Below are 72089 nucleotides of genomic sequence, written 5' to 3'. Positions count from 1 at the left end.
CGTAGCACTTTTCACTCGCGATCTCGCGGCCGTTACACTCTATGTCACATTTACACTGTATTTGTAAATCTTCTTGAGCATAACAGCGTGAATGGCACCATTTATGTTTAAACACGCATATTCTAACTCCATTTAGCACTGTTTCGTCACAAACAACACACTTGATTGAAATTAAGTCCTCAAAAACTGCAGAGCGGTTTAAAGTTACGTGTGTAGTCTTATGTTAAAAATGTCTTGTTGTGTTCAAGTCCATCAATAATTATTCAAAATATTTTTTGCAGTTCCTGGAAGGCATTAATTAGGCAACTTGCAACTGGTACCGGGTTCCTGGACATACAGCTGAATCTCCAGTAGCCCAGTGTAAGAGTTAACTTGAAGGTCAGTTACTCGAACAGCATTAGTTTAATAAGTGATGATGTCATTCATTGTTATGTAAGCAACTTCTGTGCCTAAAGTTAGTTTCGCAATACTGTCTGATTGTAAAGTGACTTTTTTAACATAATAAGCCTTGAGTTATTAGTATTAGTGCATCTTCATTGGGGCTCTTGTCTATTTTTATTACACTAGCCATTGGCTACAGATTTTTCTCCATCAGATGCATGTATCCGTGCACGTCCACTCTATGCACATTTCTTACTTAATGTGTCAGAATTTTGGGTACATGAACATTGATTAGTGTAGATCTTGTTTGCATACATGGTTGTTAGGTGATCATAAATCATTAACTCAATCCATTAATTTATGGCTAATGATAGAAGCAGTTCCTAGTTGTGGAAGGTTCTTCATTCTCCTATATCTTTCCGTACGAGCTCTGATTTCCCTTATTTTATCTTGGTGATCAATCCTCCCTACGTAAGTCGGTGTCAACAAAATATTTTCACATTTGGAGAAGGAAGTTGGTTACTGGAATTTCGTGAGAAGATTCTATCGCAACGAAAAACACCTATCTTTTAATGATGTCCATCCCAAATCTCATATCATTTCTGTGACACTCTCTCCCATATTTCACTATAATACAAAACCTGCTGCTTTTCTTTAAAGTTTTTCGATGTACTCAGTCAGTGCTATCTGGTGAGGATCCCACACTGTGCAACAGTATTCTAAAAGTGGGCGGACAAGCATAGTGTCGGCAGTCTTGTTAGTAGGTCTGTTACATTTTCTAAGTGTCTTGCCAATAAAACACAGTCTTTGGTTAGCCTTCCCTACATAATTTTCTGTGTGTTACAGGTGTTGGAGCAGCACCTTTTTTAGGATAGGTAAGACAGAAAGATGTCAAGTTCTACGAGAGGTCAGGATTGAAACAAATCTTCAGTTTAGGAAAGAAATTAAACAGCACAATTCTAGCACATTGGATCACCAATCACAGCTATCAATTATAAATTTTCACCAATCACCAGAAATTTTATCTCCACCAAGTTGTATCTCAGTCCTAGGTAATTCCATTGATGAATTAAAGTCACCCAACCCAGTTGACATAATCTGCCTCTCTGAACACCATGTGACCACTGGTATAGGAACTAGGCCTAAGCACAATGAGAAACTCAGACAGGAGAGTACTGCAAATGTTAGAATAAGGAAAGGTTCTCACAAAAGTATAATTAAAAATAATGTAAGCATATTTCATCAAAATATTGGGAGTTTAAAGAATAAAGTAGATGAGCTTCTGGTTTGTTTAGAAGATTTAGAAGCTGAGAATGAAATAGATATACTATGCCTGTCTGAGCATCACATTGTTACTGATATGGATAAGGTAAATGTAAGTGGTTATAAGCTTTCTGCACATGTAATGAGAGAAAATATGGAGAAAGGAGGAGTTGCCATATATGTCAAAAGTTATCATTGTGCAAAAAGTATAGAAACAAAAAAGTTTTGTGTAGAGAAACATATAGAAGCATGTGCCTGTGAGCTTAAATTAAATAAAGGCACATTTATAATTGTAACTGTATATAGGTCCCCATCAGGAAATTTTCATCTATTTCTGAAAAATTTGGACTCCTTGTTGTGCTATCTGTCAGACAGGGGGAAGCAAATTTTTATTTGTGGGGACTTCAATGTAGATTCTCTGAAAGAGGGTAATAGGAAAAATGACCTTGAAGTATTACTCGGTTCTTTCAATTTGACACCCGTTATTGACTTTCCTACTCGGGTGGTAAAGGATAGCAGCTCACTGATAGATAACTTCTTTATAGACCAAGATAAGTTTAACCAGATAAATGCTCAGCCTGTTGAGAATGGTCTTTCTGATCATGGTGCACAGCTAGTTACAATATATGACATAGCTCCATTCAGCAATACTAAACAGTCCTCCAAAGCAGTACGTTCAGTCAACGATTTAACAATTGCATATTTCAGGGAAAGCCTACAGCAGTTAGACTGGGATGAGGTGTACCGTGAACCTGATGCCAATTTAAAATATAATTTATTTCATGACATTTTTGTAAATGCATTTGAAAACTGCTTCCCCAAGAAAATAGTTAAATATACTCGTAAGAAACCTTGTAACAAACCATGGCTTACTAAGGGTATAAAAATATCTTGTAACCGGAAAAGGGAAATGTATCTGACAGCAAGAAAGAGTAGTGACCCAGAAACTATCAAAAATTATAAAAACTACTGTGTTATATTAAGAAAAGTTATTAAAAAATCCAGGAGTATGTGTATCATGTCTGAAATCAGCAACTCTGATAATAAAATTAAAACAATTTGGAATATTATTAAAAGAGAAACAGGTCAACCAAGAGCAGAGGAAGACAGTATTACTATCAAATTGAATGAAAACTTTACGAACAAAAAGTCAGAAGTTGAAAATATTTTTAATAATCATTTTCTAAATGTTGTGGATATAGTAGGATCCAGGTGTTCATTAGAAGATGCTAGGCTGTTAATGGAAGAGGCCATACCTATGCAATTTCATACAATTGAAATCTCACCCACTTCTCCCTCTGAAATTAGGAAAATAATAAACTTGCTTAAAAGCAAAAACTCACATGGAATTGATGGCATTTCCAGCAAAATACTAAAAGCTTGTTCTCAACAGATAAGTAAGATTCTCAGCCACCTTTGTAATAGCTCTCTGGAACAGGGCATTTTCCCTGATAGACTGAAATATGCTATTGTTATACCTTTGCATAAAAAGGGGGATAGATCTGATGTCAACAATTACCGTCCAATCTCCCTTCTAACAGCTTTCTCCAAAATTTTTGAGAAAGTAATGTATTCAAGAGTAGCTTCACATATCTGTAAAAATGAAGTACTAACAAAATGTCAGTTTGGTTTCCAGAAAGGTTTTTCAACAGAAAATGCCATATATGCTTTCACCAGTCAAATTTTGAATGATCTGAATAACCAAACACCTCCCATTGGGATTTTTTGTGATCTCTCAAAGGCTTTTGATTGTGTAAATCATGAAATTCTGCTAGACAAGCTCAAGTATTGTGGCATGAGTGGGACAGTGCACAAATGGTTTAATTCGTACCTAATTGGAAGAGTGCAGAAAGTTGAAATAAGTAGTTCTCGTAACATGCAAAGATCAGCACATTCCTCAAACTGGGGAACTATCAAGAATGGGGTTCCACAAGGGTCAGTCTTGGGTCCTTTGTTGTTCTTATTATATGTTAATGACTTGCCATTCTATATTCATGAAGAGGCAAAGTTAGTTCTCTTTGCTGATGATACAAGTATAGTAATCACACCTGAGAAACAAGAATTAACTGATGAAATTGTCAATACTGTCTTTCAGAAAATTACTAAGTGGTTCCTTGTAAACGGACTCTCACTGAATTTTGATAAGACACAGTACATACAGTTCCGTACAGTGAATGGTATGACGCCATTAATAAATATAGACCTTAATCAGAAGCATATAGCTAAGGTAGAATATTCCAAATTTTTAGGTATGTCCATTGATGAGAGATTAAATTGGAAGAAACACATTGATGATCTGCTGAAACGTTTGAGTTCAGCTACTTATGCAATAAGGGTCATTGCAAATTTTGGTGATAAACATCTTAGTAAATTAGCTTACTACGGCTATTTTCACTCATTGCTTTCATATGGCATCATATTTTGGGGTAATTCATCACTGAGGAATAAAGTATTTATTGCACAGAAGCGTGTAATCAGAATAATAGCTGGAGTCCACCCAAGATCATCCTGCAGACATTTATTTAAGGATCTAGGGATATTCACAGTAGCTTCTCAGTATATATACTCTCTTATGAAATTTGTTATAAACAACCAAACCCAATTCAAAAGTAATAGCAGTGTGCATAGCTACAATACTAGGAGAAAGGACGATCTTCACTATTCAAGATTAAATCTAACTTTGGCACAGAAAGGGGTGAATTATACTGGCACTAAAGTCTTTGGTCACTTACCAAATAGTATCAAAAGTCTGACAGATAACCAACAAGTATTTAAGAAGAAATTAAAAGAATTTCTGAATGACAACTCCTTCTACTCCATAGAGGAATTTTTAGATATAAATTAAGAAAAAAAATATTTAAAAAATAAAAAAAATAAAAATAAAAAAACACAAAAATAAATAAAGTTGTTATATTAACTTAAGTATGTTGTTAAATTAACCTAATTATGTCATGTATTGAAAAATTCGACTCGTTCCACATCATTACGAAATATCGTATTCATGATCCATGGAACTAGTATTAATCTAATCTAATCTAATCTAATCTGTGTTCCTTCCAATTTAAATTGTTCATAATTGTAATACCTAGGTATTTAGTTGAATTTACAGCTTTTAGATTACACTGATTTATCGTGTAACTGAACTTTAATGAGTTCCTTCTAGCACTCGTGTGGATAACCTCACACTTTTCATTATTCAGAGCCAACTGCCACTTTTCCAACCATTCTGATCCTCTTTTTCTAAATCGTTTTGCAGTTTGTTTTCATCTTCTGATGACTTTATTAGTCGATAAATGACAGCATCATCTGCAAACAACTGAAGACGGCCGCTCAGATTGTCTCCCAAATTGTTTGAATAGATAAGGAACAGCAAAGGGCCTACAACACTACCTTGGGGAATGCCAGAAATCACTTCTGTTTTACTCTATGACTTTCCTACAATTACAATGAACTGTGACCTCTCTGACGGAAATCACAGATCCAGTCACATAACTGAAATGATATTCCATAATCACACAATTTCACTACAAGCTGCTTGTGTAGTACCTACAGTGTCAAAAGCCTTATGGAAATCCAGAAATATGGAATCAATCTGAAATCCCTTGTCAATAGCACTCAGCACTTCATGTGAATAGAGAGCTAGTTGTGTTTCACAAGAATGATGATTTGGGGATTACAATATTCAGTCTTGCTACAACAGTCCTGTGTTCACTAATCCCTGAATCAGTTTTTATGCTCGTTATTAACTCAGGATTATTTCTTGCTAAGAGGTCAAGCGTGTTTTCACAACCGTTTACTATTCACATGGGCTCATGAACTAATTGCTCGAGATCATTTTCAGAGAATGTGTTTAGCACAATTTCGGATGATATTTTATGCGTACCTCCAGAATTAAACATGTATTTTCACCAACATATCGAGGGTAGAATTAAAGTCATCACCAACTATTATCATATGATTTGGGTATGTGTTTAAAATCAAACTCAAGTTTTCTTTGATCCTTTCAGAAACTGTGCCATCTGAATTGGGAGGTCGGTAAAAAGATACAATTATTATTTTATTCCATTTGCCAACAGTGACTTCTGCCCATACTAATTCACAGGATGTATCTACTTCAATTTCGTGACAAGTTAAACTACTTCAGACAGCAATAAACACGCCTCCGCCAACCATGTTTAGCCTATCCTTTTGGAACACCATTAGGTTCTTCACAAAAATTTTGGCTGAGCTTATATCAAGCTTTAGCCAGCTTTCAGGACCTATAACAATTTAAGCATCAATGCTTTCTATTAGCGCTTGGAGCTCTGGTACTTTCCCAACACAGCTACGACAATTTACAACTGTTATACCAGTGGTTCCTGTATCTACATTTTTGCTGTGTTCAGCCTGCACCCTTTGTAACTGAAGTGCTTTTTGTGTTTTCCCAAGACCCTCTAACGTAAAGAACTGCCCAGTCGACACCACACAGACCCTGCTACTTGTGTATCTGCCACCTGTACGTGGTGGGCACCTGACCTATTCAGCGGAACCCGAAACCCAACCACCCTTTGGCGCAAGTCGAGGAATCAGCAGCCTAGCCGTCTGAGCCTCTGATTCTGACCCTTCACTCAGCTCTGTACCAGAGGTCCGGAATTGCCCCTGACGGCTATGCTGCAAATGGTCAGCTCTGCTTTAATCTTGCAAGCAAGAATGGCAGCCTTTACCACTTCTGATAGCTGCTCGAAACCAAAGAGAATCTCTTTTGATCGAAAGTGACACGCGTAATTGGTACCAACTTGAGCAACCACCTGCAGTTGGCTGCATGCCGTGCTCTTCATGGCATCCGGGAGTACCCTTTCCACATCTGGAGTGACTCCACCCGGTATGCACACGGAATGCACACTGGATTTCTTACCATTCTTGTCATCCAAGTCCCTAAGGGGGCCCTATAATGCACCTAACCTTGGAGCTCCAAACTACCAATAATCTCAGCCTCTGTGATTGCCCAGATCTTGGAGGCTGAATGGTTTCCTCTGAAACAGGACAGGTGACAGCATCTGGCTGAGTGACAGTGTCAGCCACAGACAGAACCTGGAACCTGTTTGTCAGACAAACCGGAGAGGCATTATGTGTGGCCACCTGGGAAGCCTTTCACCATGTGCTTCGCCCCGGGGCAACCTCCCACTCGACAACAGGTGAGGGGTCAGCCTCAGTGCGAGCAGTAACTGGGTTGGCCACTGGTGAGGACTGATCAGAAGACTCTGACGTGCTGGACGTCCGTTGTGTCCCCACGGCCGGCCCACAACAGTGGTGCCCATCCACTGCAGCCTCAAGCTCTGTAACGGAATCCATCACAGCCTGAAGCTGAGAGCGAAGTGTCACCAACTCGGCTCACATCCGCATACAACAATCACAGTCCCTGTCCATACAAAAGACCATGGAAGACTAAACTATGCAGATAAACAAACTGTCAGCACATGCTGTGCAATTCTACTATAGAACCTGCCAAAAACACTAACTGAAGCTGAGAGCGAAGTGTCACCAACTCGACTCACATTCACACACAACAATCACAGTCCCTGTCCATACAAAAGACCATGGAAGACTAAACTATGCAGATAAACAAACTGTCAGCACATGCTGTGCAATTCTACTATAGAACCTGCCAAAAACACAAACTGTGTCTAGTAATATACGTATGTTCAGAAACCTAACTACTGAAGCACTCAGGTCAAACTAAATAATTTGACCCTGATCTGGAACTTGTAATATGTCACAAAATCAGTTTACTTTCTGACGCAAATGAAAACACGAGAACTGTGGCTATTAGATGTTAAATTTACACGCAGAAAGTCAAGAAATTGAACTATTCAAGTAGACAGATGATATAATAAAATTCGCTCCTGGTTAGGAACTCGTAAATGACAAATGTGGTTACTTATCTGTTGCTGCATCTGTCGCAGTTAGCTACTGCTGCCTGAGTACTGCTATGACATGTTTGCGCACTTCTTTCATTGTTCCCCTCTATTACTGTGATTTAGTACATTTACAATTGAAAAGAAGGCAAAGTGCTGGAGTGTTTCTCTAGAATGTTTCTAAATACTTGTAATGTGGCTATTTAGAGAGACTGCTATACTCATTCATTTTCCGTGGTGGATTAAATGTACTAAGCTAGCAGTAGGAATAAATTGAATCGGTTCCAGTGTAGAAATTTTTGCTTCAGTCAGGATGGTGAAGTATCGGTGCCTCATGCAATTGGTTTTTAATTAACTCAAATGCTTCTTGATATTCCTTATTCCATTTCCAGTGGAGATGTACTTGTGAAGATAAAAAAATCGAGGATAAATACTGTGATAGAAATTGCACAAACTGAGAGATTTTCAGTTGATTACATCATTTTTGTGCAGGACAATTTCTCACTGGTTCCATTTTCATTGGATCAGGTTTGATTCCATGCAAAGAAATTACATGCCCAAGAAAACAAGCGATTTGGCAAATTCTTATTTACCCATCCACTAAACGCTTACATTACACGACATAGAATGTATAAATGTTCTCCCTAAAGGTAGTACTAATTAGAATAACATTATGTAGGTGATAAGTGTATCAATAATTCTTCTCTTAGAACTTCTGTGAGTGCTGTCATAAAGGCCACTGATGATACTGACAGCCCGAAGGCCATCCTTTTAAACTGCTAACACCTTCCATTCCACAGAAAGGCTGTGTTCTTCCTGCTATACCTTCATCCTCCAGTTGGTCACATTGTACAGTAAACTGCATCATTTCTCAGTGGGCATCAGTTAGTAAATGCACACAGCCATCCCTTTTTGTTACAGTGTGGATTGCATTAGAACTTTCACTATCTGAGTGTTAAATAATCTGATTCTTCTACACACCCTTAATTGCTTTATTAACTATGGCTTTCTAGGGCAAGGGTACTGGGTACAATTTACTATGGAATGGCTCATGATTCTTAACTTGAGTTTTACAAGCACATCATCTGATTGGACAAGATGTTCTTAAAATAGATCGACATAACACCCTTATATTTTTACCTGTTCCTTCTGTTTAGCTTCAGGCATGTCCCCTAATGTTTGAGTCATACTTTGAGTGCTGGTCAGAGCATTTTAATCATCATTATTCTCCTGGAGCCCAGCATCTTCCCCCGACTTACTTAAAGATGCAGTTCCCAAACTCATATTTACGAATGGACTAACCTAATCGTCTCCCTTGACGAATCCTGAAACACTCTCCTCTTCATTTCTGTCTGACTAGTGGATGGAACAGAAGTGTGAAAGAATGCATTGACAAACCTATTCAGAATCAGTGAATTCTGAGAACCAAACTGATGTTAAGTCATACAAAAATGAATACACTCTGCTCATACATACTCTCCTAAACTCTGAACTTTAACAGTGCCTGGCCTTTAGTGGGTTTACTTTGATTGTTTACAGCAGTGTCAATACACAGATCATTAACAGTAAATATTGAAAATGCAAGGATGTAAATTTTCTGTAATAGCTCCCATCTTCCTCACACGAAAGACATTAAAATGTATTCATGATTCTATTTTTCCTCCCTCTATAAATCCTCTTTCACTTCAGTGACAGGTTTGCACTAGGTAGTGTTCATTGTAACTTCTGACCCATTTCTGACAATTTCAATTTCTGAGCGGCCTCCTTTGATAACTTCATTTAGTTTACTGAATAAAGACTTCACATATTAGGACTTTGACTTGTGGAATTTCTGGCCATTTGTTTTGCACTCTGTCTCTGGCATATGTTGAAATTTTTATTTTTAATCCTGCTCTTTTTCACACAACCAAATTTTTTTTAAGAATGTGGTTAAAATTCTTCACAGTTGCAATAAATTTTGATTACACAAATGACCCATACATTTGCTTAACATTACATGTGGCTACCGCACGTGTCTACTTTGCCCTGTTTGGTTTAATGTTTGTGAAATAAATGTTTGAAAAGTTTGAACTGTTGGAACCCAAGCAAGGTGAACACCCTGTGCCCTTTTTTGATTCTCCTGAAAGTTCCATTATCAACATTTATTTGAGGTGCATTGTCAATGTTAGTCTCTATTTCATTCAATGCTGCATTAATCTTGTGCAGAAGAAGCTCTTTATTTATTCCTTTTGACCCTTTGTCACAGACTGTGGATTGCCAGTGGATTTCATATTCTCCAGTACACTCTAGCACTTGCCCACAACCTCTACTGACCTTTCTTGCCACACACGCTACTGCACATTGATGCTTGCTAGCCACTTTCCTCTTGCCCATAGCTGATCTCCATTACTTGTATGACTTTGTTGTTGGACAACCATGTTGATAACATGCTTAGACAGCATCTTCCCTAGAATTTGGCATTAGGTTCAACTAATGCCTTAGGTGTTTAGTTGACATGTTTTAATACTTGGTCTCACTTCTGCAGATGTTTGGACCTGGTAAAGGGCTTTTGATGTGTTGGTTTTGTAGTACCACCCAGGGATCATGTGAAGAGTCGTCTAAGATTGATATGTGTGCATGTGAAGCTGCATTGTCAGCTGAAATACTTTTATTAATCTTTTGTCAGTTATGCAACTTGTTAGGTATATCTTCTGTTGGATAAGTTGTTTCTAAACATATTGTACAACATAGTGATTAAAGGGACAATTATGGAATAGTAAATAACTATTCAAAGCTGAACTAAATAAGAAAACAACATAAGGTTTTCAGCTCAGTGGGAAGGAGGTTGAAATTTTTTTACAGCAGCATACATAGCATCTCTCTGCAGCAGAGACACTGCACATAATTGTTTTGTTTACTGCCACACTTGTGAATTGTTGAGTTCTGTCACCAAGTATCCAGTCTCTAGGAACAAGATTTTCTGTGGTGGATTAAACCAGTAGGAAGCTGTTTCATAGCCTCTCACAGCCAAACACCACTGACTTTTGTAACAGGGCTACTCACCACTTTATCACCCTTAAGGAAAACACAGTTGCAGTGAATGTTTGCAGATTATGTGGGTTGTTCTATTGTTGTATACAATCTTATTGGTGGATGTGGTCTGCCAGACTGCTGATTCAATTTGTAGATCAGTTAACAGCCCGTTGCAGCTTCTCGCTGTTTTCAACTTTTAGTAGACCTGTAGAACCATTAGCAAATAAGATATCTTTATATTCTTCTATACTTACATGCATTATGTTCAGCTGCTTTGCCTTTTGGTCACTTTACCTAGAGTACCATCTGCTGATGACACTATAATACACAGAAAAGTAACATTGTTTAGGGATTCTAGGAGGAAATATGTTGACGTGGACTGAATTTCTGTTTATTGTGATGAATGGCAGCTTGTTTTACATGTACAAAAATGTAAGTGAATGTGGATGAGTAGGAGAAACAAGCCATTAATGTTCAAATGCAGTACTGTGATGCTTGACACAATCTACATCCACATGACTGATCTGGAGTTCACAATAAACTGCGTGGCAGATTGTTTGTCTACCCATCTTGAAGCTATCTTTTCCATTCCACTCACGGACAGCATGAGCGAAAAATGAACACTTCAGTCACACCCTGTGAGCTCTAATTTATTTGGTGTTGGTGAAGATGGTGATCATTTCTCGCTATGTAGGTGGGTGGCAACAAAATATTTTCACACTCTAGGAGAAAGCTGGTGATTGAAGTTGTAGTGGGCTGACCAGACAGCCAATCCACTATGACTTGTAGCCGAATAGCATGCGTTTAACTCACGCAGGCTGGCGTGAGGTCTGGAACAGATTAAAGTAGTTGATTCTAATAAATAAAGTACGGAGTTGATGTAATACTTAACTTTAATCCATAATTGGAGAACATCGCTCTTGTTGATACATTATATAATCTCAATATAAACTGGTCATGGCGCCTTGCTAGGTCGTAGCAAATGATGTAGCTGAAGGCTATGCTAACTATCACCTCGGCAAATGAGAGCGTATTTGTCAGTGTAGCTTCGCTAGCAAAGTTGGCTGTACAACTGGGGACGAGTGCTAGGATGTCTCTCCAGACCTGCCGTGTGGCGGCGCTCGGTCTGCAATCACTGACAGTGGCGACACACAGGTCCGACGTATACTATCGGACCGCGGCCGATTTAAAGGCTACCACCTAGCAAGTGTGGTGTCTGGCGGTGACACCACAGAAGTTTCATCAGAAGATCTGACTGCAATGAAAAAGGGCTTGGTTTTAATGATTGACACCCCAATTCGTGTATTATATCCATAACCCTGTCTCCCCTAATTTCACTATAATACTAATAAAACGGCCCTTGTTTGAACTGATTGTTGTCCTATGCCAATAATATCTTGCACAGATCTCACAAAGCACAGCAATACTTCAGAAGATGGTGGATGTGCTTGATTATATGCAGTCTCTCTTGTAGACCTCTGGCACTCTCCAAGTGTTCTGCCAATAAATTGCAGTCATTGGTTTGGTTTCCTCACAGCATAGTCTATATGATCATTCTGATTTAATTCATCTGTAATTCTAATTTTAGGTATTAAGCTTAATTAGCAGCCTTTATTTTGATGTATGTGAAACCAAAATTTGGCGGGTATCCCCTCATACTCGTGTGGATGATCTCATTTCTCCTTATTGAGAGACAAATGCTACTCTTTGCACCATACAAATATCTTATCTAAAACATTTTGCAATTCGTATTGATCATCTGACAACTTTACACGACGGTAAATGACGGCATCAACTGCTAACATTCTAAGAGGACTGCTCAGATTGTTTCCTAATTCATTTGTGTAGATCAGGAATAGCAGAGGGCCTATAACGCTCTGGTGGAGATCACCAGATATTACTTCCATTTTACTTGATGGCTTTCCATAAATTATTATAGTCTATGACCTTTCTCACAGGAAATCATGAATCCAGTGCACAACTAAGATGTGATACAATTTTATTAGAAGTCACGTCTGAGGAATAGTGTTGAAAGCCTTCTGAAAATCTAAAATTATGGCATCATTTTGAGATCCCCCTGTCGATAGCACTCATTACTATATGGAACTAAAGTGCTAGTTGTATTGCGGTGCTCCATGAGAAAAATATTTTCCAAATCCATGCTGACTGTGTGTCAACAGGTTGTTTTCCTGGAGGAAATTCATGATGAACACACACAGTTTATGTTCAAATATCCTGCACCAAATCTGCATAATTGATATAGGTCTGTAATTGAGCAAATTACTCCCATTCCTTTTCTTTGTATTGGTGCAAATTTTGCAGCTTATTCTTCAGGTGTGGATCTTACGAAGAGCAAACGGCTGTGTATGATTGCTAATCATGGAGTTATTGTATCAGCATGCTCTGAAACGAACCTGAGTGGTATACAACCTGGACTGGAGGCCTTGCTTTTATTGAGTGATGTAAGCTGCTTCTCAACATGGAGGACACCTATAACTAAGTTAGTAATGTTGGCAGTCATTCTTGTTTTGAATACTGGAATATTTACTTGGTTTTTGAAATTGTGTCAGCAAAGAAAACTATGCATCGTAACTCAGCTTTTGTGGCACTTCATCAGTAACATCACCGTTGTTATCATGCAGTGAAGGTATTGATTGCATGTTGGCACTGTTGTACTTTACATACAACCAGAATCACTTTCAATTCTGCCAGATTTAAGGACAGTTTCATTGTGGTAACTATTAAAAGCCTCTCTCACTGCAGTTTGCACTAAATTTCCAGTTTTTGTAAAACCTTTTTTGCCAGTTTTGGGATTTTACATTATTTTACATTTGGCATGCATTTCCTCATAGCTCCTGTAATAGTGTTCTGACCTGTTTTGTGTACTATGAAGGTTCTCTTATCATTTTATTTGATATATAGCCCACAACTGCCACCGATTCTATTTATTCAAATCCATAACATCTTGTCTAGGTCTACATAGTCAGATTAGAAGAAGTTGAGGCTGTCTCTTAAAAAGGGGTCAACCACAATTTTTATCTGCTTTTATATATGTATAAAGCGTTTATATAGTGTTTATTTTTGTGTGCTTGGATCTTATGATATCTAGATTCACTACAATATACACTCCTGGAAATGGAAAAAAGAACACATTGACTCCGGTGTGTCAGACCCACTATACTTGCTCCGGACACTGTGAGAGGGCTGTACAAGCAATGATCACACGCACGGCACAGCGGACACACCAGGAACCGCGGTGTTGGCCGTCGAATGGCGCTAGCTGCGCAGCATTTGTGTACCGCCGCCGTCAGTGTCAGCCAGTTTTCCGTGGCATACGGAGCTCCATCGCAGTCTTTAACACTGGTAGCATGCCGCGACAGCGTGGACGTGAACCGTATGTGCAGTTGACGGACTTTGAGCGAGGGCGTATAGTGGGCATGCGGGAGGCCGGGTGGACGTACCGCCGAATTGCTCAACACGTGGGGTGTGAGGTCTCCACAGTACATCGATGTTGTCGCCAGTGGTCGGCGGAAGGTGCACGTGCCCGTCGACCTGGGACCGGACCGCAGCGACGCACGGATGCACGCCAAGACCGTAGGATCCTACGCAGTGCCGTAGGGGACCGCACCGCCACTTTCCAGCAAATTAGGGACACTGTTGCTCCTGGGGTATCGGCGAGGACCATTCGCAACCGTCTCCATGAAGCTGGGCTACGGTCCCGCACACCGTTAGGCCGTCTTCCGCTCACGCCCCAACATCGTGCAGCCCGCCTCCAGTGGTGTCGCGACAGGCGTGAATGGAGGGACGAATGGAGACGTGTCGTCTTCAGCGATGAGAGTCGCTTCTGCCTTGGTGCCAATGATGGTCGTATGCGTGTTTGGCGCCGTGCAGGTGAGCGCCACAATCAGGACTGCATACGACCGAGGCACACAGGGCCAACACCCGGCATCATGGTGTGGGGAGCGATCTCCTACACTGGCCGTACACCACTGGTGATCGTCGAGGGGACACTGAATAGTGCACGGTACATCCAAACCGTCATCGAACCCATCGTTCTACCATTCCTAGACTGGCAAGGGAACTTGCTGTTCCAACAGGACAATGCACGTCCGCATGTATCCCGTGCCACCCAACGTGCTCTAGAAGGTGTAAGTCAACTACCCTGGCCAGCAAGATCTCCGGATCTGTCCCCCATTGAGCATGTTTGGGACTGGATGAAGCGTCGTCTCACGCGGTCTGCACGTCCAGCACGAACGCTGGTCCAACTGAGGCGCCAGGTGGAAATGGCATGGCAAGCCGTTCCACAGGACTACATCCAGCATCTCTACGATCGTCTCCATGGAAGAATAGCAGCCTGCATTGCTGCCAAAGGTGGATATACACTGTACTAGTGCCGACATTGTGCATGCTCTGTTGCCTGTGTCTATGTGCCTGTGGTTCTGTCAGTGTGATCATGTGATGTATCTGACCCCAGGAATGTGTCAATAAAGTTTCCCCTTCCTGGGACAATGAATTCACGGTGTTCTTATTTCAATTTCCAGGAGTGTATGTCTGGACGCTAACCCATGTATCAGTCATAATGCTCCCTATTTGCTCAGGATTATTTGTTGGTAATTGGTCTATTATGCTTTTGAAACAATTTATGCTTAAAGTGGGACCCTGAGCTAATAATTATTGTTGAAATACTTATCTGAGAAAGCCTTTGTTACGATCTGAGATGACATCTTATACTTACAATCAATTTGTGATGTCTATTTTAGCCAACATATGGAGGGTAGATTGAAGTCGTCACCATCTGTAATTCTATGACTGGGGTACCAATTTGAAATGACTGAGCATGTCTTTGAGCTGTTCAGCAACTCTTCCAGGTGGTTGGTAAAATGAGCTAGTCATTAATTTGTTCAAGTTGTCAAATATAACCTATCCATACTAACTCACAGGGACTATCTACATAAATAAGTAAAAGGGAATGGTGATGAATTCAGATGACTGAAACAGAGGGGAAACATGATTAATTAAGGCTGTAATTGTATTGTGTCATAAGAAGGTAATGACAGAAGGTTGACGACATTTGAGAGGAGGAGCCATAATTCAGTTGGGTCGAGGTATTTTGTGGTTGACCGATGCTCAGAGCGCATCGAATGTCCCACCTTCACTGTGTCGAGTGTCTATCTTGTCTTTATGTCCTCAGTTGACTTACTCTTCTGATAATTCATAATGTAATTGGATACATAGAGAGTCTAATATATAGAAGGTCTTAAAGTTTACAAGCTCATGGAGCCAGTGGACCTTCCTTGTGGCAGAAATGTTGAAGGGGAAGGAAGAGTGGTCTAGGAAAAGAACTGGTGAGGTTTAGAAAAAAGGATTAGAGATGGGAAAATTTGGAAGGCTTCATGCAGCCATAGCCCCTTGTTTTGGTTGACTTTTCCAAATTTACTACTTTTACTAAAATTCATCAGGCCATCTCCGTCACCCCTCTTCCTTCCCCTTCAACTCTTCTGCCAGGAGAGGGGCCACTGGCTCCCAAAACTTACAAACTGTAATACCCTCTATATGATTGTTCTCCTGCCAAAGGTTGCTGAGTAGACTTTTTATTTATTCAGTTGCATTATATTTTCAAAAACTGATTATTTTCTTCTAATAACTGCTGTGTTTTACTTCTTGTCGTCATTTACTAGGTGAATTTGAAATTAAAACTACATTGATTAGGCCATAATTTGAGGACTACTTTCTCTGAACAGGCTAAACTCTTCGAGCATAGTTTTTTCACTGCATTCTGAGGAATTTTGCCAGCTTCAGTCAATATTGGCTTTTTGTCCTGAAAGTGGATTCTTTGCTCATAATAGACAGCTGACTGCTCCTCTGGTTTGTTAATCATATGCGGTATGGCCTCCACGTATTTCCCTACCAGGTTTCTACAATTACCAGAGTTTGCAATGTAAGCTAATTTAACCATCTTCCCAGCATCATCTTCAACACTGATATGATGTGGACATCTGAATTATTTGCATAATGTCCCTGTTAACAAGATGCTGTTAATGTTTTGAGAGAAAATGTGTTTGTCGCTACACGTAGCTATATATATGCCCAATGTGTATTATGTATTTTGCTGCTGTGAGAGCAACTGTGTTGGTTTCTTCCATGCATTTGACATTATCCACATATTTACTTCAGGTTTATACAGATTTTGTCATAATTAAAAGTGAATAGTGACTTGTGTGAAAATACACTCCTGGAAAAAGAATTAGGTAAACCCTTTCAGAGGTTTCCAATTCACTCAAGATTTGTTGAAACATTCACACTCAAGATTTATTGTTGCAACAGTGTGTATGGAGTACATGAAATGACTAAATTTACAGGTTGGTAGCCGAAGTGGTACTGAGGTCTCAGATATCGGTCCGTGCTGAAATTTCCATTTTAGTATGTGGTGCAGCCTCCAAATGTGTCAATGCGGATACTGACTCTGGCATCCAGTCCATCATACAGATGGTGAATATTGTACAGGAATACACTATGCTACACCTGCCAGACCTGTTCTTGTAGTTTTGTAAGAGTTGTTGGAACAAGAAATGACTTGTGCCATTCGTCAACCATCATCTCCAGCTCGGGCTCCATTGGGGACAAGTGTGGAGAAAGTGCTGTCCCAAGAATTTTCTTCAGGTCTTGCAGAGCATGTTGAGTTCCATGGGCACTGTTTGGGCTAGCGTTATCCTGTTTGAACAACACATCATTTTCATGGTGCAAGAATGGCAAAAAAACTGGGCTAACAACATTCTGCCCATACAGATCAATGGTTCACATCCCTTTCATAAATGCAAAGATAAACGAGAATTGTAGCTTATCGCAACCCCAAATGTAAGGACTGTGGTGGGACCAGTGTGCCTCGAATGAAATAAGTTTATGAGACATCGCTCACCAGGTCTGTCATACATGCAAATGAGCATCACTTGCTTGCAGGCAGAATCTGCTTTCATCATTGAAGTCTATCACACACCATGCTGTCTTCCAAATGATCCTCTGATAGCACGAACAGTGCAAGTCGATGCTGTGCCATGGGTGGAAGATAGGCTAGCCTGACTGCTAATAACCAATTTTCAACAGTTCGTGTTGGCACATATGGGCTCACAAGACCTCTTATCTGTGTGTGGTACCTGTACGAACTGCCACTGTAGCCCTCACCATATGTCTGTCTATACAGCTGTCTGTGCGGTGTGTAGGTCCAGGATCTCTTTCATGTGAGTGACACACTGAGGGAGGTGGTGCAGTGGTTAGCATACTGGACTTACATTTGGGAGATAATGGTTCAAACCTGCGTCCAGCTATCCTGATTTAGGTTTTCCATGATTCACTTCAGGCAAATGCTGCGATGGTTCCTTTGAAAGGGTATGGCTAATTTTCTTCCCCATTCTTGCATAATCCAGTGGGACCAATGACCTCATTGTTTTGTCCCTTCCCCCAAATCAACCAACCGAGCAATGGGTGTGACAATACTCACATGACCACTGATAAGAGTGTCATTAGACAGCTGACACAACACATCTAGTCAGTCTCCTCTCTATGACATGCAACACACAAAGGCTCTGTAGTCAGATGTGCTTGACAAGTAAACGTGCTGCACTTCATACAAACTTTTATCATGGAGTTGCCTTTTTTTCCCTTCCACACACATGTAACACCCATTCTTCTTCATCTCTGATGGCTCTGGTGTGTCAATGACAGCTTCTGAAGGGAATTTCTTTCTTAGGTTGGAAATCATCTCAATGAGGACTGATACCTGAATTTCTATTCTTCAAGTGTTCATTTGCCAATGGAAATTCTTCAGATAAATACATTGAATTATGACATTTCTTTTTGGTTGCGAAAGTGAATACAAAATTTGGCAATTTGGCCCAGTTATGTTCAGCATAAGTGCAAAATGGCTAAGCAGGGATGGCTAGAGGACAAATGTAAGGATGTAGAGGTTTATCTCACTTGGGGTAAGATAGATACTGCCTACAGGAAAATTAAAGAGACCGTTGGAGGAAAAAGAACCACTTGTATGAATATCAAGAGCTCAGATGGAAACCCAATTCTAAGCAAAGTAGGGAAAGCAGAAGGCTGGATGGAGTATATAGAGGGTCTATACAAGGACAATGTACTTGAGGACAATATTATTGAAATGCAATAGCATGTAGATGAAGATGAAATGGGAGATAAGATACTGCGTGAGGAGTTTGACACAGCACTGAAAGACCTGAGTTGAAAAAAGGCCCTGGGAGTAGATAACATTCCATTAGAACTACTGACAGCCTTGGGAGAGCCAGTCCTGACAAAACTCTACTATCTGGTGAGCAAGATGTATAAGACAGCCGAAATACCCTCAGACTCCGAGAAGAATAAATAAATTCCAGTCCCAAAGAAAGCATGTGCTGGCAGATGTGAAAATTACCAAACAATCAGTTTAAAAAGTCATGGATGCAAAATACTAATGCGAATTCTTTACAGACTAATGGAAAAACTGGTAGAAGCCAACGTCAGGGAAGATCAGATTGGATTCCACAGAAATATTGGAACACGTGAGGCAATACTGTCCCTACGACTTACCTTAGAAGAAAGATTAAGGAAAGGCAAACCTATGTTTCTAGCTTTTGTAGACTTAGAGGAAGCTTTTGACAATGTTAATTGTAATACTCTCTTTCATATTCTGAAGGTGGCAGGGGTAAAATACAGGGAGCGAAAGGCTACTTACAATTAGTACAGAAACCAGATGGCAGTTATAAGAGTCGAGGGACTTAAAAGGGAAGCAGTGGTTGGGAATGGATTGAGACAGGGTTGTTGCCTCTTCCCGATGTTATTCATTCTGTATATTGAGCAAGCAGTGAAGGAAACAAAAGAAAAATTCGGAGTAGGTATTAAAATCCAAGGAGAAAAAATAAAAACTTTGAGGTTCACCGATGATGTTGTAATTCTGTCAGGGACATCAAAGGACTTGGAAGAGCAGTTGAACGGAATGGACAGTGGTTTGAAAGGAGGATATAAGATGAACATCAACAAAAGCAAAATGAGGATAATGGAATGTAGTGGAATCGGGTGATGCTGAGCAAATTAGGTTAGGAAATTAGGTTAGGAAATGAGACACTTTAAGTAGTAAAGGAATTTTGCTATTTGGGGAGCAAAATAACTGATGATGGTCAAAGTAGAGAGGATATAATATGTAGACTGGCAATGGCAAGGAAAGTGTTTCTGAAGAAGAGAAATTTGTTAACATTGAGTGTCAGGAAGTCGTTTCTGAAAGTATTTGTATGGGCGTGTAGCCATGTATGGAAGTGAAACATGGACGATAAATAGTTTGGACAAGAAGAGAATAGAAGCTTTCGAAATGTGGTGCTACAGAAGAATGCTGAAGATTAGATGGGTAGATCACATAACTAATGAGGAGGTACGGAGTAGAATAGGGGAGAAGAGGAGTTTGTGGTACAACTTGACAAGAAAAAGGGACTGGTTGGTAGGACATGTTCCGAGGAATCAAGTGATCACAAATTTAGTATTGGAGGGCAATGTAGAGGCTAAAAATCGTAGAGGGAGACCAAGAGATGAATACACTAAACAGATACTGAAGGATGTAGGTTGCAGTAGGTACTGGGAGATGAAGAAGCTTGCACAGGACAGAGTAGCACGGAGAGCTGCATCAACCCAGTCTCTGGACTGAAGACCACAACACGACACACATGTTCAGCATACTATAAACTAACACCATAGGCCAACTCCTAAATTTGGAAACAGCATAACCTATAATCATTTTATCCACAGTATCCATTCCTCCTTCAGTGTGATTGTAATTTAATAGTGATACCTGGATTTCCTGTTTCAGGGTTGATATCATGCATTGTGGACACGAGTATCAGTGAACAATTACTTTTTGTTGGGTACAAGACAAGAGATTTATTAGCTTGGAAGCCAAGTTTTGAAACTCTACAGGTTGATCTCTTAGATGTGAAATTCAGGAGGGATCTCTCTTTCCTTCTTGTGAAGAGTGCCTAGGATGGTCAATTTTTTTCTCTAACATGTCTTCCACTACTGGCAGCTTGTGTACATTTCATCGATTGTCACATAATCAGCAGGATTATATGATCACTTCAGGTTGATTGCAAAGGAATGTGGACTCTTTCTGACAGCGGTTATGCTGTCAAGTTTTTCCTTTCATTTTGAGTGGAAATATTAGCAAACCTCATACAATGCATTACAAGCAGAAATCTGTTGTAGCTCATTAAGGCCGCATATTCAGTGGCTCAGTCTTAGAGTTAAAAATGACAGAGCAAGTGCTTGAGTGTCAGTCACCTCTGATCTCTCTGAAGATGGCTGAATGGTATTCAGCCAAAATATTACAAGAAGAAGAAGAAGAAGAAGAAGAAGAAGAAGAAGAAGAAAAAGCAGAATTTATGTGGGTGAATGCCAAAAATTTAATGGAACAGTCTTTACACCATGACAATTTGAAGAACCGTGGACACCAGCTTGTCACAGATTGGGTATTTAGTTCTGCTTTGAATGGTGTTACTTCTTGCCCCTGGGTTATGCTTACTAGTGTTAGTGACTAGAGCATTCTTCCTTGCAAATGCTAAAAATGCAACAGTAGCTACACAAATGTCTTCACATGGTATTAGTAGGATCTACATAGAATAAATATTAGCAGAAATGAATGTACTGAGATCATCCTTCACTCCAATGAAACTTTTGAAGCAAATAAAACTGTCTAGATCATTAAAAATATGGTCTTTGTTCATTGTCTTCATGAGATATCTGCAATAACGATTAAAGGAACATAAAGAGTGATAGATGCTTGTTAACGACATTGAGCTCAAAAAATTTAAAAAGTAAAAATTATTTTAAAGGTTCACTCACAAAGAAACTTCGAACTTGTGAAGCAAAATTCAGTGTCAATATTGAAATCTATGTCTAATCAGCACGTCACTTAATAACTGGTTGAAAGTTAATACAAAGATTTGAGTTCCAGCTTACAGGCAGCACTGATGTGGGAAACATTGCCTTCAAGTTTCACTTTTTTATTATTGTATTTTTCCTTCTTCTAGTTATAATTATTAAAAAGCAGAAATAAGTTAAATTACAAATATACACATTCAAATTATAAAACAGGATTAAATTCAGTAAAATCTCTTACTAATGGGACAACTTTTTAAATATGACATGTAGTCCATGTGCAGTGGACCCAAACTTACCAAGTAATCACTGAATCTGTTAATATTATCTACACATCAGGCACATGAAATGGCAGTATTTAATAATAATAATAATAATAATAATAATAAATAGAAGTAGTATTGTTACAATTAGGCTTGTATAATGGATAGAAAAACTGTGCCTTATAAACTAAAGCCTACCAAGAATACACTAGAAGATGTGGACTTGTAAAATATATTATTTTCTTAATAGAAAAAAGAACCTCACTATTAAATTCAAATATTTTGAAGGTCACTCTATCTTGTGGATGAACCAGCAACTCACTTCCAAGTGTTGGTCATTTACTGTGCAACCAGCAGTGAATCCGCCTGACCAGCAGATCTGAGGTGAGGTGTGGCCCAGTCAGCAGCAGGAGAGCATGCCACAGTTGGCATACATTACACCAGCAATTCTGGAAAAATGTCAAAAAACCATTTAGGGCTAAATTTATTTTGTTTCGTTAAGATTGTGGACCTGTGTTTTTTTGTGGTTCAAAATTTCTAGGTTCTCCCTTTGGGGCTCTACACCACACTTCCATGCTTTCATTTAGGTGACATAACTTATGCTTCTCCATTAGAAGTGCATTGTATATGCACTTCCTTTTCTATCATAGGATTACTCCCTAAAACTTGTCATGGATCTGCTCCTCATTTGTCCTATATAAAACTTGTCTCAGCCATTTCAGTTTATTTTGTATACTCCTGAATTGCAGTATTTGTCTGGCTTTATTTCCATTTTTGTGGAATAACCTATTTCCCAGGGTAATATCATCTACCAAACGCTTTGGGGACATTTTTGTGTAGATATTACAGTGTGGGATTGCACACAATCTACAGAATTCTAGCCTTAATCAAATTTATGCTGCTGTGATGTTTGACATTCCTAACAGAGAATCATCCCACCCCAGAAACATATCGATCATTATAAGCAAGTATCCTGGTTACAATATGGTGTGTGATTTAAAAATTATGTAATCACAGGAGATGGGGTCAAAAGTTCTCTCTGTTTCCGGAACACTAATGTAGTGCTTTATCGCTGATACTTTGCCATGAGGATGCCATCTGCTGAGTGCAGGAATTAGTGGATCGTGGAATGCTCGGTGCAGAATCCACAGAATCCAGACTGTTCTGGGACTAGGGTATTGTAGTCTGTAATGAATTACTGGATCAACTGTATCTCAGTATGTTCAAGAATTCTGAATGAGAAAATAAGGAATGAGATTGGACTAGAACTTATGGGAAGAAGCAGATTGGGGTTTATGGATGGTGATGGCCTCAGGTGACTTAACCTCAGAGGAAACGGGATATGGTGGCCGAGCAATTCTAGGCGCTTCAGTCTGGAACTGCGCACCTGCTACAGTCACAGGTTGGAATCCTGCCTCGAGCATGGATGTGTCTGATGTCCTTAGATTAGTTAGGTTTAGGTAGTTCTATGTTCTAGGGGACTGATGACCTCAGATGTTGAGTCCCATAGTGCACAGAGCCATTTAAATTTGAATTTGAAACAGGACAAGTGAAGGTAGTGGTTGTATACTCCGGTAAGTAGTAACAACAGAATATGCTTTGCTCATGTAAATCATTTCTGATGCAAACCTCAAGTTGCTTAGCATTATCTGGTCGCCGGTGTTGCAGAAGTGCTTCCACTCCATCCTGTTCCTACGAGATCCCTAATCTGTGGGTGCAGGTCCCTGGCACCAGTTTCAGAAGAGCAAGCATACATGTGAGAGATGAACATATAAAACTCGATAGCAGAGTCGGTCATTGCAGTATTTTCTCCATGTATTGCCTTACCAAATTATTACATTTCTCTGAGTTTATAATGCAAGTTCATTTAAGCACACTCCCAGCATCATCTTCAACACTGGTTAGGTCTGGATAGTTAGATTAGGTACATAATGCATCTGTTGAGTTAATGTTTGTGTGTTTCTGTTAATATTTTGAGAGAAACTGTGTTCCTCCCTAAACATGGCTAGGTGTACATCTGACATGTATTTAGAATTTTCCTGCTGGAGCAATTGTATTTGGTCTCTCCATGTATTTAGCATTATCCTCCTGTTCAGTTAAGTTTTGTACAGGATGTATCATAAGGAGAAGTGAATGGTGAGCAAGAGTGAAAATATATGGTCTTGCCACTGCCTCATATGGAATACTGTCTGGCTTAGTGAAAATTTCCATTAAATGCAAACTTTCCTCATTTAATTGTGCTAAGATTTCATCCATGGGGTATTTGAACAGGAAGTTCAATACTACTTCATGACATTACTTGGCAATATCTGTTTCACACAATTACCTGTTAAAAGGAAATGTACATGTGTTGGTCATGGATAATATTTGAGCCTAATTAGGTAATTTAAAAGTTTATCTTCAGAAATTTTATACTACTTAGTACAAATATATTTGACTTAAATCAGTGGCCATTTACAGCTACTTCTACAGTTACATCACTAAAGACTAATTTACTAGCTCGTGTTTGCAGGAATGTTTTCCTTTTTATTGCCACACACATTTGTTATGTATGAGGCGGAACTATGGGCCTCGTGGGAAAAGGGTGACCCGGTTGAGTCACACAGTTTGACTCTTAGTCTGATTATGCCGTGTGGCCATTAATTGCAGTGTTGATCACGTGGGCTCACATGAGGATCAATGAACTATACTTGATGGGATGTATCTGTAACTTAGGTGGTTAGAAAGTTAGTAGACAGGAATACAATTAAATACTTAGCTTTAATTCAGCATCAGCAGTGAACGTTGATCTTGACTTTGTACAATAATATTTAGAAGTGTAGTTATAGACTGAATAATTCTTTACAATTCTGATTGCTTCATGCATATAGATCAATTTTCAATGTGTAAACTGTAAGTGGCACCCGGCTAGGTCATAGCTACTGACTTAGCTGAAGGCTGTGCTAACTAGCGTATCTCTGCAAATGAGATCTCTAGTAGGAATGGTTCACTTGTTATGGCTTCAAAGTTGGCTGTAGAACTGGCCAGTGAGCTAGCCTGTCTCTTAAGACCAGCTGAGTGGCGGCACTTTTTCTGCTAGCATCGAGAGTGGCAACTTGCGGGTCCAATGTGTACTGACAGACTGCGGCCGATTTGAAACCTACAACCTAGCAAGTGTGGTGCCTTGTGGTGTCACCACAACATTCATCTGTCATTTTTCACTACTTTCACCCTGCATATTTCTGTTAACGTTATAAGAGCAACTGCATTGTTCTCTCCACATGTTTGGGTGTAAGACATTAGTATGGTTGTTACTTTTCCATTCGCTGCTACAGACCATTCTAGGCATTCCCCCTGCGGGTCCAGGGATTAGAATAGGCCCGAGGTATTCGTGCCTGTCGTAAGAGGCGACTAAAACTAGTCCATCCCCCTCACGGGGGTAGTTAGCGCCTGCGTCCGGAGACGGACGGTTCCACGACCTATAATTGTGGCCTTTTTGGTTTTTCACTTCTCGTTTCTTCCTTCCTTTTGTTGGTTCCTTTCTTTGCTCTTCTCCACCTCACTGTCTTCCTTACTCTTTCCCTTGACTTCTCCTTGCCTTCTCATCGCCTTCTTCTCCTTGCCTTCTCATTGCCTTCTTCTCCTTGCCTTCTCATTGCCTTCTTCTCCTTGCCTTCTCATTGCCTTCTTCTCCTTGCCTTCTCATTACCTTCTTCTCCTTGCCTTCTCGTTGCCTTCTTCTCCTTGCCTTCTCATTGCCTTCTTCTCCTTGCCTTCTCTGGTCTCCACCTCGGTGTTTGAGACAGCCTGTCCTCTTTCTCCCTCTCTCTCTTCTTTTTCCTCTTCTTCCTTCCTCCCTGTGCGTGCCTGAAGGCCGACCCATGCGTTCGCATGCGTAGCCGGTGACGGGGTAACGCGTACTTCCCCGCCCTGGGTAGACATGTAAGGCACGTGCGTACCCCCTGGTAAAGGCCAGGCCCGGGGAGGGGTGATTGCCTGAGCTGATACCTTCTGACCATGCCGATTGGTCTCTCCGGCTGTTTCTCGGGAGGTGTGACCTGAGGTGTAAACATTCACCTAAGGCGGGAGAGCCCTCTGAGAGGGTCCCCACAAGGAAGAAGCGCGCCATCGGAGATGCTGGCAATCATGGGGGATTCCTCCGCAATGGATTCTACTCCATCTCTTTCGACTTCTGCCCAAAAACGGAAACGTGACCAGCCACCAGTGACAAAAGTACTACCGCCTGCCCCAAAGTTCCTCGTTGTTTCTCGATCCGAGGACGGAAAGGATTTTTCTGCTGTCAACCCTTTCATTATCCAGAAGGGCGTAGATGCCATAGCCGGATCTGTCAAATCTTGTACCAGGTTGCGTAACGGTACCTTATTACTAGAAACTGAGAGCGCCTTTCAGCCACAAAAACTGCTTCGGGCCACACTCCTGTACACGTTCCCTGTCCGGGTGGAGGCTCACCGAACTTTGAATTCGTCTCGTAGTGTGGTCTATACTAGATCCCTCGACGGATTGACTGATGAGGAGATTCAATCTTTCCTCGCTGAGCAGGGCGTGACGGCTGTCCATAGGGTCATGAAAAAGGTCAACAGTGACCTTGTACCGACCCGGACACTTTTCTTGACTTTTGATAGTGTTAAGCTGCCATTGCGCATCAAGGCGGGCTACGAGGTTATTTCTGTTCGCCCCTATGTCCCGACACCTACGCGCTGCTACCAGTGTCAGCGTTTCAATAACACTCGACAGTCTTGTTCCAATGCGGCTAAATGTGTCACTTGTGGCAGGGATGCCCATGAGGGTCAAAGAGAAAGTGTCCACCTCGGCTGCTCGCAAGCTATTGGCTAGTAGGAAGCCCGCGCTGCTCCCAGGGGGGAACTACAGTACTGTCCTTGCCTCTCCTCGGACTACCAGGGTGGTGGCAACCCAGACATGCAACCTGACCTTCAGCACCACGGTCGTCCGTTCGGCCAGTGCTAAGATCGCACGGTCGACGTCTCCTCTTCCTCCCATCACCCCACAGACACCAGCCCCTTCATCACCTTCTGCTAAGACGAAGACCCCGAAGTCAGATGCACGGGCCTTCAAGAAGGAACCATCCCGTGCAGACTTCCTACGTACCTCGACCTCCCAGCCTTCGACCGGTACTTCCACCAAACGTCCTTCCAAAAAGGCTCATAGGAAGCACAGTTCTCCTTCTCCGCCACGGCGCATTTCTTATCCTGCGCCACCCAGTGGTTGCCGCCCCAGGCCGTCAGCCATTTCGCCTGGCCGCACCGCTGGTAGCCGTACATCTGGCCGTTCACCGGCGGAGGAAGGTCCCCGTCCCCGCCATCCTCCCGAGATGGCCGATGAACCTATAGACCCAATGGACTATGACTGTCCGCCTACTGATAGCGGCGGCAGTGCTCGCTCGAAGCCATGTCCTCAGCGGCCTTTGAGGTGACCCCTTCTTTCATCTTCCTTTTCTTACGATGGCACTTATTCACTGGAATATTCGCAGCATTCGCTCCAACCGAGAGGGCTTGAAGTTGCTGCTCCGCTTGCACCGTCCGCTCGTCGTAGCCCTCCAGGAAACGAAGCTACGCCCATGCGATCAAATTGCCTTGGCACACTACACCTCTGTGCGTTTTAACCTACCCCCTGTGGTAGGTATCCCAGCTCATGGAGGGGTTATGTTGCTGGTCCGGGATGATATTTACTACGATCCCATCTCGTTGCACACCGGCCTGCAGGCAGTTGCCATCCGCATTACTCTCCCCACTTTTACGTTTTCCTTTTGTACCGTTTACACTCCATCGTCATCTGCCGTTACCAGGGCAGACATGATGCAACTTATTGCTCAGCTACCTGCACCATTTTTGTTAACTGGAGACTTCAATGCCCACCATCCCCTTTGGGGCTCTCCAGCATCCTGCCCGAGGGGCTCCTTGTTAGCAGACCTTTTCAACCAGCTCAATCTTGTCTGCCTCAATACTGGCGCCCCTACTTTTCTTTCGGACACATCTCACACCTATTCCCATTTAGACCTCTCTATATGTACTCCCCAACTTGCACGCCGGTTTGAGTGGTATGCACTTTCTGATACATATTCGAGCGACCACTTCCTGTGTGTTATCCATCTCCTGCAGCATACCCCCTCTCCGTGCTCCTCTAGTTGGACCATCTCCAAGGCAGACTGGGGGCTCTTCTCTTCCAGGGCGACCTTTCAGGATCAAACCTTCACAAGTTGCGATCGTCAGGTCGCACACCTCACGGAAGTCATTCTCACTGCTGCTGAATATTCCATCCCTCACCCTACTTCTTCTCCACGTCACGTACCGGTACCCTGGTGGACCGCAGCATGTAGAGACGCTTTACATGCTCGTCGACGTGCTTTACGCACATTTAAACGCCACCCTACAGTGGCGAATTGTATCAATTATAAACAATTACGTGCTCAGTGTCATCGTATTATCAAAGAAAGCAAGAAAGCCAGCTGGGCTGCTTTCACAAGCACCTTCAACAGTTTTACTCCTTCTTCTGTTGTCTGGGGTAGCCTGCGCCAGCTATCTGGCACTAAGGTCCACTCACCAGTTTCTGGCTTGAAGGTCGCGAATGACGTCCTTGTGGCCCCTGAGGCTGTCTCCAATGCCTTCGGCCGCTTTTTCACAGAGGTTTCGAGCTCCGCTCATTACCACCCTGCCTTCCTCCCCCGCAAACAGGCAGAGGAGGCTAGGCCACCTAACTTCCCCATTCACCATGCGGGAACTCGAAAACGCACTTGGCCGATCACGGTCCTCCGCTCCAGGGCCAGATTCTATTCATATTCAGATGCTGAAGAACCTTTCTCCTGCGGGTAAAGGTTTTCTTCTTCGTACATACAATCACATCTGGATTGAGGGACATGTTCCCGCATGCTGGCGCGAGTCTATTGTTGTCCCGATTCCTAAGCCGGGGAAGGACAAGCACTTGCCTTCCAGTTATCGACCTATCTCGCTTACCAGCTGTGTCTGTAAAGTGATGGAGCGAATGGTTAACTCTCGATTGGTTTGGCTGCTCGAGTCTCGACGCCTACTTACCAATGTACAATGTGGATTTCGTAGGCGCCGCTCTGCTGTTGACCATCTGGTTACCTTGTCGACCTTCAATATGAATAACTTCTTGTGGAAGCGCCCGACCGCGGCTGTGTTCTTTGATTTGGAGAAGGCCTACGACACCTGTTGGAGGGCGGGCATTCTCCGCACCATGCATACATGGGGCCTTCGCGGTTGCCTCCCTCGTTTTATTCGTTCCTTTTTAATGGATCGACAGTTCAGGGTACGAGTGGGTTCTGTCCTGTCCGACACCTTTCGCCAGGAGAATGGGGTGCCACAGGGCTCAGTTTTGAGCGTCGCTCTCTTCGCCATCGCGATCAATCCAATAATGGATTGCCTCCCAGCTGATGTATCAGGCTCCCTTTTTGTGGACGATTTTACCATCTATTGCAGCGCGCAGTGTACACGTGTCCTGGCGCGCTGTCTTTAGCGTTCTCTTGACCGTCTTTACTCCTGGAGTGTCGCCAATGGCTTCCGTTTTTCAGCCGAGAAGACAGTCTGTATTAACTTCTGGCGCTACAAAGAGTTTCTCCCACCGTCCTTACGACTCGGTCCCGTTGCTCTCCCAATCGTGGAGACAACCAAATTTTTAGGCCTTACATTTGACAGGAAACTTAGCTGGTCTCCACATGTGTCATATTTGTCCGCCCGTTGTATCCGTTCTTTAAATGTCCTCCGTGTTCTCGTGGTATGTCGTGGGGAGCAAATCGAACCGTCCTACTTCGTCTATATCGGTCGATCGTCCGCTCCAAGCTGGATTATGGGAGCTTCGTATACTCCTCTGCACGGCCATCCATCTTACGCCGCCTCAACTCCATACAACATCGGGGTTTACGACTTGCGATCGGCGCGTTTTATACTAGTCCCGTCGAGAGTCTTCATGCTGGCACTGGTGAGTTGCCACTCACGTACCGGCGCGATATACTGCTTTGTCGGCTACTGGCAATGCCTGACCACCCGTCTTATCGTTCCTTTTTTGATGACTCTCTCGACCGTCAATACGGGTTGTATGTCTCTGCCTTGCTACCCCCATGAGTTCGCTTTCGTCGCCTCCTTCAACACCTTAATGTTTCACTCCCTGCAACCTTTCGAGTGGGCGAGAGCCATACGCCACCTTGGCTCCAGGCTCAGGTTCGCGTCCTCCTTGACCTCAGCTCGCTCCCGAAGGAGGTTACCCCCGGTCCAGTCTACCACTCCCGTTTTGTCAAACTTCGTTCGAAGTTCATTAATATGACCTTCATTTATACAGATGGCTCTAAGACCAATGACAGGGTCGGGTGTTCTTTTATTGTCGGGGCACAAAGTTTCAAATACCAGCTCCATGGCCATTGTTCGGTCTTCACAGCTGAGCTCTTTGCCCTCTACCAGGCTGTTCTTTACATCTGCCACCACCGACATTCTGCATATGTCATCTGCTCTGATTCCCTGAGCGCTATCCAGAGCCTCAGTGATCCGTACCCGGTTCACCCTTTCATGCACCGGATCCAACGCTCTCTTCAGCAGTTGGTGGACGTCGGTTCTCCGGTTAGCTTTATGTGGGTTCCTGGCCATGTCGGTATCCCTGGGAACGAAGCTGCAGATGCCGCGGCCAAGGCTGCGGTCCTCCAGCCTCAGACAGCTTCTTGTTGTGTCCCTTCGTCAGATTTTAGCAGGGTCATTTGTTGGCGCATTTTATCGCTGTGGCATGCCGATTGGGCTGCACTTACAGACAACAAGCTTCGGGCCTTGAAACCTCTTCCTGTGGCTTGGACGTCCTCCTCACGCCCTTCTCGGTGGGAGGAGGTAGTTTTGGCCCGGTTTCGAATTGGACACAGCCAGTTCAGCCATCGCCATCTGCTGATGGCTGCGCCGGCACCGTTCTGTCCATGTGGGCAATCGCTGATGGTCCACCACATTTTAACGTCCTGTCCGGATTTTAATACACTGCGTCTTGATCTTGGCCTGCCATGTACTCTAGAAGCCCTTTTATTGGATGACCCACGAGCAGCTGCTCGCGTTCTTCATTTTATCAATTTGACAACCCTCTCTAAGCACATTTGATTATGCTGTTTTCCTTTTTCTTAATCCTATGCCTCAGTCTGTCTTTTATCGTGTTTTCCGTTTCGTTGCTGTTTTAAACTTCTGACTCGCGGTGCATTCCTAACATAGTCTGGGCGCTAATGACCGTTGAAGTTGTGCGCCCTAAAACCACAAAAAAAAAAAAAAAAGCTTGAATGTATCCCACATATTGGTGGAATGTCCCCTTCTTGTTCTTTCTTTGTGCCAAGTATCATCTTCCAGATACCTTAAATTTATTATTAGCAGATGATTCACAGGTAGTTGAACTGGTCCTCAGTTTCTTCCATGGAAGTGATTTTTGTTTCCAGATATAAGGTTTTGTTTCACGCCTGGAGCAGGGGCAGACTGTTTGCAGTTGTGACCTCTCTTCATGCACTCTCGGTGTGGGACCCCATGACCACTCCCCTATGGAATGACTGCCCTCTTTTCTAGTTTTTAGATTTGGTCTCACCTTTTATGCCTTGTTCTGCAAGCATTTAATCTTAATTATTTTACAATTTGATTCTCCTGACTGGATCTGTCCACTTTTAGTGCACTCTTTTTCTTCTGTGAATAACTTCAGAATTTTGGGACAGAGGACCTCACCATTTGGTCCCATAAACCCTCTCAATCAATCAATCAATCCCCTACCAGGAAACGCTCTGGGCTAGATCAATGCAATACTAACTAATACCACAGTTTACCTCACCAACACACGATCACTGCTCATAGATCCTTTGTACCACTGCTATGTTGTTATCTGCTTGCCTACCCTTCCTGAAGCTTATGGTAGATGTCTATAGTCACAAGATAAATACCTGGGCTTCCCTTGAACACATATGGTTAAAAAAAATGTTTATACAACCAAATAGTTAGTAACATGCCTGAATATGTAGTTGCTTTTAACTCCTTTTTCATCTTAGTGTTCCATGGTTATGATACGTGCACATTTGAACTTAGTTCTTGCACCCTAAAACACAACAGAACAGACAAATCTGATATCAGGACTTTCAGCATGACTTCAAAAAATGTGCCTTGTTCATGTGGCCCAGTCAGGTTAACCAAAGTGCTTAAAAACTGTTTGTGGGACATGCAGTATAAAAGATAAAGAGCAGTGGTACTAATATCGATACATGAGGAAAGCAATTATGGAGAAATTTCTGGCTCCTGATTTTCTCTTCCATGATGACCTGGAATCCTAAATTCAGTCATGTTTTGAAGCTATGTAATGTTTTGGCTTAGATTACATCCATCAGTCTATAGAGAAGGCCTTGTCTCCAGACAGTACCATAGGCTGCTAATAGATTGATGCAAGCCAAAGATGTTTTCATCTTCTGAAAGCCCATTTCAATGTGTGCTGTGAGGGCCAGGACTTAAACCACACAGATTCGTTTTGGGTGAATGCCAGCTTGTTCTACAGTGTTGTTTGACCAGTCTTGCAAAACAGTACAAGTTCTAGAAGTTTATGGATGACACTAAGCAATGCAGTGGGACAAAGCATTGCTTGGCTTTGGGAGAGCAGTCACCTTGGTATGTTTTAAGTTCTTGGGGACTGTTTCTCATCTGCAGTAATGAGGTGACCAATTTTGCTAACCATGTTCAAATTTATTTGCCAGACTTGATGAGAAATTTTGGGAGTATGTGAACTGAGCCAAGAGATTAAGTCTGCAATCTCTTCAAGGGTTATGTCACAAATATTTAGTGTCCTAGACGACTGCTGCTTTTCTATCTTTGAGCTCATGTTTAGTCTCTCAGTGATGTGCTTTTTCAGATGTTTTGACCATGAGTGAAACGGAGAAAATGTTCTCAGTTGATGAGGCTGGCTACAGCTCAACCTAATTTTACAGCAAGGACCATGCTTTCTGGTGATACTTAAATATGGATGAAAACTACTGAGATGATAGGATTTTACTTTGTGCAGTATCCAGGTGCTGTGTCAGTTAATCAGTGAACTGTAACCACCACTTTGAAAATCATTGTTGCATTCCTCACATTTCTCATCCCAGCCTTAAATATATCCTTTCTGATATCCTCAGAACAAACACTTGTTAGTTGTTCTGGTAACTACATGTACAAAATTGTGGCAGATATGAGCAGGATGAGGAATCCAGTCCAGATATTTATCCAGGAAAGCATTCCAGTCAGCTTTTTTTTTAGGTACATTCTGGATTGAGGAATTAAGGTCATATTAAATAGATGCATGTTAGTCACAGGTTTGTTTTGAATGTTGATATTCTGGTTACTAAGAGATTATCAATTGTCATTTTTATATGTGAGTTTAAATACTGTTGGTCTATCACTAGGAGATAGAGTATCTGAGGATGCTAGAAAATGAAGTGCCATATAGAGTAGTGACAGCAGCAGAGGCAGCCAAAAACATGTGCACCATGTATGGAGATAATGCCACTGGAGAGAGCACGGCAAGCAAATGGTTTTCTCATTTTGAGGAGGATCGTTCTGACATCTGTGACTTTTCATATACAGATAGACTTTTGGGGGTTGAAGAGTGTTTAAACACATCCCCCCCCCCCAGTGATACACGATTGTGGAATGATCACAGTTCATTACAGTTGCCAGTTTCATGTACACTGAAGTGTAACATATGCATGCATGAGAAAGGTTCAAAAATGGAGTGTATGGGTACTGTATGATCTAAACCAAAATAGCAAAGACCAGGAGTGGGCATATGTAGAAAACACTGACCATTACTGTTCTGTCTTGCTAATGGTGTTTTTATACCAACATAAGGAAAAAAAAGAAATGGTTTAGTGCAAACAAAGCAACTCCCAGCACAAAGACATGCACACATCCACAAAAGATATTGTCCATCTGGTAGAACAAGGACAGTGTGGTGTACAATGAATTGCAGATGCAATTCAATGACAATGACCAGGAAGACTGCATGAAGTGATGACAACCCAACTCCTGTACAGTGTTTTTTCGCAGCCTAGCAGCATACAGGCAGTATCAAGTCATTTAGCCCTCACTTCTTTTACCTGATACTGCACCCTCAGGTTTCTCCCTCAGGGGCTCACCACTCTTTGGTGTGTATGTGCTTGGCTACCATAGGTCCCCAGCCTTTGCAGCATCTTTACCCTTCTGTGTTGGATATCCTTCCTGTTGCTATTCCTTTTTGCTTCCCTTGGAGAACATGTCTGGGATGTTTCTAGGGATGTGTTCTGCAGTTTCAGTAGCTGATATGTTTCACCACTGTTTTTAGTTCCTTTTTTTCTTCCTTCGATCACCTTCTCCTGTCCTTCCTCTGCTTCGGTGTTTGAGACTCATTTTCTTCTTCTTCCTCCCTGTGTGATCCTGAAGGCATCTGTCATATAACGGATGACTGGGTAGTGTGTAATTCCCAGACCTGGGTTGACAGGTTTCACATGCACCCCCTGGTACAGACCAGGCCCAGGGAGGGTTTATTGCCTGAGTTGCTACCTTCCTAAATTGCCAATTGGTCTCTCTGTCAGGTGATGAAGAGGTGTGACCTGAGGTCTGAACAATCACCTAAAGCAGGTGAGCCCCAGACTGAGGGAGGGAGCCACCAGTTAGATGAAGCATACCTTTGGATATGGTGGCAGTCATCTTCACAATTTGCATCTACTAAATGTAAATGGAATGAAGCTCCTGATTCATAGACACTTCCAGATACACCATGGTTCTTCATGGTTTCATGTACTGAAGATGGCCAATCCTTTGCCTCAGTAAATCAGTTTCTTATTCAGATAGGTATTGATGCAGTTGCCGGCCCTGCAATATCCTGCTCTCATTTATGCAATGCCACTTTGGTTTTGGAAACTATGTGTAGTTCTGCAAGTCTTAAGCACAACTACTTGCTGCTTCGCTTCTCCACAGGTATCCTGTTCATGTTGAAGCCTATTGAACTCTGAATACTTCCCATGGTGTCATTTACACTAGTCTGCCTGATGCAGAAATCCAAACACTGGAATGTCTTGTCAACGCCGAGCCAAATGTGTAACCTGTGGTAGGGATGTGTACGAGGGCAATTGCCCCTTCTCCTCCTCCTCCTCCTCCTCCTCCTCCTCCTGGTTGTATCAACTTCAATGGTGACCATTGCTGCCTCCTCTCAAAATTGTCTCGTGCATCTCGATGAATAGGCTGTCCAGGAGGTCCAGGTAAAGGAAGAAGTTCCTTACCTGGTTATTGCAAGTTATTGGCTAGTCTCAAACCACGTGTTCTACCATCTGCTAATTACAGTACTGTTCTTGCTATGTCTCGCTCCATCAAGGACATGGCCACAAAGACCTGTGACATCAAACTCGGCACTGAGGTTATGAAATCACCCATCATCCTGGCAGCATTGCCGTCTCCTCATACAACTGTGCAACAAGCCACCAAACATCGACCTACTGGGGTGAAGTCATGTATTACACAACGGGCAGGCCAGGAAGGACTGAATGAATATACACAAAGACCTACTACATCCCTTCAGCCAACAAACATCAGTCTTCCTGTGCCAACCGGGAAGTCTACAAGAAGTCAAAGGCAGATGGTCTTCTCCTTCACCAAGTCTGATATCTACTTAGACAGTGTTGCCAGTTGATACCCTGGCCCGGCTGCCTGTGCTCCTCCGGTGTGCACCACCAACCATTTTTCTGCACTGGATTCCGCAGGCTCACAGAAGGAGCCTTCTGACACTTCTCCAGACCTCGTGGAGCATGATCCTCCTGCCTCTGTGCCTTGTAGCAGCAAGTCTTCGAAGGCTGACACTCGGCAGCCACCAAAGTGACACCCTTTCATTTTTTTATCCTCATAATAACTTTCCTTCAATGAAATGTTTGTGGTCTTCTATCCAACAAAGAGGATTTATGGCTGCTCTTAGAATCACAATGTCCTCTTGTTCTCTGCCTCCAGAAAAAAAATAATAGCGTCCCCATGACCAATTTGAGTGCTCGCATTTCCTTTCCCCATAGGATGGCATTCCATCGCATGGGGGAGTCATGCTGCTCATGCGGTATGACATTCAGAGTCAACCCATCTCCCTGACTACCTGCCTTCAAGCTGTTGTAGTTCACCTTTTCTTTCCTCACTTGATCTTTTCTCTTCATACCATTTACATCCCTGTGTCATTTGACGTCACCAGGACAGACTTCCTACTGCTTATTGGGTAGCTACCTCACCTCTTTCTGCTCCTTGGTGACTTCAGTGTACACAATGCCCTTTGGGGTTAACCCAGAACCTGTCAGACAGGTGCCCTGTTAGCCGACCTTCTCAGTCAGCGTAACCTCTTCTGCCATAACGCAAGAGTCTTTTCAGACTCTACACACACATATTTCCATTTTTACCTATCCTCCTGCACTACCCATCTGCCCATCAACCTGAGTGGTCTGCTCTCTGACACATACTCGAGTGACAATTCCCCCTGTACTATTCGTTTACTGACTCTTACCCCACTTACGTTCACACCCAGACAGCAGCTTACTAAAGCTGACTGGAGGCTTTACTCCACTCTGGCAACCTTCAATAGACAGCGTTTTCCCAGCTGTGATGACTAGGTAGAATATCTTAGTATGTTAAACCTACCGCCACAGAATGTTCTGTTCCTTGCACTTCCTCTTTACCACGCTGTGTCCTGGTCCCTAGGTGGACTCAGGCATGCCGCGACGCCAATTACACACAGGGACACACTCTTCACATTTTTACCGTCATCCTACAATGACAAACTGTGTTCACTATAAAAAGTTAGGTGTATAGTGTCATCCTGGTTTCGGGATAGTGTAAAGCGTGCTGGATTTCATTCACTAGTTCTTTTAACAGTTCCACTCTCTCTTCCATCATGTTGACCAAGCTCTGATAGCTCTGTGGTACCAATAGCCATAGTCCAGTTTCCGGCCTGACAGTAGCATACGATGTCATCATGCACCCTATTGTAATCTCCAACGCCTTGTGCCACAATTTTGCTGAGATTTCGAGCTCCTTCGACTATCACCCTGCCTTCCTCCATTGAAAATGAGCAAAGGCAGCTCGTTCAATACTCTTCCCTTCTCAGAATCTGGAGTACTACAATACTGCCTTTACTATGAGGCAGCTGGGTCATGCTCTCGCTTCATCCGAATCCCCCTCCAGGGCCAGGCGATGTTCACAGTCAGATGTTACAGCATCTTTCTCCTGCTGGAAAAGCACGTTCTCCTTCATCCATGCAACTGTGTGGGCAGAGATCAGATTTCCAATGCACTGTCATACCTATGCCTAAGGCCTGTAAGGACAAACACCTTCCTTCTAGATACCACCCCATATCCCTCACCAGCTGTGGTGGAACATACGATTCATGCCTGGCTGGTACGGTGGCTCGAGTCTCACAATTTATTAACCACTGCAGAATGTGGATTTTAGTGCGCAGTTCTGCAGTTGACCATCTCGCAATATCTACCAATGTCATGATTTGTTTTCTGCCTAAATCCGACTGTGGCAGTGTTTTTCGATTTGGAGGAAGTGTAAGATACCTTTCTGGAGGACAGGTATCCTCCATACCCTCTATGCATGGAGCTTCCATGGCTGCCTACTATGTTTGCTTCAGGAACTCTTAAAAACAGGATGTTGGTTTCACCTTGTTGGATGCATTTACCAAGGAAAATAGTGTGCCTCGGGGTCCTGTCATGAGCATCGGCATCTTTGCTATTGCCACTAACCCTATAATGGCCTGTCTCCCACCAGACTTGTCTGGCTTCTTTTCATTGGCGAAACACCCAGGATCTGGGTGTTTGTGTTGTCCTCATCATTCCATCATCATTCATGTAAGTGGTTAGATTGGACTGTGTACAGATTGGGGAATGTGTACAGGTGCTGATGACAACACAGTTGAGTGCCCCACAAACCAAACAACATCAATGTTATCATCATCTTCATCAACTTCATGTGGCGGCCCGTGTTCAACTTTGCCTTTATTCAATTCCTAAGGATACTACTCCAGCCTTGTTCTATCTCCTTCAATTTCACAACCTTCGCACAGAACTTCACGATTGTGTACACTGATGACACTTGTACTGACAAAGATACTGTGTCAGGTGTGCCTTCATCATTGGTCCTGACATTTTTCGATATCATCTTCTGGTACAGTGCTCAGTATTTATAACAAAGCTGTTCGCCCTGTATCAGGCCACACAGCACATCTGGTGACACAGGCTTTTCAATTGCGTCATCTGCTCAGACTCTGTACAGAACACAGAGGCTTTAAAGGGCACAATGTCCATCCATTAGTGCAACCGGTCCAGGAAAGCTGTCACATGCTCATTCTTGATGGATGATGTTTATGTGGGTTCCCACTCACCTCAGTGTGACAGGAAACTAGGCCACTGACGATGCTGTCAATGCTGCTGTCGTCATACCTCAACCCACTGGTTCTTACATTCCCTCCAATGATCTGCGTTGCTGTCTGTCAGCAAATGGTGTCACCACTGGTTCTCCCTTCATGGGAACAAGCTGCAGGTTATTAAGCACCTCTCAGTGGGTTGGATGACCTCCTCTCGGCCGTCTCGCTGCAAGATCAGCTAGGTTGCATATCATGTACTGTCTTTTTAGCCATCATCATTTGTTAATTCGTGTTAGCTATCAGTCATTTTAGTGACTGGTGTCGACCGCACTTTACTTTCTATCCATCGTAGCAATATGGTGAAGGCTATTTAATGTTTAGTTCATGAGCTTTGTTGGTTGTTTCGGGGAAGGAGACCAGACAGCGAGGTCATCGGTCTCATCGGATTAGGGAAGGACGCGGAAGGAAGTCGGCCGTGCCCTTTGAAAGGAACCATCCCGGCATTTGCCTGGAGCGATTTAGGGAAATCACGGAAAACCTAAATCAGGATGGCCGGACGCGGGATTGAACCGTCGTCCTCCCGAATGCGAGTCCAGTGTCTAACCACTGCGCCACCTCGCTCGGTATGAGCTTTGTTTCTCTATGGAATATTTTACAGAACTTTCAAAAATGGCTCTGAGCACTGTGCAGCTTAATACCTGAGGTCATCAGCCCCCTAGAACTTAGAACTACTTAAACCTAACTAACCTATGGACACCACACACATCTGTGCCCGAGGCAGGGCTCGTACCTGCGACCATAGCGGTCAAGTGGTTCCAGACTGAAGCACCTAGAACCACTCGGCCACTCTGGCCAGCACAGAACTTTCTCCATGACCCCTTTTTTTTTCTTTTAACTATCTTCTATTTTGTCAATTGGGATTAATGTGTAATCATTTTTAACTCCTCTCTTTGTCGTCATGTTCTACAGTTCTGCCATGAGCACATGTGCCCTGGTTGTTTTTGAGTGACAAAGCAAAACAAAATCCTCAGATTTTCACCTTTTGCGCCATATCAAACCACTTTCTTGGAATTTCCCTTCCTGCTGAAAATGTGCTCCAAACATGGCTCTGAGACTTATTCACTACAAAACCACCTGTTATTTCTACAGCTGCGGAATCAAAAAGTTACCCCAGGGTTGGCAGACTGTTTCAAATAGTGAAGGATAATATATTATTGACTAAACTGGTATGTATGTCTCTTAGGCAGCAACCCAATAAATGGAATACTTATGCTGATTGGTTCTAAAGCAGGTAGTGTTGACTAGCAGGGAAATTTGACAATATTTTTAGTCATGGCAACCAAACGTTGGCTTCCATCACCAGTGACAAAACGTGAGTCTGGCTGGTTCTCATGTTTCCAAGCCGCTGAACTGGTGGAACTGGCATCTTTAGCACTGAAAGTAAAATAGATGTTCTTTCCAACTGCCTAGTTTACTAAGGCATCCTTGTATTGTTCAGATACTCTATGCTGAGTGAAAAAATAGCAGCAACAAAGAAAAGTTGTTAGACATAAACGAAAGCTGTTAGTCATGCTTCAATATTTGAAAGATGCCTGTTCAGATTTTGCTCTACTCACATAAGAGATGCACTAGTAATGCCAGTATGAGGATGCAAATCAGGATTGCTTCAAGCAGACACTGTTGTGTTTGTGAGTGTTACTTACTTTTGAGATTGGATGTGGTGTTAGTAAAGAATGTTTGTTGGGCCTGTGATCAACCTTTGTCCTAGACACACTGGCCCAACACCTTGAGTTTTTGTCTGGAATGAGACTTCGTACGACAGCAGGAGGACTCTCATGATTGCCCCACACACCTTGACGTCAGATTTGTATGTCAGTCCGGTGAGTCTACATGTTGTGCTGCCATTCATGAATAGCATTCTAGGGGCTGTTTTTGAACAGGACAACACTCGCGCACATACCACTGTTGTAACCCAACATGCTATACAGTATGTCCATGTGTTGGCTTGACCTGGATGGTCACCAGCTCTGTCTCCTACCAAGCAAATGTAGGACATCATTGGGCGATAGCTTAAGGGTCATCCACAACCAGCATTAACATTCTCATTATTGACCAACCAAGAGCAACAGGCATGGAACTCCATTCCACAGACTGACATCTGCCACCTGTAAAACACAGTGCATACAAATTTGCATGCCTGGATTCAACATTCTGGTGGTTACACCAGTTATTAACGTAACAGCGTTTCACATTTGCAGTGGCTTATCTTGTGCTTACATTAACCTGTGTTGTTGCAATGTTAATCAATTATATAAGTCACCTAGACAAATATATTCTAAAAATTTCATTCCTCTAAATTAATTTTCTTTTTGGAGTTGAGTTTCTTTTTCCATCAGTGTATATGGCCATCGCATCTGGTGGAGGATGTCAAGATGTTTCAAAAACATATGTTGGCCAGGAGCAACATTGTGGTTTGTGGATACTACGTGTGGTCAGTTCCCCAATTTTTATTCAGAATTAATGAATACTGTTGTCTGTGCAACTGAATAGCAAGTAAGCATTCACAGTTTTAGTCTGGACGTGTGTGACTACTTCATAGGCATGGTGATATGCTGCACCAATGGTATCATATCCCAGTATTTAGGACAAAAATGTAGACGATGAGCTTAAACAGTATCTCTTATAATCTTTGGCATTTGGTTCTGGTAATGCCCTCAATGATCAGCTGGCATATTTTAATATTTGTTCCCACTTTTCTAGATGTTTGGCCCTGAAAAAGAGCTTATGATGTGGTGCTGAGTCATTTCTCTTCTGATTTCAGTGTCCTTATTCTTACTTAATTAATCTACAATCACTGATTACATAAGGACTCAATGTGCACAAAGTCTTATATAGTCAGGAGATATGAAAATATTCTCTGGTAGTCAGTTCCATTGCTTCCTTACCAGCACCCAGGTGTCATCTGTAGGACACTTAAATGTACCTTCACTTCCGTAGGCGTAGTCCTCGATTCCCTAAATACTTACATAAAGGTATAGCTCAACAGTTCCACAATTGATTGTACCTTAGGTAAGCTGTTTACTCCAATTTTACTCACCAGACTGGAATGAGTCATTCAAGAGAAATTGGTGTACGTTTGATTTGAATAGAGATTTACTACGTACTTAGTGTCTCTCTACAGCAGGGACAGGTAATGTAATTGATATTCCATTTTTGTCACACATGGAACTAGAGTGTTGTGTCCAAAGGGTATGGAGACCATGATAACAAAACAAATTGGAGAAAAAGTGTTTTGATAACCACTGGTAAGTATTATCATCTTGCTCAGTAATTTGCAAGAGGACTTTCTTGGACTTAACCCACATATAACTCTTATCATTCTACTAAGCAATGAAAATATTTTGAGCAAGAGATCTCCCCAGAACATAATTCCATGTGACATGGAGTACCCAAAAGCAAAAACATGCAGTCTTTGTGACTGTTTTGTATCTAATACAAGAGAGCATTCTGGATCCGAAAGCTGCTGAGCTAAATATGATTTCAGACTGGAACATACCCTGTGTAGTTTTCAGTCTAAGTGAATGCCCAGGAATTTGGTGCCATCATCTCCTACACATGCTCATTATTGAGTGTCACTGAGAATTCCTCACACTCTGTGACATGATCTAAATTGCGTAAAATTTATCTTTCTTAGGTATGCAGAAAGGGAGGTAACAGCAAACCAGTTAGACTTTGGATAAAATGTTGTTGCTGACTGTTAATGGGTGACACCTGCATTGTAACAGAACATTTGTCAAACATGGAAAATTTTCACTCTACATCATTCACAACTGCTGGCAGATAAGCATAAATCAGACAATAAAGGACACAGAACAGAAAGTGCATCTATAATACTACATGACTAATGTGTTTCATGACACATGACACTCGGTGCCAGTTCCATGGTACGTGACAAAAGCTTCTAGGAGCAACAAAAATTTGATTATACACTCAATTTCAGAAAGATATTGATTTTGGAAATAAAATTCGACACAATCTGCTCATCAAGAAGCAGTATCCTTGATTCTGTTTAGGATATGTTATTTATCAAGCCTTTGATCTAATAGTGTGTGTGTGTGGGGGGGGGGGGGGGGTGTTCAGGACTCATGACATGCAGACATATGCAGTATTTCACAATGAGGGTATTTAGAAATTCCCAAGAAAACATTAAACATTATTTCACAAACCCTTTCTAATTTTTTCTTGCTTGCACACTTAATGTCAAACCATTTAACACACTGAAACAGCTTATGCATCAAATTGCTTTGCAAATAAGTTCAAAACATGGGAGTTTGACTCCATAAATGATCAGGGGTTTACTGTTTGATTTGTAATTGCTATTAATACTTTTGCTGACTGAGGTTTCCATGTTTTATATTTTGCCTTCTGTAATAATGTTTTAGCATCTCCTTGAGACCTAATACTTTGTCTCCAATGAGAACTATATCAATTGAAGTGAAACAAAGGGCTATACAGTAACTGTTCATGTTTTTATTCTGCATAGGTCTATGGCACTTATTCATTACAGATGTACTGATTGTCATAAATATTTTTATAATTAGTTTTGTTGTGCTAATGTGATGTCACTAAATGTGTAATTCTTTGTAACTATTTATGCCGTGCAGTGTACCTAGCTGCTTTACCGCTTATGTACCCTGCGTCTCACTTTTAACAAGCAGAGAACTGTGCTGTTTGTTGTGCCAATAGGTCAGCAGTTACTACTCATTACTTGTTGCAGTAGCTTCATGCACGGCATGGCATAAATAGGAACTTATTTACACCAATTTAAACTTTAAATAGGCTGAGTACTATATGGATATCTTTTGTGTTAATAAGTTGGTACTAAATGTTTATTTTCTTGTAACCAATTAGGCCGTACAATGCGTGTAGCTATTATAGTGCTTGTATACGCAATTCGTAATTCAGAACTCACTGTTTCATTGTACTTACCTCTTGACACCATGTGTGTAATTCCTTGTCAATATTTATGCTAAAGAGTGCATATAGTGGTCTTAGCACTTACATATGCTACTTTCCACTTGGAATAGGCAGGAAAATGTACTATTCAAGTTATATGTTTTGTGTTTTATGTATAGAACCAAGCTTATTTTTATTGTGACCATTGCTAGTATGTAAAAATTCTATGTAATATATTTGTACATACCACCAATTAAAACTGTCACTATGTAGCATCATACTTGCATCTGCAACGCCATCTGGCACAAACACTTATAAATTCCTGTATATTCATAAAATGCTGTTTGTGTTTCTATGCATTTTTTTAGTTTACACTTATGTTGTATAAACATTTATTACAGTTGTTGCATTGCATTTCTGTTGGTTTAATGCTCTTTATAAGTCATACATAATTCCATAAGATGGAACTGCAGGATGCCACACCCTCTCTTGCAATGCCATCTGTTGTTAAACATTTGTGTTCTCATCTAATGGTCAGCAGTGTTATTAGTCTGTGTATGTTTGTTACCTTTACAACTTGTAACTACTACGTCCAGTGATAATTGTAACTGCTATGTCTGCTGGCTGCATACAGTTCCATGGTACATGTCATCTTAAGAATTTCAATGCCATTATTGCATGCTGATGATGGTTTTGTAAACCATTTTTATTTCACGAGTAGTTGATTTGATTTATTTCTACAGATGTGTGATGATAGGAAAGCACCAAAACATCTAACTACATTCACTCAATGACTTTCCCTCACTGAAAAATTCAGCAATTTGTAGACTATATATAATTTTAGATATTAGAGCTGAAAGACAAGCAATATGGTAATAAAGAGTGTGTGCTTTAGAATGGATATGAAAGTTACAAGGGCCAACACAACGAATGTATTATAATTGTGCTTTCATGCCTTTATGCTCTTTAATGATCCATGGATTTTATTATATACTGTAGAAAATTTGTGTTCTTAAGCAACCAAATGTGATCTTATAACTCCTTCTGTAATATTAGGTAACTGTGCTCACTGTATCTTTGTATTTATCTAAAGACAGATTTATATTAATAACTGTAATTATGCTCTCAGTGTAATTTGAAGTTCATATGGAGATAAACAAGCATGTGTTATTAGTCTTGTGCTATTGAACTCTACCCATTTTTCACTTTGTATGAGTATTTAAATCACAAATTTATTGGCTTATACATTTTGTTCTAAATTTGTTTTGTGTACACTATTGTGGTTGATTTGTGAATAGTTGTGTTTCCAGTCAATCATTATGCATGTGGAATACTCGCATGCAGTTTCAGAATTATATTTAGTATTGGTGGCCTACTGATATTAACATTCCTCCCCCCTTTTGTCTAAAGTAGAATAGTAATTTGACAGTTCTAAGACCACATTCAGAAGCTCTCACGTTACATTCGTGTGTTGTCTTCAAATACAATGTCATCATCCATATGCTTAAGAATCTTTAGTTATGTAATAAGAGTATTTCTGGACTCATTTATTGCAAGTCTCTTCATAATATTAGGTACTTAATAAATATTGGATGTATAATTTATTACTGTATTCCTTAACATGATTTCCTTGTATTTCACTGTAGTGGGTTCAATTTAATGATTGATATTTGGTGTACGTCCTAATTACCTTTGGGTTTATGTGTAGTTTATGTTAATAAAGAGTGCGCACTCTATACATACAGTTCAGTCACTGTGGGGGTAATAGCAATTTTCTTAATTCCAAAATTCCCTTTCTTTGAATGTAACAAATTTACTTTCATACATTAATACAATCTTACAACATATTGGCAGAAATTGTTCGATGTTGCTATGCTTTGTTTGTCCTGACAGTGTATAACTAGAATGCTGCAAACTTATGTTCACTGTTTTATACATTTTTATTGTGATAGTTATTTTTCTTACCTGGAGAAATGTAGTATATCTGATGATGTGATAAATAGTTCACGATAAGTATGTGAAGACAACTATGTAATCTCATTGGATATTGAATTTTGTTCTGTTGTTACATTGGCTTCTCTATTATGGTCTTTGTATAGTACTGTGAGTGTGGTCTGTGAAGGAAACTAATAATAATAACAATAATAATAATAATAAATAAGGATTAGAAGACAGTATTGTCACAGATTTTTGCAAGCCAATAACATCACACAGATTCCCAGTGTATCTCAGTATTGTCAGTGTGAACATAAAATGTTACTGCTGATAGATGATGATAAAAGTAATTTTGTCTATCCTGTGATTCCTCACAAACACCACAGAAGAATACCTCTCATCATAGACTCCCCTTATTTATTTATTTATTCAGAAATCCTGTTGTGTTATTACACATAGATGTAGGATAAGTTACAGTTAACATGCTATGATACGTAGATATACTTAAGGTATAGACTTATATACATTATATGCTGTACATAGCGAATCATAACTTTTTTGGTATGTTACTCTATAATCATTATCTGATGACTGTATGTAACACTGTTCACAGATATCATAAGTGCAGATGAGCCATAACGAGGAACAGTTATAACACAATGTAAATAGAGTCAAATAAGGCAGTTGAAAGAAATATTTTAACACATGCAGTAAAATACATCACAAAAATTGTTTTAGATTACTATTCATAAATTATTCCACTGAATAGAAGCAGTGCTTCTGCAGGATTGACTTTATTTTGGATCTGAATCCTTTCTGGCAAGACCTGACACTTTCAAATACTGAGCTCCTTAAAGAGATGTTTAGTCGTGGAAGACAGGGGTACTTGTTTCATTGTCTTAATAATTACATACTGCATTCCTTTTTGGGGCTTCTCCCTTAAGAATGTATTTATTATGCAGAAGCACATAATTGAGTTACTAACGCAAAGTAGGCACATTTTAGTGTTTTGATATCACAGATTTTACTGCAAATACTAAAAGCATAGCACAAACTGTTCATTTTACTTAATAATTTATCTTTATGTATGTCCCACTGTAGTGTGTCATCTATCGACACCACAAGGAATTTTGTGGCTCTTTCTCGCTGTATGGGCACTTTCTCAATCCTGATATCATCTATCACAGACAATACCATTTGTGTCGTGTGGAAATTTATATACATTGTTTTATCTTTATTTAGGAGAAGTTTGTTTTTGTTCAACCAGTTTACCAGACTGCAATTTGTATCAGCAATTGTGGAGTTGAGCTGATGAGGACAGTGATTTGAAAACAGTATATTGGTGTCATCAGCAAACATTACCGGCAGGCTTTCCTGAATGCTTTGGGGTATTCATTGATGAATATTAGAAATAAAAGGGGACCAAGTGTAGAGCCTTGGTGAATACCTTGTCTTACAACTTGCTCCTCTGATTACATGAAAATTGGTGAAAATGCTCAGTCACTACTTTCTGTATTCTGTCTGAGAGATATGACCTAAACCAGTCATTTCCCCTAATCGCATAACGTAGTAGTTTCTCCAAAAGTAATACATGGTTGACAAGATCAAAAGCTTTAGTGAGATCAAGAAACACACCTGTTGTGTGTTTTCTGTCATTGAGTGCCCTATAGATTTCATTTAAAAATGAGTATAATGCTCCAGTTATTGATCTCCCTTTCCTAAACCCAAACTGGTGAGGACTTAGTATGCAGTTACTTTACAAGAAACTTATAACATGGTCATATACTGATTTTTTGAGGACTTTTGATGAGCTTGAAAAGACTGAGATGGATCGGGTCTGTAGTTGTTTACATCACTCCTTTCCCCTTTTTTAAACAGAGGAATAATTTTTGCTGCTTTAAAAATTCTAGGAAATTTACCCGATGATAAAGAGCAGTTTATTATATCTGTCAGTGGTTCACACACATGATGGCAGGCTCGTTTTAAAAGGCAAACAGATATACCATCAAGACCACAGGAATGTTTGTTTGGTCTCTGCCTTATAATATTGCAGATTTCATTTGGTGTGACTGGGTCAGGGAACATTTATAGTGGGAATACTGCTGAATCTGAGTGATAAGTGAGTGCAGCAGTCTTGATTAAAGAAGAAAACTTGTCACCAATTTTTGTGAAATGGTCATTACATATTTCACATAATTGCTTAGGGTCATTGGTAACACCATCCTGATCTTTAATGCAGGTTATTGAGTGTGTCCTGTCTTTTTTGCCAACTGTTTCATTTATCAATCTCCACATGGCTTTTGATTTATTGCTTGAGTTGATAATGAATTGCCTATTATACATTTTCTTTGCTTCATGAATTACCTTGTTTATAGACAGTGAGATATACCGTAACTATTTCATGCAGTATAAAAGAATTCTAGTTTTAATGTAGGCATATAGCAGTCTCTTATTTCTGCAAGAGGTTTCTATTCCTCATGTTAACCATTTATTATTGGACAGTTGAGATGTGTATTTTTTAGCTGTATGTTTGATTGGGAATGCCACTTCATAGCAGTGTTGCAAGATACTCATAAATTCATTAGCCTTTCTGTCAACATTGCTGGCACAATAGACACCTTTCCAGTCAGCTTTATGGAGCAGAAGTGAGAAATGTGCTATATTATTTTTATTGCCAGTTGATCTTTTGTAAGTCTGTTGGGGAGGTTTTGTCTGTCTATTTGCATCTTGCATGGTCATATTCAGTATCAAGCAGTTGTGATCTGATATACCGTTGGAGATTATGTCTAGTTTGCAGACAGATGACATGCCAGTGTTAACCAAAACAGTATCTATTTCAGATGAACTGGTATTAGTTGTTCTAGTAGGTTTTTTTGTTTAATATACACTCCTGGAAATGGAAAAAAGAACACATTGACACCGGTGTGTCAGACCCACCATACTTGCTCCGGACACTGCGAGAGGGCTGTACAAGCAATGATCACACGCACGGCACAGCAGACACACCAGGAACCGTGGTGTTGGCCGTCGAATGGCGCTAGCTGCGCAGCATTTGTGCACTGCCGCCGTCAGTGTCAGCCAGTTTGCCATGGCATACGGAGCTCCATCGCAGTCTTTAACACTGGTAGCATGCCGCGACAGCGTGGACGTGAACCGTATGTGCAGTTGTGGACTTTGAGCGAGGGCGTATAGTGGGCATGCGGGAGGCCGGGTGGACGTACCGCCGAATTGCTCAACACGTGGGGCGTGAGGTCTCCACAGTACATCGATGTTGTCGCCAGTGGTCGGCGGAAGGTGCACGTGCCCGTCGACCTGGGACCAGACCGCAGCGACGCACGGATGCACGCCAAGACCGTTGGATCCTACGCAGTGCCGTAGGGGACCGCACCGCCACTTCCCAGCAAATTAGGGACACTGTTGCTCCTGGGGTATCGGCGAGGACCATTCGCAACCGTCTCCATGAAGCTGGGCTACGGTCCCGCACACCGTTAGGCCGTCTTCCGCTCACGCCCCAACATCGTGCAGCCCGCCTCCAGTGGTGTCGCGACAGGCGTGAATGGAGGGACGAATGGAGACGTGTCGTCTTCAGCGATGAGAGTCGCTTCTGCCTTGGTGTCAATGATGGTCGTATGCGTGTTTGGCGCCGTGCAGGTGAGCGCCACAATCAGGACTGCATACGACCGAGGCACACAGGGCCAACACCCGGCATCATGGTGTGGGGAGCGATCTCCTACACTGGCCGTACACCACTGGTGATCGTCGAGGGGACACTGAATAGTGCACGGTACATCCAAACTGTCATCGAACCCATCGTTCTACCATTCCTAGACCGGCAAGGGAACTTGCTGTTCCAACAGGACAATGCATGTCCGCATGTATCCCGTGCCACCCAACGTGCTCTAGAAGGTGTAAGTCAACTACCCTGGCCAGCAAGATTTCCGAATCTGTCCCCCCATTGAGCATGTTTGGGACTGGATGAAGCGTCGTCTCACGCGGTCTGCACGTCCAGCACGAACGCTGGTCCAACTGAGGCGCCAGGTGGAAATGGCATGGCAAGCCATTCCACAGGACTACATCCAGCATCTCTACGATCATCTCCATGGGAGAATAGCAGCCTGCATTGCTGCGAAAGGTGGATATACACTGTACTAGTGCCGACATTGTGCATGCTCTGTTGCCTGTGTCTATGTGCCTGTGGTTCTGTCAGTGTGATCATGTAATGTATCTGACCCCAGGAATGTGTCAATAAAGTTTCCCCTTCCTGGGACAATGAATTCATGGTGTTCTTATTTCAATTTCCAGGAGTGTAGATTTCCTATTAGAATCCACTGCTTCCTGGAAAATAGTGAATATATTGCAATGTTATAACATGAAAAACTTAGTCTCCACATAAGATAATACTGGGATATTTTAAACTGTACTGTTGTAGTGGCGTATCTAGTTTGGAGGTGAATATTTGTGTGTTACCATCAGGTGGTCTGTAGATACATGTCACAGTAGAAGTTAAATCTATTAAGCTTTTAGTTATGTGTTCAAAATGCTTTTCACAGTTCGTATGCTTGGTTTTAAGTAATGGATTACATTCTACATTATCTTGGGCAAGTATTTGACAGCCACCTCCCTTTTTTATTAGTTCTGCAAAAATTGTTAACCATTTGAAAGCCTGGAAGGGAAAAATAGGCAGCGTCATTATCTTTAAGCCAATGCTCGGCTATACAAAGCACATCTATAGTGTCTCTAAAACTTTCTAAAAATATTTGTAGTTCTAAACTTTTGTTCCTTATGCTTTGCATGTTCTGGAAGAAAACACAAAATTTTGACTTTTTGTGTGAGTACAGTGGTTTTTCAGGTGAGTGGGACTCGGGCACAACATTTACTCTGTAACGCTTATTGTTCTTTAGTCTAAAAAAGATTTCCTTTGAGAGTTAACTATTGCAGGAATAGGCAGCTGTGATAATTCAGCACACCTAATATAGATACAACTAGAGATTGCTTGAGCTCTGATGTTGGTATGATCCAAACCATTTTTGCACTTGGGTACCAAAGTTTCGTGAGACCTGTCAGATGTAACAGTAGCATTGGGGATGATGTTCAGTTCTCTGTAGCCGAGTGTTATTGTAGGCCTACTTTGTACATTTGTTTTCTTTACAGTTTGTAATCTGTCCAAACCTACCTCTCCTATTTGAAAAAGGAACTACTAATTACAGAATCCATGATTTTCTTAATTGTATTTTCCCTTCATTACCATTAATGTGCTTACACGAACTTCTGTGTCTCTTCATATTGTTAAAGTCTGTCATTGTATGGATTAAACAGTGTATGTAACACTTGATAATTTTTCATTTTCACTCTTTAATATATTGCAAATGTGCTCATATAGACTTTTCAAAGTAGTTCTTAAAAATGGAATTTGTTATGTGCTTGAAGTATTCCTCTGGATCTGGAAAAAAAATGTGCCTCAGTCAGAGAACTCTTCCTAATATTTGCATTTCATAAATTTATCATCACTGACATTTGTATATCAGTCAATTGGAATCCCTCTCTCTGAAAGGAAACAGTAATATAATCTGAAATATTGCTGAGATTTTGAAATTAGTGTTAATTCTTACAGGCATTGTAATAATGCCTGTTACAAAAATTGTCTGTAGTATGATTGGTAAATGGTAGACATAAAAAATGCTTTACAGTTGAATTGTAATGAATACACGACTTCTTATGACCAGATCAAACAACTAGCATAGTTATTTCAACTATAACTGAGATTAAGAAAATTTTAACTCAAGATGTTTTTATTTTTAGCTACATGTAGCTTTGGTTGTGTAATGATAAAAAAACTTTCAATGTCTAATGGAAGGTAACTTAAAAGAAGTATCTGCATACTGTGCATGGTAAAAGTTACTTATTTAATAATGCTGCTGATCTATTTGACATCATCATTCCTTTGTAAACAATAATATAGAATCACAATTAGACTAGAATTATTGCTGTTAAGAATTTGACAATTCTTAGTACAGCAACGTTAACCATTACTAGCAGACTATTTGCACAAATGAAACAAAGTCTGACCTTGCTTCCACTTACTTGTCGATCATCTGTTTTCTTTTATTGTTTTATTCGCCCCCAATGGTATTAGGTTGCGAGGCCAGAGGGCGTCTTTCATTCTCATTCTTCAATCTCACCTCCCATGGAAGGGGGAGGGTGCTGTCTCAGGTCTGGTGAAGGGGAAGCCAGCGTTCCTAGGGGGCAAACCAATCGGAGAAAGCCTGGTCCTCCAAGCTGGGTGTTATGTGGTCTAGTTGGTAAATGATGCATGTAAAAATCTTCATTGTCACAGGCCTGAAAATAATTCTCGGATGTGAAGGCCAAGCAAGAGATGGTGAGGTCGGAACAAGCCATACTTGATGTGAAGACAGCAGTGTCAGTATGACCATACACTCACAATACCCCCAGTTTGGGAACAAAATTTGAACCATAGTTGGTGATGCTTCTCTGCATCAGTAAAGGGGGTGGAAAAAGAAGCATTACACATCATAAAGGATCCTTACCAGAAGGATGTAAACCATGTCAAATGTTAACTGTTGCTGCTGTTGGCGGTGTCATCACCAATGAAATTACATGATTCTAATATTCTCCAATATTTCTAAGTTGCTGCAATTACTACAGGGACAATCCTGGACAGATGAACAGTGCTGAAGGTACCTTGAAGACTAGTGAATAAATGAAAGTGAGACAAGAGCAGACTGCTGTTTCAAAATTCCAGTTATACTGTGCATCAGGCTGTAGACTCCTCACAAGCAAAGTAATTTTGTGGTTGCCAGGTGCGAAGAGTAGACAAAGTGAAAATGAGGATAGAATGTTGTGGTGGAACATTTCTGAAAGTATCAGATATTGGTGTACTTCCAAAAGCAGTATATCAGCAGTACACAGCCTCCAGATGGTACCATGTTCCAAGTTCTCTCTGTCTCACACCTCATGGATGTCTTCACTGATTCTCATCATTTGTATTTTGCTGACTACAACTGGAGGAGTTGTGATCTCTTTTCACTGTAGATCATTCTGCTGATCTGGCAGCAATAATATGAGAAGAGGTCCAGCCAGAACTTCACCTGCAATCTTTCACTTGACAAAGATGATCATGCTGGCAGCTGAATGAAGTCTTTAGTGGCATTGGGCTATTACTTCTGCCTGACTTGAAAGCACCTAGCTTACAAGATACGTAGAGAAAGATGCAAGCTGTAGGCCGGCACCTCATAAGTGGAAATCACTTCCCGACAATTTACAGGCCTTTCAGCAAGACACGATCAAGATGGCTCTTGAAGGAAAGTGACAGTTTAAGGACCAGAGGTTCTGAAGTTGACAACATTCCCCACTTCAACTCCCCTCTCTTACATACTTCATACAGTCGTCTACTGCTTCTATACTTAAATAACTGTTATTTTAATAAGCAAGTAAAATATCATGTTGAATATGTGTATAAACCTGAAATTAACTGTCAGGTCTCCTCGTAATATATTTTTTCCTGTATTTTGTTAGTAGTGGAAATGAAAGTTAAAGTTAATCCATTACTTCATCACATGACTGTAACATGGTTAAATATGCAACATTTGAGTCACATAGTACTGTCATTAACATGTCAAATAATTTCAGATTGTAAGTGCAAATGTTTCTCACCAATGTAGAAGTGAAAATTGTGTCATCAGATGCAGGTAATAAGTTAAAATACCAGAAAGAGGAGAGAGATGTCTACTCTAATTACCCCACTTGAGGGTATATTTTGTCATGAAATCTGTGTCGTTGGGCATTTCATTTGCTTCAGTTTTTCAGCCTATTATATCCAAACAGTCCTTGAAAATTGAGTTGTAGCTCCAAAACACATTAAGTAAGACTTCAGGAATAAAATCCTTAGTCATACACAAATTTTATTTTCTGCTCTCTGCCCTGTGTGTTTATATTACTGCATGTTGATATACACTGATGTTATGTAATGTCTAAAAAATTGATTGTATTCAAAATATTTATGTGATAAAAATGCAGGCATAATATTAATTTGCTATGAACCTTTTTATTGTTGTGAACAGTCATGTTACTGAATTGGTGGTTCCACTTACCTCTAATTTATTTGAGGAAATGCTGTACCTGAACATTCTCATGTATTAAATGTACCAGTAAACCCCCTGATGCTTAGAGACTCGAGCTTTCATATATAAAACAGCTTCAGTCATCTGATTACTCGTAAATTAGTTACTGTTTTAAGTATTGCATTTCAAACTTAATTCTAATATTTCACAAACTTTCCAAACAAACTTCATGTACATAAGTGAGAGAGTCACTAGGCGTTCTCAGTCTCAAATACTGGATGAATATATGAGTAGTAAAGAAATTCATCATTTCCATTATCAATAGATAATAAATGTACATTTCTCATGTATCATCCTTAGTAGCTCATGGGGTTGTGGCAATGTAGTGAACAGTCCATCAGATTTATCAGTAATTGATTTGAGAACTCATTCTGGGTTTGTTGTTAACTTCAGTTGTTCTGCCAGCACGTCTTGCAGCTTCTGATTAAGTGAATTCCAATTTTCTGTGTTGGAATGTCCCATTTTAGTTGCTGTATCAAGCTTGGACGGATGTAATTACTGTTCAAATCTATTGGGTGTTGTGGTATGAATCCTTCACCCTCATGATCTGATACGGGGTCTTTATGAGGATGGTGATGTAGTTGGAAATTGATTACCCTGCACATTTAGGATTCACGATTTGTAAACCCAAGCATTCATGAGATCACTTTCATTCTATAGCTCATGGACACAGAGTTTTGTAGATGCCCGTTTTGAAAATGTGGAAGCTCAATTTCTCCCCATTTTGATTCAGCCTAGGGGCAATTAGGCCTACTTATTACATGATGTGAAACAGACACCTACAATCATGCACAATAATGGTCATTGATTAGGCACAATTATTTGAAATACAGTGTGCCAGTTACTCTCAGGGGAAAAATTGATCTCAAGTTGTGTAGTACTCAGTTATTAAGCTTTTGACCCTATTTTAGTTTGAGCAAATTTTTCTATTCTCACCCAAAAAAATGCAATAAGAAATTGAATAGAATGGTTTTTATAATTTGAACTAGGCAGCCAGGTGTGGGAGGTGGTCACATTAGAGATTCTAAACACAAAAGGCTTAAAATGTGAGACAATGTATCAGAAATGTGTCACACATGATAACTGTCACTTCATGAAAGAACCGGCCATTAGCAACATCTGAGGTAGCAAAGTATTGTCCAGCAGAATGCACTAGATGCTTCCCAGGGAAGACTCGAGCACTCCAAACTGCACATCCACAGCTTAGCTGCAGCGCTACAGCCCTGCAAGGACACAATTGTGGCTCTCGTTGTTACACGATGCCAACTTGTGCTGAAACCAGCCCAGATGTCATAGTAGGGAGGAGACATCTGCTGTTAACTGGTGTCCATCCGTAACTGTCCACAGCTCGGAACCATACCTCCCAGCTGTATGAAAATGGCCAGCAGACACTGCCACCACCAGCCCTAAGGCATTATAGAAGATACATCAATTCACACATTTGTGCTATCATCGGTGTGCCACACAGCCTATCCTCCTCCACAGAAAAGCAGGTACCTTCTCCCTTTTCTCTCACAGCAAGAAGGAAACTAGTCAACTTCTTGACCGGAGATATGTGGACTTGAGATTTTTCCAGTCTGCATATTCTGGACCAAGAGACTGACTGGATTAAGAACCTTAAAAACTTGACAGGGCCCCTCAAACTGGGGGGATAGCTTATTTGAAGATTACCTTTTTGCCCTGCCCGTCCCCCTGCCCCCCAAACTCCAAAATTATGGATGAACCCCTTTTCCCCTGGCTTAACCTCAGAGGAGTGACCCCCTTCATTATAATGGTGCACCTCTCTGGAGTGAGAGTTCTATGTTCCTACATGCTGGTAATTCATGGGATAGCTCGACATGGAAGAGGCTGTAGTGGCCTTACTTGCCTTGCAGTGAACAGAGTTAAAACTCAGGTTTAACCATTTAAGCAAGGTGTCCTGTCTTCAGTGAGAATGCTGATGAAATGCAATAAGAATCAATTTCAAACTCAGATTAAGACTCTGCAAAGGAGGGTTGCAGATACTAGGGTATTGTGGTGGAATGATTAGTGTCATTCGCAGAGCAAAGCCTCCTAAACTGATGCAAAACAAACACTGGGCATTATCACTAAAAAATGATCTCGGAAGGCCAATAATGGAAAATATTTGAGGTAAATGCCGAATCTTTAGACTGACTGTGATGCCAGTACTTACTACAAGCCACACACTACTGGAGAGAGAATCCATGACAACCCGGATATAAAGGTCACCAACCTGTGTCCTAGATAACAGACAAATGTAATCAATGGACAGGTAGCCCACTGGGTTATTTTCCTTCCCAGAATGCAACCTCCCATTCTGAGAATTAGGGTTAGACTTGGCTACCTTGCTGCTCTGACATTCTCTCACTCTGAATTACCTGATACAGTCCAGGTCAGGCGAGGTGCTCCCTAATCTTAGAAAGTGTTCTGGCAACTGCTAAATGACTACCTGCTGCAGAATTATGGAAATAATATGAAATAGCGAGAGTTGGTTCACCAATCACCATTGAAACATTTCTCACTCCTGGCTTGGTAGCGCATAATGCCCTTCCTTACACTGTAACCTGTTACACCAAACACCTAGCAAGGCGGTGCAAAGATTACCACATTGGATCGTGTAATAACCACGACAGGAACTGTCATGGGTTTGCTGCTAACGAAAATGTAGCGGGACCAAATGGGAGAGGCCCGCAAACAAACAAGATGGATGAACGGGAATGGAAGGAGAAGCACGGCACGACGACAGACAACCGAGCAAGACTCCAAGTACAACAACAAAGTATTAAGCAATGGAGTCACAAGAGAGAGCCTCATGAAATCAATACAACATCCACTCATAAATGGGAAGCAAGCACATGCAATGTAAACACGATGTCTGTAAGCGAGATATCAACCGATTCAATGTGAATACCAGACTGCCTCACTGAGTGAGAGGCTGTCACCTAAATATATGACAGGGTATGCCACTATTGGTCACTGGGACAATGTGCTCTACAGTGGAGCCCTCACATTAGACTCAGGGCCAGGAGTGTGCAGTAGTCATGGCGTAAGCCATGGCAGCACAGAGACCTCCAGTGGTCATTGAGTTCCATGCAGTCTGGTGCGGATTTGAAACACGCGGCACTCGGTACCTGATCCCTCCCCCCTGAAACTTGTGCATAGAGGCGAAAATGCCCTGGACTTGCCACAGTGGTCGGCAGATGGGAGAAAACCCAGACTTGTAAACTGTCACTGTCGGGGAGGAAGGGACGTCCAAGGTGTCCACGATGGCCAACACAGAGGCCACGGCATCGGAGGGAGCCTCCAGTCCACCAGGGGGTGGGAAGAGCTGGCAGCAGGCTCGCGGGGAGGCAGCAACCGGTGGCAACTCGAAGACAGTGTCTGTACCCGAAGTAGGGAGTGCAGGAAGATACAGCAGTGGGAGTCCCACAGGGGTACGAGGGCCGTGGTGTCACTGCCAGACACCACACTTGCTAGGTGGTAGCTTTTAAATCGGCTGCGGTCCACTAGTATACGTCGGACCCGCATGTCACCACTGTCAGTAATTGCAGACCAAGCGCCACCACACGGCAGGTCTAGAGACAGATCCTAGCACTCATCCCAGTTGTACAGCCGACGTTGCTAGCCATGGTTCACTGAGAATTACGCTCTCATTTGCCAAGACGATAGTTAGCATAGCCTTCAGCTACATTTGCTACGACCTAGCAAGGCACCGTATTCAATTGTTATTGAGATTCTATTAATGTATCATCAAGAGCGATGTTCTACAAATGTGGATTAAAGTTAAGTATTCCAGAAGCTACGTACTTGTCTTTATAGCATTCATTACGTATCCTGTTTCAGACCTCATGCCAGCCTGCGTGAGGTTAAGCGGGTGCCTTTCGGCTTCCTCTCATTGTGTCTAGGCTGTCTTGTCTAGACACAACAAGGGCAGAGCTGGTTATGATGGTGGCACTCCAACACTTTTAATAACTTCACTGATGTCACATGCTGCCCATGGGCTACGATGACTGAGGCGGGCATCCAACCCACCTTGTTCCCGTACACGTGAGCCCACACGGCTGCACAAGAGGCATAATGCTGGGAGGGCCAGTAGCAGGGGTGGGAGGGTGAAGGTATCAGCAAATAGTCCGGCAGAGCTTCTCCATTCGGTGACAGCAATGAACCTTGCTCTATGTCAAGTGGTTGGTGCGATATGTGCTCAAGAACAGGGTGAGGGCTGATGTGGTTGGCATTGTTTCAACTGCCTTTGTCATCTCTTGTTTAAATGTGTGGACAAGCCTCTCCACTGCGCCATTGGAGGAAATGTGGGCTATGAATATGTTTGGTCTCTGATAATGGCTTCCAATTCATGGCGTTCTCCTACCAAGACTTCTGTCAGGCCTACAGTATCAATGTGTGAGGCAGGCCCTCAGTGGTGAGAAACTGAGCCAGGGCTGTGACTGTGTCCTCTGTGTTGTTGAGTGCCATGCAGACAACATGTGGGTAGTTGGAATAGGCACCAAAGATAAGTAACCACATGGACACCAAAACTGCACCTGGAAAATTAAGTTTGATGCGATCCCAGGGCCAGCGTGGCAAACGCCAGGGTGTGAATTCTGGTACCATGACCGGTGGAATTTGAATCCGTGCCAGACGTCATGGACGCAGTTACAACATTTTGGCAACAAGGTAAACAGTTGTCGTTCTTGGTATGGAGGCGAAGTTGGTCTGTCTGCTGGAGCAACAGCAGCAGTTAATGCAGCAGCAGCAGCTCATGCAGCAGCAGCAGCTCCAGTTACACATCTTACAAAAGCCGCTGTAACTGACAAAGTTGATGCTCGGGACACGTTACCGCATCAGCTTCAGGGACCTTGGGTGTCTAATGCTTTCCCGCGTTCGTCGTCGTTTCCATCCTTTAATGACGCTAAAAACCTACTTACATAGGCTGAAACAACATTTCACGGCTTTCCAAGACACGGACGACTCCTTGCAGCGGTCATTGTTTTCGTCTTGGGCCTCTCCGGACACGTTCTATCTTCTCCGCATGCCCAATGCTACCATGTAGTCGCCTCTTGGCTGGAATTCCACCAGTACCATAAACAGCCCGGTCAATTGTATCGTTCCTGTGTCACGGACTTGCAGGGTCTCAGCTGTTGATGCGATTTTACGTGCACCAATCAGCAGTGTAAGGCTTCGTATGCGGACTCCCTGATCTGGGATGTAGTGGTTCAGTTGGCTCCCGACCCTGAGGTCTGCACTGTGGTGTTGAATCTTGACAACCCCTCCTTGGAAGAGATTCTCTGCATTGCCCACTCCTTTGAAATTGCTCAAGTGGCTAACAAGCGTCTTGTGGCGCGACTGCAGGTGGCAGCGATCGCAGAGTTCCAGCGGGTTCCGCCCTTGCGATGTCGACGTGGCCCAGCCAACAGGGGCCAGTGCCATCGGGACTCTTCGTGTTCCGACATCTCTATGGCGTTGGCCCTTTGGTCGCCCCTCGGCGCCGGTCGAGCAGCCTACTTCCTTCTTGCCCACAGTGCTTTACTGCCCATTCGCGGGCTGATTGTCCCCACCACTGGAAAATGTGCACGCTGTGTAACAAGGAGGGCCACATCCGATCGGTTTGTCATAGTCGCTCGACTCGATCCAGTCCTGCCCATCCTGGGCCTCAAGATACCGTCCATGCTCTGCAAACGGTCGTCCCACAGGATGACCCATCACCGTGGAAGCTTTTCCTCACGCTCCGCAATTTCACAGAGGATGTCAGCTTTCAGGTCGACACTGGGGCCACCGTCTCCCTGATTGCTATGGCAACATATACCCGGCTGGACTCTCCTGCGTTGTCGCCTCCATCTCGCCGTTTATTCGCCTACGGAGACGGTTCCATTCCCCTTCCTTGGGTAGTTCATAGTCCAGGCGACATACAAGCATGTTCTGTGGCTCCTTACCCTCTCTGTCGTAGAGTATCTGTCGGCTTCGAATATTTTGGGCCTGGATGCGTTTCAACTGTTTGGCTTTTCAATTTCCGACGAAGTTAAGGTCGTTTCCACGGCTGTTCCCTTTCAGGACTTCGACAATCTGTGCTCTGATTTTGTGTCGTTGTTTGCACCGGATCTCGGATGTGCTTCCGGCTTTCGGGCGCACATCACCCTATGGCCGGATGCACAGCCTCACTTTTTCTGGGCCAGGCCCCTTCTGGTCAACCAGGAACTTGATCAGCTCCAGGCCGCTGGCGTGCTGGAACCTGTAACCTATAGTGCATGGGCGACACCAGTGGTGGTCATACGGAAACCCAATGGGCCCCTTTGGCTGTGTGGGGATTTTGGCGCTGCAGTCAATGCTCAGTCCCTCGTTGTTACTTATCCCATTCCCTGACAGGAAGACCTTCTTGCCAAGCTTGCGGGGGGAGAATATTTTTCCAAGATCGACCTGACTGAGGCATACCACCAATTGCCCTTGGATGTCGAATCTCAGAACATCATGGTTATCAACATGCCTTTCGAATTGTATAAGTACAAGTGCCTTCCCGTTGGTGTCTCTTCAGCTCCAGCCATTCTCCAGCGATTCCTGGAGCAGCTTACCCAGCCTATCCCTGCATCTCTGAATTATCTGGATGACATCTTGGTCACCGGGTGTTCCCACTAGGAACGTTTGCAAAACCTCAGTGCCCTATTTCACACTCTGCAGTCTGCTGGTCTACGCTGTCGGCTGAACAAGTGTTGTTTTTTTCAACTGGAAGTGGAATACTTGGGCCACTGGCATAGCAAAGATGGCATTCACCATTCAGGTCATAATGTCACTGCCATTGAGGCCCTTCCTAGTCCCAAGGACTTATTGGAACTGCAGGTGTTTCTGGGCAAGGTTACCTATTACTTAAAGTTCTTGGCCCAGGCTGCCTCCATTGCCCAACCCCTCAATCACTTGTGTCGCAAAGTCATACTTTTTGTTTGGACTCCTGCCTGTGACCAGTCTTTTCTCCATTTAAAGGTGATGCTGAAGTCTGCCCCTTGCCTTACTCCCTTCTCTCCGGACCGCCTCTTGGTTGTGGCAGCTGATGCGTCAGCTTACGGCATTGGGGCCATCCTTGCCCACTGGGATGCCGATGGCTCTCAACAGCCCATTGCTTATGCCTCTAAGACGTTGACCCCAGTGCAATGGAACTACTCCCAGATTGAAAAGGAGGCCCTGGCGATCGTGTTCGCCATCCAAAAATTTCATTCCTATGTCTTTGGGGCAAAGTTCACCATCCTGATGGACCATAAACCCTTGGTTACACTTTTCAGACTCCACTCTCACCTTCCCGAGCAGACGGCTCAACAACTCCAGCGCTGGGCATTGTTTTTACGTAATTATGCTTACACCATCCGGTATAAGCACACCGCCCACCATGCTAATGCGGACACTTTGTCACGTCTCCCAGCAGGCCCCAATCCTGCTTTTGATCAATAGGAGGCCCTCTGCTTTCACATTGATTCTGCCCACCGGGATGCGCTGGATGGTCTTCCTCTTATGGCTGCTGACGTTGCTGCGGCTACCCACCATGACCCTGTCTTGCGGCAGGTTCTCAACTACGTGGTCCACAGGTGGCCATCCTATGTTACTTGTCAGATGCAGTCCGATTCCTGTCCCTGGCGCCACCTGTCCCACAGGCTCTCCGTGGTTGATGATGTCCTTCTGTTGGCCGTGGAGTCAGATGCCCACCGGGTGGTCATCCCTCCGGAAATGCGGCTTCAGGTACTCAGTTTGTTACACCACGGGAACTGGGGTATGTGCCATATGAAAGTTTTGGCTCGCCAGCATGTGTATTGGCCCGGCATCGAAGGTGATATTGAGCACCTGATCCGTGGCTGTACTGTCTGAGGGGGGCTTGCCTGGTGACGCACAGTCTTGTGCACACTGGCCTGTGCCACGCCGGTCCTGGGATCACATCCGTGTCGATTTTGCGGGACCGTTTTTGGGGTCCATGTGGTTACTCATCGTTGATGCCTACTCCAAATACCCATATGTTGTCAGAATGGCATCCACCACCACGGAGGCTACACTCACGGAACTGGTCCAGGTTCTCACCACTGAGGGCCTGCCCCACACGTTGGTCTCCAATAATGGTCCCCAATTCCACGACTTCTGTCAGGCCAACGGTATCAAGCATATGTGTAGCCTTCCTTTGCACCCTTCATCCAATGGTACGGCGGAGAGGCTTGTCCGCACTTTTAAACACCATTTGACTAAGGTGGTTGACACATCTCCAACCACGTTGGCCCCCACTCTGTTTTTGAGCACCTATCGCACTACGCCATTTGACGATCGCAGTCCGGCAGAGCACCTTCATGGGCGACAGCCGTGGACCCTGCTCCATTTGCTGATGCCGTTCTCCTCCCACGCCCACTCCCAGCCCTCGCAGTGGTATGCCCCTGGCACGGCCGTGTGGGCCCGCGAGTACGGGCACAAGGTGGGTTGGACACCCGCCGTGGATGTCGCGGCCCACGGGCGGCATGTTATGTCAGTGCAGACGTCGAAAGTGTTGGAGCGCCACCATCACGATCAGCTCCACCCTCATGCTGCCACGGGACTAGCGCCACTGCCTCTTTCCCTACCTCCTTCAGGTACGGACGTGGTCGTCGAGTCACCATCCCAGCCCCCGGTTGCTGTCTCCCCGCGGGCCTGCTGCCGGCCATCTGCACCTCCGGATGGATTGGCAGCTCCCTCCGCTGCCCATGGACTCTGGATCGGCTGTCATGGATACCTTGGGCGTCACTTCCTCCCTGTCACTAGCTGTTGACACACACAGTTCCTCTTCCCACTGCCGCCCACCTTGGGACCATCCGGGGCGTTTCTGCCCATATGCACAAGTTTCAGGAGGGAGTGATCTGGAAACGCGCGCCACAGAATTTGAATCCGTGCCAGAAGTAATGGACGTCAAAGACCCATAGAGGTCTCTGCACCATTGCGCCATAAGCTGTAGCGGCATGCGCCTCCTGGCCCTCTTTTAGTGTGGGCACACCACAGTGGAACACATGGTCCCAGTGGCCAATAGCAGCACCCCTGATAGGGTACTTAAGCAGCGGCCTCTTGCTCAGCCAGTCAGTCTAATGTTACTTACGTCGGTTTACACCTTGCTTTGCACTAGACTTCTTACTTCCTAGTTCGTGTACGAGTGGACATGTTTGTTTCCTTGTGACTCTGTTGTTCGGTCTTGTTGCATTCATTCTGTCCTTTGTTAGTCATGTCTGTCCTCTTATGTTGTGTTATTGTACGCGGGCCTCTCTGCGGGTCCCACTGTGCCTTCCATCATTGCTACCCCATGACCATCCTGGTCGCAGTTACAAAATGAATGACTGATGGGGGCTTGCCTGTTGATGCGCAGACACAGTGCACCTGCAGACCAGGCTGTCAATACCGCCATTGATGGTGGGCCAATACACGTGCCGGCGAGCCAAAATTTTCATGTGGCACAGTGCGCACGGTGTAACAAGAAGTACATCATCAACCATGGAGAGGCTGTTCGACAGGTGGCACCAGGGACTTATGTCAGTCTCCATTCAACAAGTAGTATAGGAAGGCCAACCATGGACCATGTAGTGGAGAACCTGCCACAAGATAGGGTCTTGGTGTGTAGCCTTGGCAATGTGATCAGCCATATGAGGCAGGGAATCCAGCGCATCCCGGCGGTCAGAATCAATGTGAAAGCAGAGGCCGTCCTGTTGGTCGAACGCAGGATTGGGGGCTGCTGGGAGATGTGACAAAGCAGCTGCGTTAGCATGGTGGGCAGTGGGCTTATACTGGATGGTGTATGTGTAATTCCGTAAAAATAAAACCCAGTTCTGGACACATAGAGTCACCCACTCTGGAATGTGAGAGTGGGGTCCGAAAAGCATAACTAAAGGTTTATGGTCTGTCAGCAGGTTGAACTTTCCCAAAAAGATAGATTTTAAATTTTGGGTGGTAAACACATTTGCCAGGGCCTCATTTTCAATTTGGGAGTATTTCTGTTGTGCTGGGTTTAACGTCTTAGATGCATAAGCAATGGGCTGTTCTGAGCCACTGGTATTCTAATGTACGAGGACGGCCCCAATGCCATATGCCGATGTGTCAGCTGCCACAACCAAGGGGCCGTCTGGAGAGAAGGGAGCAAGGCAAAGGGTGGACTACAGCATCATCTTTAAACAGAGAAAAGTGTGGTCACAGGCAGGAGTCCAATCAAAAGTCATCCCTTTGCGGTGCAAGTGATTGAGTGGTTGAGCAACGGAGGCAGCTTGGGGTAAAAACTTTAAGTTATAAGTAACCTTGCCCAAAAACGCCTGGAGTGCAGATAAGTCCTTGGGACGAGGAAGGGCCTCAATGGCTGCGACATTGTGATTCGAAGGGCAAATGCAATCTTTACTAAGCGAGTGGCCTAAGTATTCCACTTCCGGGTGAAGAAAACGACACTTGTCCAACCGACAGCATAAACCTGCAGACTGTAGAGCGTGAAATAATGCGCTGAGGTTGTGCAAATGTTCCTGACAGGAATTCCAGGTGACCAAGATGTGATCCAGATAATTCACGCAGGCTGGGATAGGCTGTGTAAGCTGCTCCAGGAACCCTGTAAAACAGGCGGTGCCAAAGTGACACCAGATGGAAGGCACTTGTACTTGTAGAATCCAAAAGGAGTGTTGGTAACCATGATGTTCTGGAAATCAGAATCCAAGGGTAACTGGTGGTATGCCTCAGCCAGGTCGATCTTAGAAAAGTACTCACCCCCACAAGCTTGGCGGGGAATGGGGTAAGTTTCTACTAAAGACTGGCATTACTATCAGTGCTCAAAGTCCCCACACAGCCAAAGTTGACCCATTGGGTTTCCGTATGACCACCAATGGTGTCGCCCAGGCACTTTATGTACCAGCTCCAGGCTGCTGGCGTTCTGGAGACAATCAAGTTCCTACTTGACTGCCAGCCATAAGGCCACCGAATGGGGGCAGGCCCAGAAAATGCAAGGCTGTGCATCTGGCCAAAGTGTGATGTGCGCCTGAAAATCTGAAGCACATCCGAAATTCGTTGGAAACGGCAACACAAAAGCTGAACACAGAGCATCCAAGTCCTGAAAAGGAACAGACCTTAGCTTTTTTAGAAATTGAAAAGTCATACAGTTTAAACATATCCAGGCCAAAAATATTCTAAACCTATGGATGGTCGACAACAAATAGGGTAAGGAGCCAGGCAACATGTGTGTATGTCGCCTGGATGATGAACTGCCCATGAAGGGGATTGGAACCATCGACATAGGCGACCAAATGCTGAGAATGCAGGGGAGCCAAGGTGGGTATATGTCACAGTATTAATCAGGGAGATGGTGGCCCCAGTGTTGAGCTGAAAACTGACATCCTCAGTAAAAGGCAGAGCATGAGGAATAGCTTCTATGCTGATGGGTCCTCCAGCTGGATGACTGATTGCAGAGCATGTGCTGTATCCTGAGGCCCAGTAGGGGCAGGATGGGAGCAAGTCGAATGACTACAACAAACAGATTGGATGTGGCCCTCTTTCTCAAACATTCTATCAGATTGCCCCCCACCGCTGGAAAACGTGCACAGAGTGTGTGGTAAAGCACTGTGGGCAAGGTGGAAGTGGACTGCGTGACCAGTGATGAGGGGCGACTGGAGGCTCTGATGCAATAGAGATATCAGACATAGAGGAATCCCGATGGTGCTGGCCTCTGTTGGCTACGCCATGTCTACGTCACGATGGCGGAACCCACAGAGACACATCAATCGCTGCCACTTTCGGCTGTGCCATAAGATGCTCGTTAGCCACCTGAGCAATTTCAAATGAGTGGGCAATGAGGAGAAACTCTTTGAATGAGGGATTATCGAGTTTCAATGCTGCAGTGCAGACTTTAGGATCAGGAGCCAACTGAACACCCACATCCCGGATGAGGAAATCTGCATACGAAGCCTTACACTGATGATTGGTGCATGTAAAATTGGAGTGACAGCCGACACCCTGCAAGTCCGTGATCCAGGAACAATATGATTGAGCAGGCTGTTTATGGTACTGGTAGAACTCCATCTGAGAGGCGACCACATGGTAGTGCTGAGAATAATAGTTTGGCAGCAAAAGGCATTTCTCCTGGAAAGAGCGAGCCACAGGCCAAATTGCGGAGAAGAAAAAATGTGTCTGGGGAGCCCCACGACAAAAACAACGACCGCTGCAAGGGGTCATCCGTGACCCGAAAAGCTGTGACATGTTTTTCAGACAGTTTAAGTGCGTTTCCCAGTCTTTTTTAGCATCATTAAATGGTGGGAACGACGGTAGACCTGGGAAAGCATCAGACACCCGAGGACTCAGAAACTGTTGTGGAAATTCATCCCAGACACTGACTTTATCTGATAGACATCTTACAAAAGTTCATATGGTTGCTAACTGTACCTGCTGCTGCTGCGTGAGCTGCTGCTGCACGAGTTGCTGCTGTTGTTCCAGAAGGCAGACCAACGTAGACTCCATGCTAACAACTACTACCGTTTACCTTGTTACCACAATGCTGTAACCATGACAGGAACGGTTGCGGGGTTGCCACTAACGAAAATGTGGCGGGACCAAACAGGATTGGCGCGTGAATCATTCTCCATGTTCACTGGATTGGCCTGCTTATAGGAAGGAAAAGAAGATACAGGAGTATAAGTTCCTTGATCGTCTAACCTATGTTGAGGCTTGTAAGAAGTATACACGTCTTCATCCTGTGTCAATGACACCTAGCTATGCTTTAATTACATCTTCACCCCTCCTCCCCCTTCCTTACCCCAGTCCAAAACGCCTCTTCCCCTCTCCCTGCAGTTCCCCCACCCTCCCCTCCTGGCGCTGCTCCCACTCCCTAGCCGGAGAAGTGTCCCGCTTCTTCGGCATCTGCCGGTCAAGGGCACCCCTCCTGGGACCCCCCTTCCTGGTACCTTCCAGGTCAAAGGTCTGCTGCCACACTACAACCATGAGAACCACAATCTGTGAGGCCCCAGGTCACCCGCTCTCTTTCTGTTCCAGAGCTTGCTGCAGCTGGCTCCCTTTCGCAGCACAGCCCTCCTCGATCTCAAACAGAAAAGAAGAAGACTTGACTCTGACCTACTGTTCACGGATGTCGCCCCCTCCTTGTCAGTGACGGATAGTGACCCAGTGTCGTGACTGGCTTTAGCCTGTTCACCCCCATTTGAACCATGATTATGTGTTTATCCGATGGAATTGTGACAGATATTACCATCACCTTCCGGAGTTGAAATCCCTTATTTTGTATTACTCTGCAGCTTCTGTGGTTCTACAGGAATCTCATTTTACTTATGATCACTCGGCGGCCCTCCACGGGTTCCATGCTTTCTGCCGAAATCGTGTTGGCCCCCTGCAGGCCTTTGATGGCGTTTGTACATTGGTTCGTATGGACACTACTAGCACATGGATTCCTCTTCAAACTTCATTGGAAGCAGTTGCTGGACTCTGCAGTCACAATTTGCAATCTTTATCTCTCTCCTTACAGGACTCTTACACTTGCTGCTTTAACTGCCCTTCTTCAGCAACTTCCTCCTTCCATCCCCGTTCTCGGGGATTTTAAAGCTCATCATCCCTTGTGGAGCAGTGCATTTCCATCTAGTCAGTGTCTTCTCATAGACCAGTTCCTTGCAGACCACGATTTGTGCCTTCTTAATGATGTCTCCCCTACCCATTTCAGTGTTGGTCATGGTACCTTTCGCACCATTGATCTCTTTCTTTCTTCTCGCTCCCTTCTCCCTTCATTGCACTGGTTGCCATGCAACAACCTTTGCAATAGTGACAATTTCCCGTTGATTCTCTCGCTACCTTGCCGCTCCCCAATGGACAGGTTACCTCGTTGGTCTTACCAATGTGCCTGTTGGCATCTATACTGCACAGGTAGTTTTTTCTCCCTCTCTGTTGGGTTGTATTGATGACGTCCTACGTGACATGTCTGATGCGAATGTTCACGCTGCTAGCCTTGTATCCCACGCTAATCTGGACCATTTCACAGCTGGCATGACCCGTGTTACTGTACAGCAATTGCCATTGCCATCCGTGATTGCTGCCAAACTTTGCAACACCTTAAGAGGCACCCATCCACTGCCAATCTTATTACCTTCAAATGCCCCCACACCAAAGCCCGTTACTTAATCAAATGGAGCAAACCGGTGTATTGGGAATGCTTTGTTTCTCCCCTCGGTTCTACTGTCCCACTGTCATGGGTCCATGCACCGTATGGTGGATTGCAGAGTATGTATGTAGATGTAGATGCAGATGGGTTTCACTTTGCTCTCTCCAAGGTTGCCATCGGAAGTCTTCCCTCCCAGTCGTTGTCCCACAAGAATCAAGAGGTCCATGCAAAGGCTATCCGGGAGGGTGTCTTGTGACCCATTTTGTAACAGCGCCAGCATCAACCTCCTATCCAGCTGCTTTCCTTCACCAGAAACAGTGGGCTGAAGAATCGACCCCTTGCCTGTCAGAATCTACCAATGAACCTTTCCTGAATGGGAACTTCTTTCCACATTTTCTTCTTCTCATCATATGGCCCCTGGGCCAGACTCCATTCATCACCAGTTGCTTCAACATCTCAGTGCTCAAAAACTACAACATATTCTCTGGGTGCTTAACCGTATATGGTTCCAGGATGACTTCACTTATGAATGGAGGGATATCATCGTTGTTCCCGTCGTTAAGCCTGGTAAGAACCCCATGTTTGCCGAAAGCTTTTGGCCAATTAGTCTGACAAATGTTGTTTGCAAGTTAGTTGAATGGATTATAGCCTGTCGGCTCAATTGGGTCCTTGCAGCTTGTGATCTATTGTCCCCTTATCAGTGTGGCTTCCAAGAGGGGTGGTCTCCAATCGATCATTTACTTCGCTTGGAATCCACAGTTCATCAGGCATTTTCCCAGTTCCACCATTTTGTTGCAGTATTTTTCGACATTTGCAAGCCCTATGACATGGGTTGGCGCCATCTTATCTCACTTACACTTCATGAGTGCTGTCGTTGGGGCCCACTCCGGATTTTTATCTGCCAGTTGGTGTTCTATCAGTCGTTCAGGGTTCAGGTTGGTACTGCTTTTAGTTCTCCATGGCCCCAGGAGAATGGCATCCCACAGGGTTCTGTATTGAGTGAAATTCTTTTCCTCATTGCTATAGATGGACTTGTGGCCTCCATTGGTCACCCCAGCTCTGTATGTGGATGATTTCTGCATTTGGGTTAGTTCCTCTTCGATGGCCTCTGCAGAGCGGCAGCTCCGGGGTGCTATATGTTGTGCCTCTGCATGGACCCTCTCACTCGGGTTTCAATTCTCTCCTTTAAAATTGTGGTTGGTCCACTTTTGTCTCCATACTGCGGTCCACACCTATCCAGAGCTCTACCTTGATGCACAATGATTACCTGTGGTCCCACAGTTTCGTTTCCTGGGTCTTATTTTTGACAAGAAGCTCACTTGGCTGCCTCATATCAGACTTATGAAGATAGGATGTTTCCATATACTCCATGTCCTTCGCTTTCTTGTCCACACCTCTTGAGGTGCGAATCGTTCCACTCTTCTCTGCCTTTATCAGGATTTAGTGCTGTCTCGCTTGGACTATGGTTGTCAAGTTTATGTTTTGGCTGCTCCTTCCACACTGCACCTTCTGGATCTGGTCCACCATCGTGGTATCCGTTTGGCCCCCAGCGCCTTTCCTATGAGCCCTGTTGATGGTTTCCTGATTGAAGATTTCTGTCGATGGTCCCAGCTTCTGGTCTCTTACTCAATCATTGTCCATTCATCTCTCACTCATCCTTCCTATTCTATCCTGTTCCTATACCAAGGATGTCACCCACCCGATTCCCGCCCTCGGGTGGGTTTATCCATGGGCTCCGTCTTGTGTCTCTTCACCATGATTTTCAGCTTCCTTCTTTGTCCCGTCTGTCACGTTCCCTCCCCCCCCCCCGCCCCCCTCCTCACTGGTTAGATCCTTGGCCCCGTATTCGGATGGATCTCCACTGAGGTCTGAAAGATTCTGTTCCTCCAGTGATGTTCCATTGTTTTCCCACTGACTTTTATGGGAGTTTTGGGATGTTGTTGTTTTTACACTAATGGCTCTAAATCTGCTGATCATGTAGGATATGCCTTCACGTCCTCTGTTGGCATGGAAAATCATCTCCTGCCAACTGCATGTTGGGTGTTTAACAGAGGTAAGAGCCTGGGAAATTGCCATCAATTCTGCAGTAAACAGTCCCAACCAAACCACGTTTTGTTATGTACGGACTCAATGAGTGGCCTTCAGGCTATTGACCTATGTTTTTCCTGCCATCCCTTGGTCTCAGCCATCCATGACTGTTTTGATGATCTTCACCATGCTGATTCTTCTGTTGACTTCCTTTGGGCTCCTGCCCATGTGGGTAACCCAGGTAATGACCTTGCTGATGGTTCGGCTGGGGGAGCAGTCACTTCTTTGTAACTTTTCCTGCGGCTGATTTACAGCTTCATATCAAATCCCACTTGGCACAATCATGGGCCAACTCTTGGGAGGCTAATAAACTTCGTGCGCTTAAGATGACACCTGTCCTGTGGCATTCTTCCTTCTGCCTCTTCCAAAAGGACTTGACCACCCCATGTTGACTCCACATCAGCCATACCAGGCTGACCATGGTTTTCTTTTGCGTAATGAGCCACCCCCATTATGTGGTTGTGGAGCCTTCCAGTCAATAGCCCACATTTTGGTGGAATGCCCCCTTCTTTTGGCTCTGCATACCAAGTACAGATTTCCCCGCACTTTACCTATAATATTGGCAGATGATTCCCAGATGGTTGAACTGGTTCTCTGTTTCCTCTGTGAAAGTGGTTTTTATTTTCAGTTTAAAGGTTTTTAATTTCCCTCTGGAATAGGGGAACTGTAGTGAGGGTTGGGGTGTCTCCCACTGTAAGCTGTATTTTAGAGATTCGTGACTCCCCTCCCTGGCCAAGATCCTCTTTTCTTTCCCTTTTACTCTTTCTTTATCACTTTTTAGGTTTGGTTAGTCTCCTTTTACAATACGCACCCTTACATTCTAGTGGTTGAACGCTTTTGAATAGCAGGTGATCTTGCCTGTACTGCATCAGAGGTGGGATATTTCCTGCCTCTAGCAAATCCTTGAGGTTGTCCACTTGCTGACTTCCCTCCTTTTGTTTTCACCATTGCAACACGACTGCACTTTTACGTTTTTTTGGTCTTTTACCTTTTATCATTATGACTCTTCTCAGATGTGAATCAATTCAAGTGGATCACTTTTGAAACAAGGGGCTGATGACCTTGCTGTTTGGTCCCTTCAACACCAATCAACCAACCAACCAACTTTCTCTATACCTGTTAAATGTAAAACGCCAAATAGTGCCATAATTTCACGCCTATCTGTTACATTACAATCTATGATGAATTTGTAGTTTGTTCTAAGGTTATCAGCATATTTGTTAGTATGGGATACTATCATACCTGTAATATTAGTGTCAAAAAGTATGAAAAACACACAAATTTCATAGAGATATCTTTTTAATTGCTTGTGAGACCCTGATTTCCACTACTTGTATTGTGAAGTGGACCATCTCCTCCCCACTACCGTGGCCAATGTAATAAGCAGAGATCCAAAGTTGTGGCGATCTGCTGGAGCAATGCTGTTGTCTCACCTAACTCAAATCTTGTAATTTTTTCACCAAAATAGAGATCAGTCAGTCCACCAATGAAATCAAAGGGACACGGCAGACTTTACAGGTCTATGTATGCAGATAATGAGCTCAGGTAACTTCGCATAAACTCACATTGTATGGAAATTTCTAGATTGAACTATGACATTTAGATGTGCGAAAACGGGATATAAATTTGTCCTTAGTTGTTTCATTGCCATATTTCTGTACTGATGTGTTCCTGGCAGCATTAACCAAAGCATTGACCAAATTATCTGAATAGGCTGGAAGGTGAAGCTTAAGATTGTAATGAAATCTGTTGTCCACAGCATTTGTGTGTGTCAGCTGATCAAATGATGGAGCAGAGTAATAAATGAACAGGAGATATGTTGGCAATATTGAGGTATCAAATAAGATCATAGGGTGACCTCACCAGTCTGCAGAACTAGTGTAAAGACACAACCTTTTTTCCTTACACCAAATGGTGTAATTGTTATAAAAATTACACAGATCCCACATGCAAAAACAAAAAACAAGCTAGCGTGATTTAGTTTGCAATTTAATATGTAACTGATGTGTATACACTACTGGTCATTAAAATTGCTACACCACAAAGATGACGTTCAACAGATGTGAAATTTGACCGACAGGAAGAAGATGCTGTGATATGCAAATGATTAGCTATTCAGAGCATTCACACAAGGTTGGTGCCAGTGGTGACACCTACAACGTGCTGACATGAAGAAAGTTTCCAACCGATTTCTCATACACAAACAGCAGTTGACTGGCATTGTCTGGTGAAACGTTGCTGTGATCCCTCATATAAGGAGGAGAAATGTGTACCATCACGTTTCCGACTTTGATAAAGGTCGGATTGAAGCCTATCGCAAATGTGGTTTATCGTATCGCGACATTGCTGCTTGCATTGGTTGAGATCCAATAACTGTTAGCACAATATGGAATCGGTGGGCTCAGGAGGGTAATATCTGAATGCTGTGCTGGATCCCAATGGCCTCGTATCACTAGCAGTCGAGATGACAGGCATCTTATCTGCATGGCTTTAACGGATCGTGCAGTCACGTCTCGATCCCTGAGTCAACAGATGGGCACATTTTCAAAACAACAACCATCTGCATGAACAGTTCGACGATGTTTGCAGCAGCATGAACTATCAGCTCAGAGACCTTCGCCGCAGTTACCCTTGACACTGCATCACAGACAGCATTGCCTGTGATGGTTTACTCAATGACAAACCTGGGTACATGAATGGCAAGATGTCATTTTTTCGGATGAATCCAGGTTGCGTTTACAGCATCATGAGGGTCACATTCATGTTTGGCGACATCGCA

This window comes from Schistocerca americana, unplaced genomic scaffold, assembly GCF_021461395.2.
Source record: "Schistocerca americana isolate TAMUIC-IGC-003095 unplaced genomic scaffold, iqSchAmer2.1 HiC_scaffold_14, whole genome shotgun sequence".
NCBI lineage: Eukaryota > Metazoa > Arthropoda > Insecta > Orthoptera > Acrididae > Schistocerca > Schistocerca americana.
The sequence above is the reverse complement of the archived record's forward strand: the minus strand, read 5'-3'. Positions refer to the sequence as shown.